General features: G+C 38.0%; 1 protein-coding gene and 1 non-coding gene across 5 annotated transcripts; one reads left to right on the top strand and one right to left on the bottom strand.

The window, feature by feature from the left end:
* The first annotated feature begins 13,284 nt into the window (after window positions 1-13,284).
* TSC22D2 (TSC22 domain family member 2) lies at window positions 13,285-64,892 on the top strand. 4 transcript variants are annotated; one of them, XR_010664259.1, is made up of 5 exons: window positions 13,285-16,182; window positions 27,361-27,432; window positions 38,874-39,032; window positions 56,670-56,721; window positions 57,651-57,731. XR_010664259.1 is itself a non-coding variant. In XM_065943426.1 (4 exons), exons 1-4 carry the CDS (start codon window positions 14,282-14,284, stop codon window positions 57,900-57,902), a joined length of 2,277 nt encoding a protein of 758 aa, XP_065799498.1. In that variant the 5' UTR covers window positions 13,288-14,281; the 3' UTR covers window positions 57,903-64,892. The 4 variants fall into 4 exon arrangements, 2 of the variants coding, with proteins under 2 accessions (XP_065799498.1, XP_065799499.1); XR_010664260.1 differs by lacking the exon at window positions 27,361-27,432 and having other exon boundaries at window positions 13,286-16,182; XM_065943426.1 differs by lacking the exon at window positions 38,874-39,032 and having other exon boundaries at window positions 13,288-16,182; window positions 57,651-64,892.
* Window positions 64,893-65,679: 787 nt separating this feature from the next.
* Window positions 65,680-65,784, bottom strand: LOC136173842 (U6 spliceosomal RNA). The gene has a single exon (XR_010664321.1). It is a non-coding gene; the product is annotated as a U6 spliceosomal RNA (small nuclear RNA).
* Between the last annotated feature and the right edge of the window lie 6,305 nt (window positions 65,785-72,089).

Genomic DNA, 72,089 nt, shown 5'->3' with positions numbered 1-72,089 from the left:
AGCACCCTTTCATGGATCGTAGCCTTGTCTCAGCCTTGGGCTCGTGGAATTCAACGAAGTTAGGAGCCATGCTGAGCAGGGCCACCCAGGACAGACAGGTCATAGTGAAGAGTTCGGACAAAATGTGGTCCACTGGAGGAGGGAATGGCAATCCACTCCAGTATTCTTACCTGGAGAACATCATGAACAGTATGAAGAGGCAAAACATATGACATTGGAAGCTAAGTCCCCCAGGTCAGAGTTGTCCAAAATGCCACTGGGGAAGAGCAGAGGGCAGTTACTGATAGCTCCAGAAAGAATGAATCGGATGGGCCAAGGCAGAAATGATGCCCGGTTATGCATGTGTCTGGTGGTGAAAAAGCAGAGAGATAGTGGAGGACAAAGGAGCCTGGTGTGCTGCAGTCCATGGGACTCCAATGAGTCAGACACAGTTTAGCAACTGGGCAACAACACAAACGCTAAAGCAGAAACGTTTTGTGGACCCATGTATATGTTGGCTGTCGCATGCAAAGCCAAGGCTCCAATCTTGTTTTTGGGAAGTCTAGATTTATAAAATCTTAAAACCAAAAAGTCATCAAAACCAAAAATAGTCCTCTCATTCAACCTGATTATTTTACAGGTAAAGAATATGAGACCCAAAGAGGTTATGAGCTGTGCAAGGACACAGAGCTGGACAGAAAGAAAGCTGCAGCGCCTAAATAACAAAGGCGTCCTGACACACCAGTCGTATTCAGCTTTACTTCTTGTATTTTAAATAGTTTTCCATTCATGTCCTTTTAATTCCTTTTTGAATTCCTGTTTTATCTCGTAAGTTTGTTCTTTAAAATGTTTCTGCATTAATTTAATTCATCTGAAAAAACACTAATCATTCCTACTATTATCTTCTGATGGCATTCAAATATATAGTGCTCATGAGGGGCAATTTGTCTTTGGACAGCAATTATGAAGTACCGTCGATCACATAAGTAAAATTATAGTCTCATATCTTCTTATACCTTTATTAAGTCTCTTTTGGTTTAGGTAGTATGTGTGAATACATTTGAAAAATATAATAGTAATACACTCAGATGAAAATTGCATGTGATCATTGCAGAAAATTTGGAAACTATTTTTAAAAATTAAACAAAAAAGACTATAATCTCATCACCCAGAGATAGTCACCAAGTACAGATATATTTTCCCCCAAATTCTTATCTTATGTGTACATGTAATTTTATCTCAAAGAAGAGATACAATTTTGTTTAATGTTTTTTAACCTGATATTTTACCATCATTTTAAAAATATCAAATGATGACAAATGTTCATTTTTAAAATGGTTTTACATCTCTTGCTTTGGTAGGCAGGTTATTTATCACCAGCTCCAGAAAACAACAAAATCCTGTACAGCAATTACCCTTCCATTAAAAAATAAATAAATTTTTTAAAAATGGTTTTTATTATTGAAAATAGAAGTAAACCAAATGTAAAATTCATTAATAGGGTAGATTAAAGAGTCTGGGTGACTTTTTTCCACTAATAACAAAGTGTTATTGTAGAGTAACTTGATCAATATTCAAGCTGGTTTTAGAAAAGGCAGAGGAACCAGAGATCAAATTGCCAACATCTGCTGGATCACTGAAAAAGCAAGAGAGTTCCAGAAAAAAACATCTATTTCTGCTTTATTGACTATGCCAAAGCCTTTGACTGTGTGGATCACAATAAACTGTGGAAAATTCTGAAAGAGATGGGAATACCAGACCACCTGCCCTGCCTCCTGAGAAACCTGTATGCACATCAAGAAGCAACAGTTAGAACTGGACATGGAACAACAGACTGGTTCCAAATAGGAAAAGGAGTACATCAAGGGTGTATATTGTCACCCTGCTTATTTAACTTATATGCAGAGTACACCATGAGGAATGCTGGACTGGAAGAAGCACAAGCTGGAATCAAGATTGCTGGGGAGAAATATCAATAACCTCAGATATGCAGATGACACCACCCTTATGGCAGAAAGTGAAGAAGAACTAAAGAGCCTCTTGATGAAAGTGAAAGAGGAGAGTGAAAAATTTGGCTTAAAACTCAACATTCAGAAAACTAAGATCATGGCATCTGGTCCCATCACTTCATGGCAGATAGATGGGGAAACAGTGGAAACAGTGGCTGACTTTATTTTTCTGGGCTCCAAAATCACTGCAGATGGTGATTGCAGCCATGAAATTAAAAGACGCTTACTCCTTGGAAGGAAAGTTATGACCAACCTAGATAGTATATTAAAAAGCAGAGATATTACATTGTCAACAAAGGTCCATCTCATCAAGGCTATGGTTTTTCCAGTGGTCATGTATGGATGTGAGAGTTGGACTATAAAGAAAGCTGAGCGCTGAAGAATTGATGCTTTTGAACTGTGGTGTTGGAGCCTTGGACTGCAAGGAGATCCAACCAGTCCATCCTAAAGGAGATAAGTCCTGGGTGTTCATTGGAAGGACTGATGTTGAAGCTGAAACTACAATACTTTGGCCACCTGATGTGAAGAGCTAACTCATCTGAAAAGACCCTGATGCTGGCAAGGATTGAGGGCAGGAGGAGAAGGGGGCGACAGAGGATGAGATGGTTGGATGGCATCACTGACTCAATGGACATGGGTTTGGGTGGACTCCAGGAGTTGGTGATGGACAAGGGAGGCCTAGCATGCTGCAGTTCATGGGGTCGCAAAAAGTCAGACACGACTGAGCAACTGAACTGAACTTGATCAATATTCATAAGCTTCATAATTAAATTGTGAAAACATTTAAGAGTTTCAGAATATTTAACAAAATGCCACACTGAAACATGTGAAATCCTTTTAAAGAATTTACATGATAACCTTGGCATACTACCCTTTTTCTCTTTCTAGTCTTGTTTTTTCTGCTCTTAAACATTTTTTTTCAGATTCTTTTCCCTTACAGATTATTACAAAATATTGACTATAGTTCCGTCTTTTTAGTCTTATTTCTTTATAATCATACTTTCTAACACCAAATTCTACGAGAGATGATGGAGGATCACAAAACTTACTATGGTAATCATTTAATGATGCAAGTCAAAACATTATGATCTACATCTTAAGTTCAATAAACAAAAAGTGTTAGTCGCTCAGTCGTGTCCAACTCTTTGTGACTCCATGAACTATGGCCCACCCGGCTCCTCCATCTATAGGATTTTCCAGGCAAGAACATTGGAGTGGATTGCCATTTCTTTCTTCAATCAATAAAAAAACTGCCATCAAATAACAAATAGTATGTTTCAAAAGTATTGGGTAAGGTAAGCAGGCTTTCTTTTTCCTTTTTGTTTGGAATTTATACCCGTGTGTTCACATTTACACAGGGGTCTATTAGTGCAAAACATCTAGGTGTTTCTTCTCCCGTGTTCAGTTAGGAAGACAGATACACTTTGTGTGTCTCATAGGCCTATGCATCTGTCTCGGTGGAAGCACTCTGACCTGACGGCCCTGTTTTGGAGTCCACCATGGTAAGAAATGGAGCGTCCCAGTGGCGCTAGTGGTGGAGAACTCTCCTGCCAACAGCACCGGAGACGTAAGAGATGGGGGTGGGGTGGGGTGGGTCCCTGGACAGGAAGATCCCCTGGAGGAGGGCATGGCAACCCACTGCAGTATGCTTGCCTGGAGAATCCCATGGACAGAGGAGCCTGGAGGGCTACAGTTCATAGGGTCGCCAAGAGTCAGACAAAACCGAAGCGATTTAGCACGTGTGCACGCATAGTAAGGGGCTTCCCTTGGGGCTCAGCTGGTTAAGAATCAGCCTACGATGCGGGAGACCTGGGTTGGGAAGATTCCCTGGAGAAGGGAAAGGTTTACCCACTCCAGTATTCTGGCCTGGAGAATTCCATGGACTGTATAGTCCATGAGATGGCAAAGAGTTGACACGACTGTGTGACTTTCGCATGCATGGTAAGAATTAATTTAACCTTCTTACACAAAAGGACTGGAACTGGGAGAAGACATAGGAAGGGGTGAAGAAAGTGGCCAGGCCAGCTGTGGCCACTAATACACCAGAGTGAAACCGCTTTAAAGAACACTATCTTAGTGTTCTCTTGCCAGCAAAGAAATAGCCCATGAAACTAAGTAAAACTCCCTAAAGGGAAATCAGGTAGTTATCTCTTAAAGAAAGTAAACCCAGCAACACCAAAATGTATGACCTTGCCTCCTACCTCTTCCAGAACGGTTCCTCCTCTGTGGCTCTTTTACAACTCACTGAATACTTCAAAGTGTCCCTAGATTTATCTATGGATACTTTTATCCCATTGGAAAAATGAGGCTCACTTCTGAGCCTCCCTAAAATTAGCTCTACTTGTTAAAAGTTCTTCTTGTCAGGTGGTCCTATCACACTTATCTAATGTTGCATTTAAGCAAAATGCAACTTTTTTCACCATTGTTTAGAGGTTTCTTTTTCTTTATATGGGGCATTTCACATTCTTCTTGAGTAATCAAAATCACTGCAATTAAGTTAGTTAGGGTCTCATTGAGAAAAAGATTTCTCTCTTATGAGTATTAACCTTTCATTTTGATATAAAGTTATTAAATCTCTATATAAGAACTGTCATGTAGATTGTTAGATATTTCTACCACTTTGGTATGACACAATATGATAGCCCTATAAACTTTTCTTTGACTATATAATGAAAAGCTTAGCTTTGTCTAAACCTAATATACAACATATTCTAAACTATGAGAGATTAAGAAAACAAAAAGGGTTCTTTTTAAATGTAAATCAGGTTACATTAATCCTCTGCATACAACCCTCCCGTGGCTTTTCTTTATATTTAAAATAAAATACAAGTTTTTTGGCTTGGCCCCTGCTCCCTGCAGAGGCTTCCCGCTGCCTCTCCACCACACACTGGTTTCCACCTCAGGGTCATTTTCTGCACCTGTCTCTCCTCCTTAAATGCTGGCTATCGACAATGAGCTTGCCCTTGACTCAAGACAGTCTTTCCACAGGCCCACCTGCCACACACCTAAGGTGCCCTGGCTCCCACCTTCCATGATTGTTTTCTTTCTTCTTCACACTTATATTTGAAATTACAACTTTTTTTTTGTTTTTTGCTTTTCGGTGTCTGTTTCCCTGTTAAAACATAAGACCTTTAGAACAAGGGACTTTCCTTTTCTAGTCTAATTCATAGGTGTTTTCTCCAAGTCTAGAGAAGAGGCCAGCATATAGTGGGCTTCTAAATATTTTTTGAATAAAGAAACAAATAGATATTTAAAGCTGTTTATTCAGGGACCTCCCTGGTGGTCCAATGTTAAGACTTGGCCTTCCAACGCAGGGGGTGCAGGTTCCATTCCTGCCCAGGGAACTAAGATCCTACGTGCCTAAGAGCCATAAAAAACAAAACATAAGACAGAGGCAATGTTGTAACAAATTCAATGAAGGCTTTAAACAATGGTCCATGTCAAAACAAAAAAAAAATCTTTAAAGCTGTTTGTTCAAAATATAAGGCTAATGCTACCAGGAGATTTTTTTTCTACCATCAAAATATAATATTTCAGATGAAATATTAAAAGCACAACTATTTAAGCATAACAATTAAGCTGAAAGAAATTCAGTGGAGAATACTTGGATAATGTGAATGAATCATTACCACATAATTTCTCTTTCTTGAAAATATGCATTTTTGTGGAAAAGGTTGATTATCTTTTCCTCCAAGGGTAGAACTGCTGTATTGACAGAGTACCTATACAGCAAATAAGACTGAAATTTTTATCAACAAAAAATCTAGAATTAGATCAGTCAGTGAATGAATGTATGCAATATGCAAAAAAAACAGAAATTAGTATCAAAATCCAAAAAAGACAGGGAGAAGATAGAGAAAATATTCTAAATATTTGAAGATGAAAATATATTTGTATCTGGTCAATTTAGTTTAAAAATAGGTAAGTACCTCAAAATGGATGCCACAATAACAGTATTATGATTATTCATTAGGGATTTGACAGCGATAACTGGAGTGACCTTTCGGTTAGCATTTCACCTTGATTTTGCACTTTTCCCCTATTTCCCTTCTTTTCCAAAGATCTGAAGCAACAGATGAAAAGAGAAATATTTTAATTTGCAGAGAAGCAGCTTGTTACATGGACATTTTAAGTAACACACAAATCCTTGTACAAACATGGATCATGAGCTGAGCTTTTAATGAGAATGAATGCTGTCAAATTTGGATTTCAAGTATTCTAAAGTTAAATGCTAAAAGTGTTTTGTTCCCAGTGACTAAAGAACTAGTTAGTTTTGAATTAAAACATAACTTCAAATACAAAGTAGTCAAGATTCCAGCTGTGCCTTTCAACCTTTTGTTCCTTTAAATTAAAAGTAGTCCCATCAGCCAGGTTAGAATGACCATCAGATTATTAGCCAACAACACTTCAGTTCAGTTCAGTTCAGTCGCTCAGCCATGTCCAACTCTTTGCGACCCCGTGAACTGCAGCACACCAGGCCTCCCTGTCCATCACCAACTGCCGGAGTCTACCCAAACCCAGGTCTATTGAATCGGTGATGCCATCCAACCGTCTCATCATCTGTTGTCCCCTTCTCCTCCTGCCCTCAATCTTTCCCAGCATCAGGGTCTTTTCAAGTGAGTCAGCTCTTTGCATCAGGTGGCCAAAGTACTGCAGTTTCAGCTTCAACATCAGTCCTTCCAAAGAACACCCAGGACTGATCTGCTTTAGGATGGACTGGTTGGATCTCCTTGCAGTCCAAGGGACTCTCAAGAGTCTTCTCCAACACCACAGTTCAAAAGCATCAATTCTTCAGCGCTCAGCTTTCTTTATAGTCTAACTCTTACATCCATACATGACTATTGGAAACACTTATACCATCCTTTACATCCAAATAACATGTATATACGTTTCTACTCAAAACATATTTTTAAAAAAACTTTGTAAGACGATAATATTAAAATACAGAGGGAACTATAACCCAGAAGTCTAGAAACTGGCAGTGTCTTTCAATGTTCTTTCGTGAGTGTTAAAGTCATAACTTAAAATTATAGGTACATCATCACTTGAAATGATACATAATCATAACTGTGCATATACCAACTTCACATACACAGGAACAGAATAGACGGTGATGATGCACATACCAAAGGATATGCTAGTAAATGTTTGTAAATAAATAGCTCATCTATGACAGAATACGTCTTCTTCCTAAAATCATGTACACCTCATAACTTTGTTTTTAATTAACAAATTGTATTGAAACTACTAATACCAATAGCATCACATTCCCAAAGATGCCAAAGACACTATCTTCCCAAAGACACCGAAACAGTGCTACGTGTAGTATCTTTTCCCATCCATTTTTTTCTCTGGGGTTGTAAGTTTAACACCCCTTTACCACAACGTTGCTTCTTTTTAGGGAAACTGAAGGATTAATAAAGACTTCTCAGCAATCACAGAACAAATTGATAGCAAAACTGGAGATTACTCTTGATCTCAAGTTCTCTCCAATTAGACAACATAGATTAATTTTATTCCAAGTGGTAACATAATGTTTAAAAAAAAATGGTGGCAGGGGATAGACTCATTAATAGATTTTCTTACTTAAGCTAGATTTCAAAACCACAGAATTAATGTTTTGGATTCTAAATTAAGTTCCATAATAAAAGAAAATAGGCTTTAATAGGATATTTATTATGTAGTTCAAGATGCACCCTTTTCTTTCACCAAATTGCTATATTTTGCCTGAACTTCAAAGATCTTTGGGACTCAAGGAAATCTTCACCATTAAAAAAGGACAACATTGCTTGCTAGTATATCAAACTTTAGAAGAGTATCTAAGAACTTTTCTTAAATGTGAAAATTTTACATACTTTGCTCTCAAAGTTTGTACATCTCAGATTATCAGATTATATTTTTCTTTATAAAAGTATTCATGGAATTTCACTAGCCTTAGTCCTCTTCTGTTACATTTTTTTTTTTCCTTTTTGGAAAATAGTATAAAATAGCCTCACTGTAAGGGGTTATTAATAAGATATTATTCCAGAAACGAGACCCAAGGTAAATCATAGTAATAAATGAAGTACTTATTATTTAGACAACCAATATTTATTTCCAACAAATCCTCTTGGAACCTGAAAATTAGTCCTCCATTTTGTGTTTTTCTAACAATTTAGTAATAAAATTATAGAAAATAGGGACTTCCCAGGCAATGCAGTAGTTAAGACTCTTGTGCTTCCACTGTAGGAGGCGCAGGTTTGATTCTTAGTCAGGAACTAAGGTATCACGTGCTGCATGGTGCAGTCAAGGAAAAAAAAAACAAAAAAACTTTTTTAGTATAGAAAATAAATACATGTTATTTCTAAATTCCAGAAAAATTTCTTTGCTGGAATACACATCATCCAATTCCTAATTCACATAAGATAATGCTCAATAAATGCCACTGTCTGACTGGTAGTATTAATTCTAAAGAGTTACTTCTCTTTACCTAGGCAGTTGCTTCATTTTAATGAAAGTATTGCTTTCTTTTCTCTATCCCAGAGTGTTTACATTATGTACTATTACTAATTAAATATAATATTCATTCATTGAAAAAAAAAAGTCAAGTTTTCTTGAGTATCTCTGGTTTACATCCCAGGATCTTGTGACTATAAAATAGTTTTCCATCTGGGAATCAGTGCTTTCAAATTGTGGTGCAGTCCCCTGAACTGCAAGGAGATCAAATAAGTCAATCCTAAAGGAAATCAACTCTGAATAGTCATTGGAAGCATTCATGCTGAAGCTGAAACTCCAATACTTTGGCCACCTGATGTGAAGAGCCAACTCATTGGAAAAGACCCTGATGTTAGGAAAGATGGAAGGCAGGAGAAGAAGGGGATGACAGAGGATAAGATGGTAGGATGGCATCACTGATTCAATGGACATGAGTTTGAGCAAACTCAGGGAAATAGTGAAGGACAGGGAAGCTTGGCGTGCTGCAGTCCATGGTATCCCAAAGAGTCAGACATGACTTAGCAACTGAACAGCAAATTGATAAGGGTAGATGATAACCTAGTAAAATTTGGGGGTATGATGCTCTCATATGATGAAAAAATCTTTCTGCCATAATTGTTTTGTGTTTTGTTTTGCTTTTCCCCAGTCAGTGGAAATACTCCTTAGTTTCTAAGTCATTTTTCCCCCTGCATTGTTCTTCCTAAATGTGCTTCTCATACATTGCTTCAAATTAAGTCTTTGAGGGAAGAATCAAGCACAGAACAGTCAAGTTGGACGTGCTAGAGCAGTAACCAAGGATTCCCACAGTTTCCACCTGCAGTTTCTGGGTCAGGCAAGAAACAAGGATTAGTTGCCTTAATACAGCTAGTCTTGAGTTTTGGTACTCCAGGGAGCTTCCCAGTTCCAGTGAGTTATATTACCAAATTACTTATTATGAACTTTACACACACACACACACACACACACACACACACACACATTTGTTGTTGTTTAGTCACTAAGTCGTGTCTGACTCTTTTGCAACCCCGTGGACTGTAGCCCACCAGGTCCTCTGTCCATGGGATTTCCCAAGCAAGAATACCATATTGGGTTGCCATTTTTCCCTCCAGGGGATCTTCCCAAGCCAGGGATTGAACCCATGTGTCCTGCATTGGCAGGAAGATTCTTTACCACTGAGCCACTCGGGAAGCCACTCCCTGCCCCCCGCCCCAACACACACATACATACTTGCATGTGTATCCTGCTTTTAGTTACATGTTGGCTTTTAATTTTTTGTTGGCCAACCAGAAATTACATAGCTTTTTGTAGTTTCATCATAGTTATATGATTTTTTTGTTCTATATAAAGTTTCAAACTTATTTACATAAAGCAGAATTCTTATCATTTCTTAATAGAAATGTTATGCAATGAATTCCTTACATTTTAAAATAGAAAATGTATAAAAGAAGCTAGGGCCTTAAAAGCTTTTGGTAAACTTACTTTCAAGAGAACTATATTATTAGTTTAAACACACACAAGTCCTTCAACAGACAAATAAAAATTTTAACTTTATAAATCTTATTTTTTGCTAAGATGTCTTTAACATCTTTAACTCTGTCCTTACTAGAAATATAGCCCATTACTGATGTCTTCTAAGTTGCCTTTGTCATCACTTTCATTTCATAAAATATCTTTTAAGGAGAAATAGTCTTATGGATTACTTAACATCTTAAATGTTTCCTTTAAATGTAAGAGTATCATAACAAGCAATCAAGAAATTGATGTGGGATTCCCCTGACAGTCCAGTGGTTGAGAATCCACCTTCCAATGCAGGGGACATGGGTTCAATCCCTGGTCCAGGAACTAAGAGTCTACATACCATGGGGAAACCAAGTCCAAGCACCACAACTAAGGCCTGACACAGCCAAATAGATAAATTGTGGATCACAATAAACTGTGGAAAATTCTGAAAGAGATGGGAATACCAGACCACTTGACGTGCCTCTTGAGAAATCTGTATGCAGGTCAGGAAGCAACAGTTAGAACTGGACATGGAACAACAGACTGGTTCAAATAGGAAAAGGAGTATGTCAAGGCTGTATATTGTCACCCTGCTTATTTAACTTATATGCAGTGTGAAGTGAAGTAAAAAGTCGCTCAGTAGTGTCCGACTCTTTGCGACCCCATGGACAATAGCCCACCAGGCTCCTCCATCCATGGAATTTTCTAGGCAAGAGTACTGGAGTGGGTTGCCATTTCCTTCTCCAGGGGATCTTCCTGACCTGGGGATCAAACCCAGGTCTCCCGCATTGTGGGCAGATGCTTTACCGTCTTGTACATCATGAGAAATGCTGGGCTGGATAAAGCACAAGCTGGAATCAAGATTGCTGGGGAGAAATATCAATAACCTCAGATATGCAGATGACACCACCCTTATGGCAGAAAGTGAAGAACTAAAGAGCCTCTTGATGAAAGTGAAAGAGGAGCATGAAAAAGTTGGCTTAAAGCTCAACATTCAGAAAATTAAGGTCATGGCATCTGGTCCCATCACTTCATGGCAAATAGATGGGGAAACAGTGTCAGACTTTATTTTTCTAGGCTCCAAAATCACTGCAGATGGTGATTGCAGACATGAATTAAAAGACACTTACTCCTTGGAAGGAAAGTTATGACCAACCTAGACAGCATATTAAAAATCAGAGACATTACTTTGCCAAGAAAGGTCTGTCTAGTCAAGGCTATGGTTTTTACAGTAGTCATGTATGGATGATGGGCGAGTTGGCCTTTAAAGAAAGCTGAGCACTGAAGAATTGATGCTTTTGAACTGTGGTGTTGGAGAAGACTCTTGAGAGTCCCTTGGACTGTAAGGAGATCCAACCAGTCCATCCTAAAGGAGATCAGTACAGAGTGTTCATTGAAAGGACTGATGCTAAAACTGAAACTCCAATACTTTGGCCACCTGATGCAAAGAACTGACTCACTTGAAAAGACCCTGATGCTGGGAAAGATTGAAGGTGAGAGGAGAAGGGGATGACAGAGGATGAGATGGTGGGACGGCATCACCAACTCAATGGCCATGAGTCTGAGTAAGCTCCAGAAGTTGGTGATGGATAGGGAGGCCTGGCATGCTACAGTCCATGGGGTTGCAAAGAGTTGGACACGACTGACTGAACTGAACTGATACACACACATATATATGTGAAGTTGATAATATAACATAATAGGACAAGCAGGCATACAATATTTACTTTTCCAAAAGCTGCACATGCAATATCACCCACTGATCATCACTTTTAACAATCTAGTAAATCAATCCAAAATGAAGATAAGTTTTTATAAACTCACATTTGATGTAACCAGTTGATCTAACTTATTGATGGGAAACTCTCTCTAACAACTACTGAAATTACAGATTTAGTAATGAAACATTCCATTTGCTATTTTCGCCACAATAGCAGCAGCATGTTACCCTTGGTTCCTTTACTCTCTCCCACCCCCTTAAGAAGCAAGGATTTTATTATGTGGTCTTATTTCACATCCTGACCTCAGTCACTTGTATTCGCAGTACATAATTTCTCCTAAAGTTTAATGATGTAGACATAACCTTGTATATTATTTTCAACTAATGACCTAAAAAGTTCTCTGAAATTTTAAATTATCAAAAGATCCTTTGGGATAAAAATATTTCTATTCTTCAAAGATTAGAGAACTGAATACAATGATTACCTTGATTTATGTCAGTCATGATATGATTGCTAAAGCTGTAATAGATATTAAACTTTGAATTCCATCAAGACACTTTAGATTTTACCTAAACGATGTGTCAAAGTGCCACCTTCCTTTTTTTTTTTTAACTATTTAAAAGAATGACGTTACCATTTTCTTTTGCCAGAGAGTAACTAAATGATGGTAAGTTCTCCAGTACTCACATAGCTGCTTTCTGGACAGGAAAGAGTGCTAACTTGCTCTGATTGTTCATGGCCCAATCCAAACCATCTAACACTCTGGCTCTAACTAAGAGTTTCAGAATAAACAAAAGAAAGAACTACAACTATTTAACGCAGTAGGTTCTACATTTATGGAGCCCATAAGCTGATTTCATGCTGAAAGTAAAAACAGTCTCAAGATGTTTAAACGAACTCTTCGATTCTGGAATCAAAACAAACTCAGGAAAATTAGGAATATGTTGGTAACCTCTAATCTTTTTTTAAATTGACCTCATCCTGGGCAAGTAACCATCTCCTGATGCCATTGTTGGAGACAAAATTTCTGGCTGACTCAATCTGGCTTGCTATTCTTGGTTAATCGTCCCCATTTCTCTCACCATTTCACTCTTCTGACTATAGTGGATATCATTCATTTTCAGGAAAGGCTTTTTATAAGTGATTCGGTTCCTCCAGCCGTCTCCCTCTTTATCCTAGCTAAACCCCCCAACCTCCATTCCTACCGCCTTCTTTCACTAAGATTTTGCTAAACATTAGACATAGCAAGCACATGACCTCCAGTCTTCCAATGTGTCGGAATAAACCGATTAAAAAAACCTTCAATTGACGCGGCTGTAAGTTTTCCTAGAGTTGGAATTTAAGCGTCTTTAGTTCTTCAACTCTTAAAGACCTACAGGGCAAAATTTAAATTAAAAAAAAATTCTAAATTGAAAAAAAAAAACCGCTCCCCGTTTTTAACCTTTAGCCCCGCCCACTGCTCCCCCCCCCAGCCTCCACGCGAAACTGCAGGAAACCGGAGGGGGCGGGGCGGTGACGTCACGACGCCGGTGCGTCACGGAACGGCGGCGGCTGCGGCGCTGGCGGCGGCTGCGGCAGCGGCGGCATTTTAGTCGGCAGCGGCGGCGGCAGCGGGGCTGCTGCTCCTCCCAGCATCCCTGGCGCGGCCATTTCAGCCCCATCTTGGCCGAGGGGAGGGAGCTGCAGCCGCCGCTTCAGCAGTTTGAATTTCAGTTTCTCCAGGGCCTGCGAACCGGGCGCACCGAGGAAGAATCGAAGAAGCCACCGCAGCTACCTCACACAGCCGGCGCGCCGTCGCTTGGCGGCCGCCGCCCCTCACTCTCAGGAGCCGCGAGGGGAAGGCCGAGACCGCCGCCACCGCCCGCCCGCGGGGGTGGTTCCCCCTGTATAGGGGAGGACCGAGCCGGCTTTCCCCTCCCCCGGAGCAGGTTTCCGCCTGAGACAGTCGACATGTCCCTGGGGCTGAGCTCCGGCTAGAGCCGGGGAGGAAGGGCCGCCCGCCCGTGCCGAAGCTCGCCACCCGCCCGCGGCTCCTGGCTGAATCAGGAATCCCTGGGTCCGGACTCGCCACTCCTACTCCTGCTTTCCTCGGCGTCCGAGAGCCCGGAGCTGACGCCGGCATTGGTTCGAAGAGCCGGAGCCGGGCAGCACCGCCCCTCACGCCGCCGCCGCCTCCCCTTCGCCCTCCCACTCCCACCCCCAGCCTAGGCCTGCTGACCGCGCCGAGCTGGATTGACCACGGCGGCCCGAAGACGCGAGGAGGAAGCAGCTGACCCGCCCCTGGGATCGTGCTCTCGCCGCCACTGGGGGGATTGAATTGAGGCGCCGCGACTGCGGGAGGCGAGAAGGAAGGAGGAGCCGCCGCACGAGTGAGACGGGACCAGAGCCGAAGAGACCGACTCCGATAAGGAAACGGGAGGAGGATGTCTCACGGAGCGGCCGGCGCCCGGATCAGCCCGTGACTCTTAACAGCGGCGGGCCTCAGACCCCAGCACGGACGCGGACTTTGTCTTTGGGGGCCAGTGTTCTGCCCTTCCTGGTTTCCGGTAAGATCGCGGAGGAGCCGGCGTGCCTCTCTGCCCTCCAGCCTTCCTCACCATGTCCAAGATGCCGGCCAAGAAGAAGAGCTGCTTCCAGATCACCAGTGTCACCACGGCCCAGGTGGCTACTAGCATCACCGAGGACACCGAAAGCCTGGACGACCCGGATGAGTCACGCACAGAGGACGTTTCTTCCGAGATATTCGACGTTTCTCGGGCCACGGATTACGGCCCCGAGGAGGTCTGCGAGCGCAGCTCCTCCGAAGAGACGCTCAACAATGTTGGGGATGCGGAGACTCCTGGGACCGTCTCCCCCAACCTCCTCCTGGACGGACAGCTGGCGGCCGCGACAGCCGCTCCGGCCAACGGAGGAGGAGCCGTTTCGGCCCGGAGCGTGGCCGGGGTGCTGCCCAGCACCGTGTCGCCGGCCGCCACCTCAGTCCCCTCCTCAGGGGCCCCCGGCGCTCCCCCGGTCACGGGCCCGTCCGCCACGCCAGGAACTGCCGCCTCATCACAGCCCCCCACCACTTGTAGTTCGCGTTTTCGCGTGATCAAACTGGACCACGGCAGCGGGGAGCCTTACAGACGCGGCCGATGGACGTGCATGGAATACTATGAGCGGGATTCCGATAGCAGCGTCCTGACCCGGTCCGGGGATTGCATTAGGCACAGCAATACTTTTGACCAGACTGCGGAGCGGGACAGCGGCCTGGGCGCCACCGGAGGGTCGGTGGTGGTGGTGGTGGCCTCCATGCCGGGCGCGCACGGGCCCGACTCGGGAACTGACAGCTCCTTGACTGCTGTGTCACAGCTACCCCCGTCGGAGAAAATGAGCCAACCCGCCCCGGCCCCGCCGCAGAGTTTTGGCGTTGGGCAGCCGCAGCCGCCGCCTCCGCCCGTAGGTGGGGCTGTGGCTCCAAGCTCGGCTTCGTTGCCGCTGTTCCCGGGAGCCGCAGCCGGGCCGCCGCAGAGGTTGGCAGCCCCGCCGCCCAGCCAGGCGCAGGGCGCCGGGCCCCCGGGGCCCAACGGACAGGGCCTGCCGCTGACGAATGTACCCCTGGCGCAGCCCGGCCTGGCCGTGGGCGCTGCCACCGCGCCCCCGCCCCAGCAGTTCGCGTATCCTCAGCCTCCGATGCCGCCGGGCCATCTGCTGCCCGTCCCGCCCGCCGGCCAGAGTGAGTACCTGCAGCCGCACGTGGCCGGCCTGCAGCCGCCCAGCCCTGCGCAGCCCTCTTCCGCGGGCACCGGCCAGAACGCCGCCTCCGCTGGCGCGCAGATGATGGGCGCGCCCTCCTTGCCCGGAGATGCGGTGGCCCCTGGGCCGGGCCCCGCGCCCGGAGGACCGGCCGCGCCAGGTCAGCCGGCCGGAGTTCCCCCGGCTGCAGTGGGAGGCACGGCGCCGTCGGGCCTGGTTCCCGCTGGGGTCGGGCAGCCTCAGGCCGCGCCTCCGCCGCAGATGGGTGGCAGCGGCGCGCCGTCGGTCGTGCCCGGCGGCCCTCTCGCCGTGGTGCCCGGAGTTGCCAACGTGCCTGCAGCCGCGCCCGCTCCCAGCGTGCCTAGTGTGTCGACCACTTCTGTTACTATGCCAAATGTCCCCGCGCCCCTGGGCCAGGCGCCGCAGCTTTGCAGCCAGCCTCCGGTCAGCAGGAGCGGCAGCAGCATCCAGCACGTGGGGCTGCCCTTAGCGCCCGGCACAGCCAGTGCCCCGACGAGTCTACCGCAGTCTGACCTGAGCCAGTTTCAGACTCAGACCCAGCCTTTAGTCGGGCAAGTTGACGATACTAGAAGAAAATCAGAACCCCTACCTCAACCACCACTTTCTCTCATTGCTGAAAATAAGCCTGTTGTGAAGCCTCCTGTTGCAGATGCCCTGGCAAACCCCCTTCAGTTAACACCTATGAACAGTCTCGCCACCTCTGTATTCAGCATAGCTATTCCTGTTGATGGTGATGAAGACAGGTATGGAAAACTTATTTGAAATATTTGATGTGAATGCTTGACCAAACGTTTTAGTTTAGGATGCAACTGTGGGAGAGTTTTTTGGGTTTTTTTTTTCCCACTTTGAGGACCTTAACATTTCTAAATATAAACGGTAGTCTGTATTTAATAAAATTGATTTATCGGTACTTGAAAAGACATTTGTTTTAGATTACTGATGTAAAAATGATAGAATTGATGTCATAGTTGTTTAAAAGGACCAAAGTGGGTAGGAATGCAACATTGTTGATTCGAAAGGGTGGATATTAGTTTAATCTTCTCGATTTGTAAGCGGTAGCTGGTAGGTTATACCCCGTAGGATTGTCCCTTTACGAGATGTCGATCACACTTGAACACCTAATGGCATTGTGTTTTGTCAGTGTGAGTTTTGAGGCTGAGACATAAAATCAGTTCAGACTTTCCCATTCTGGAAAACAAGGAGGCCCTGTAATAGAGAAAGAACCATGTAAGGTATCTCCAGTGTATCTGGAAAGGGTGGAGAGAGAATGATGAAATGTCAGATGCGGCTTTGAAGATCCTGTCTTCAGCCCTTTAATAAAAGAGGACAGGTCAGGAGGCTTCCTAGTGACTTAAGGTTTTCTTTTTTTTTTTTAAAGGCAGAAAGTGTATTGGAAAGATATTCCTGTTTTCCATCAATCTTTTTACTGTAGAAATGGGAGGTGTGAGACTTTGACAGAAGGGAAAGCTGTAGTTCTTAAAAATTAGAGTGATTTTTTAGTAAAAATATGAACATTGACAGCTGGTTCCCTCTGTTTAGAGGGGATGCTTTTTAAACAGTTCAAGGGCAGATTGGTACATTGCCATACGAAGCCCAGTACAGTTGATGTTTGGTTATGGTTTAATAAGGATTTTAAGTGGTTTTGAGGAAATGTCACATGAAAATTTGATGTAGTATGTATAATGCAAATTTTAAAAAACTGGCTTATTACCAAAATTTACATTTAAAAATCACAGAGAAAGTTTGAGGTAGTTCACAGTTAGAAATTTGTTTTCTGGGGTTTTTGTTTTGAGAAAGGTTTAATTTTATACATGGTAAATGATCAGAAGTACCTTTATAGGTTTCTGAAGTAATTGGTATCTAGAATACAATGAGACCTGTTAAAACTTTTTCTTCTTACTTTCTTCCGAGTTTCTTCACATTCTTTTTATTTTGAATTACCCTTGTATTTTTGTTACATACTTCTGTGAGTTTGAAATGTTCACTGAAATTCATCCTCTGCTTTTTGTAATTCAGAGTTCATTTTTTTTTATAGGAGATTTGCTTGTGGGGTGTCTTTTGAGAACCCTTAGAAAATACCACATGTCCATGAGTGAGCTCAAGCTATTCACTGAAAGATTTTATGTGGATGGGGCTGCCAAGTAAAGACTGATTCCACAAGCCATGCAGAAAAACCCTTCTCTACATTTTCTGCCACTTTTCACACATAGGTGGACACCTGAAACGCCACTTGGGTTTATTTGTTCACCTTTGGTAATAGTCAGCAGGCATCTTCCCTTTGCTAGCTGCCAGAAGCCAGTTTTTTTGATGGGTTGGTAAATAACCATTTGCTTACCTCTCTGTTCCTGTTGTACATCCCCCCACCTCATATCTCTTGAAGAAATAATGACTGATTTCTCAGCCCCTCAGCACCCCAAAAACATGCACACCTGTGAATTGAATGTCTTTTTCTCTCCTTCACACCTCTCAGTTTTTTTGCAGTTACATTCGCCAGAACTTTAATGTGATGATATGGTATGAAGCAGAGAGAGGTGTTGATAAATGGGAACTCTGAGTTGTATTCTTTAGGATATGATCTCAAAGAGGCATTTATTTCTTCTCTTTATTAAAAGAGTTGGTAATTTCCAGAATCTTATTTCCAAGCATATGACTATCTGAATTACGGATACTACTGTATCAGTGTTCTTATCAATTTTAACAGTTAACCAGTGCAGGGGTTTTCCTGTGTGTATCCTCCTATTTTAAATGTGGACTTCCCTCCCCCACCCAGTCTTTTAAAATCTTCATTGCTTATCAAATGTGCATTTCTAATTTTTGCTATAGTCTTTCATTGGTTTCTAATATAACATGCCAGTTTCCAAGATGTAATCTTAACACATTTGACTGTTTTGTCACTGGACCAACACACCTGGTGAAGGAATAAATCCATTAGGTAGAAATAGTTTTGGGGTCTTTTTAAGTTTGTTTTTTAATGGAAAGTCTTTGTAAAAGAGAGCACATTTTAAAGGTGTATGCTTGAAGTTAAATAACAGTTTTTCCAGTGGTATGTTAAATTACTGAGATGAATGCTGTTGAGATAGTACTAAAAAAATCACATTAAATACGTTTAATGTGATTTTAAGTGGCCTTTAATTAAAATCTTCATACAGTTTTATTTGCAGTCATTCAGATGTAAACAAAATATTGGAGTGAGTGATTATTAATAGGTTGACAAATTTCAGATCCTTAGAAAATATTTTTTAAAAGATGTTTGCCTTTTATACAATCATTAAGATGTTAGTAAACAGTCTGTTTCTTTGAGAAAAGGAAGGAAAATGGAAGATAAAAAGATTCAGGTGGTTTAAGTTGATGTATTAAACACTCTTATCTTGTGATATTGGTTCTGTTACTTAATACAAGGATCTGTATTGGCTCATTTTGAGACTATTTATTTTAAAGAATCAGACCTATGTACTATCATATCTTTGGAAGACAGCTATGCTCACCACTATACCACCAACGCTATATATGTACTATCATATCTTTAAAGGGGCTGATGGTTTTTTATGCCAAGTTAGAAAAGTCTTGAAGTTCTCAGTTAACATTGCCTGTTGACTTTGTTAATTAGCATATTGTTAATTAGCATAACATTTTATATCATTCTAGCTTAATGGTCAGTTAAGATTATTTAAGTTGATTTTGTGTAAACTGGAGGATATAATAGTGGTTGAAAACATGATTCATAAAAAATGCATAGACATTTCTACAGTAAACGTTACAAAAATTTTTTAAACTACCTATAGGCTTAACAGACTCCTATTTGGTAAAAGGGGGGAGGTGCAAAATATCACTGGCCCTTTTGGAAAAGGAACACAGCACAGATCGTTTTCCATAGATAACTGACCAGTGTGAGCTCTGTAGGCCACATTCCAGGAACTCATGAATGGCTGCAATTGTGAACTGTCAACTGCAACCAGAAGACTGCTGAAAACCTGATTGTAAGGATCCTCTAGTGGCAGATATCTTTATATCTTGTTAGTAGCTTTATTTGTGGAGTTTGCTAATGACTGCTGATAAAAGAGTATAAATTGTGAGTGTTAAGTGGTGTGTCCTGGTATGTGCTATAAACACAGATTTTGTTTGTCTAGTTGTATATGTAGATATGTGTATGAGATATACATATACTTTTTTAAATGAAGTTTTTTTTTTTACTTGACATTTAAGAGAGAGAATTACATAAATGTGTATCGGGAGGCAAAACTGTCACTCTTACCTTTGTTTTAAAAACCTGTAAGTAACTTCCCAGAGCTCTGAAAAAACTGCATTTAGTCTTTAAAAGTGAAAGCTTCTTACTTGAATCTGTATTTCTTTGGGAGCTTATGGTTCCTTATCAATATTGAATTGTGGAGATAATTTTGCCTTGTGGCTTTATAGTCGATGTTTAAATCACATGCTAGATACCATCTTATGCCTAAGTACTCTTACTAAGGATTTTGTAATCAAAGTTTGATTGACATCATATGAGTGACATTGTTATTTAGTATAAAAACTGATATTGATGCATTCATCAGAGTGCCTCACTGGTATGCTTTAGTCATAAAACCTGGCTCTAAGTCAAGGAAATTGTCACAGATTTCCAGAAAGGCCAATGATCAAATAGTGCCTGAAGTCCTTAAAACCAGGAATTGTATCAGCAGGAATATGACCTTTTTTATTCATGGTGACACAGTTGTTTAAAATTTTTTGTGAACTAAGTTGTATGGACTGAACATTGGTTAACTTTTTTAGAAAATATAAGGGCTTTTATGTGTGTGGATAAGATAACATTGCCAAGTAACTAATTTATTAACAATCTTTTTCCTGGAAGGGATGGAGGGTATCTTGAATTATAGTGAAAAGTTTTTCTTTTTTTTTTTTGGTACTGGTAGTGGGGTATTTATTCTCCCTTATGAGAATAAATGTAAGACCAGTCTGTTCTTTGCGAATTTTGATAGCACTAATTTGAAAGTAATAAAACATGATGCTAGATTTATGACCTGGTACTTGGTAATTCAGTCGGTAAAGAATTTGCCTGCAGTGCAGGAGACCCGGGTTTGATCCCTGGGTTGGGAAGATCCCCTGGAGAAGGAAATGGCAACCCATTCAAGTATCCTTGCCTGGAAAATCTCACGGACAGAGGAGCCTGGTGGGCTGTAGTCCACGGGGTCGCAAAGAGCGCGGCACGACTGAGCGACTAACACATTTAGTCTTTCTCAGCACCAGAAGTTGGAGGGTGCTCTAGAGTCCTCTAGTAACAAAGAGCTGTCCCGCCAATCAGATGGTAAAGAAAACAAAACGAATCTCTTCCCTGAGGAATGGTTTGATAGGGGAGTATAAAAGAATCTTGACTTTTTTTTTCTAAAATGGTAGAAGCTGAGGGGTTTAGGGAGTAGGAAGTAACAGCAGATAACCAAGACAGAAGTAAATATAGTGAAACAATATGAAATATGGTCTCAAAAGGAATAGGAACCATACCATGTTACTAGCATGGAACAGGGGTCTAATTTCTTTTTTTAACAATTATTTAAGTCCAGTATGTATTTCCTTTTCCAGAAAGATACTGTTTATTTCTTAATTGAATTACTCTTTAAGTAGAAGAGATGCTTTACAAAAACAGGTATATCTGGTTAAATGTAGCCTGAAAAATAATGCTCGAAGGATCTTTTTATTAGTGGGAAGAGCAGATTTTTAATAAGAAATCTTAATTGTTGACAGTGTTGAAGGGATATGTGTAACAAAATTTCTGAATTGGAATAAATCCCTTAAGTTTTTTTCTTTATACTATATCAGTAGTCTTGTGATTTGAAGCTGTTCTTTTAAATCATGTAATACAAATTACTGCATCCACAAAGAATATGCGTTCCTGAGTCATTTGTATAATTAATTAGGTCTTTACCAGAATAATTCTTGAGCATACCAGATTATTCAATATTTGTTATATTCTTAATCTGGCTTTGCTTAGAGTAAAAATTGGGTCTCCTCCATAAAGATTTAGGAACAGCAATTTGTATCATTCTTATACATCATTACATGATTTTTCATAATATATTTTAATGTATACTCTTCAGATTTGACTGGTAACATTAAGGTATATTGATTATCTGCTCTACCTCTAAAAAGTATATGATTGGTTCTACTTTTAAATCAGGTGAATTAAATTTCATCTATGCTACTTTGGACTGCTTACTACTCAAATTTAAAGCCTCAAGTCAGATTAAAGATTTTAGTTTTAGTTTTATGTCTTTGTACTCAAGCTACCTTTTGTTAAAAAAAAAAAGAATGAACTCATATTCTTTAACTTGTACATTTATATATGATGGTTATGTGAAAATTTTGAAGATCATTGAGTTAATAATGTTCACCATGGACATAGATGATTAGTAAACGTCCTGATAATTTATACTCATCAGAGTTGGCAAGACAAATAAGTGAAGTCTAAATGTTAAATTACTTAAAGCCTCTTTTCCCATAAGCTTTTACTAAAATCTGATTAAAGAATATAGATATCTAGAAGAGAAACTATGATTAATTTGTCAATTATTGTAAATAATGCTAGTGTGTTTTAAATGTTATTTGTAAAAATTTAGGCTATCCATCTTCATTGTTACACAAGTAAATTGTTTAATCTGTGTATGAAGGATACTCAAAGTTTAAGGCTGACTGGTTTCTAAAATAGAATTAGAATTCAGTTTTAATAACTGGTTTTATAAGTAAACCAAAACAAATCCACGGTATGTGGTCTACCTAGCTTTTGGAAACAAAGGAGAGGGGGCTCTTGATCAAATAATCTATAGTGTGTTTAGTTGTGTACTATATGGCATATCACATGAGTGACCGGTACAGATGATGGAATCAAGAGTCTTCAGTTTTGATCCAGAAATGTAATTGCATAGCATGGATATAATCAGAGAAAAGGAGACATTGGTTCAGGCCAGAAAAAGTCATGATATAATACGTGGTTCAGAAACTTGTGTTCTAATCGTGGCTTTTCCACCATTTTGCTGATTTATTTGGTCAAGTCATTTAATTTTCTTGGTTTTCCTCTTTGGTAAAATTAAAATTTGAGCCTTTGGTCAGACTTGAAGATTCCCTAAGTATAAGTCTATACATGAGAGAGCTGCTAACTTAAACCTTCCCTCAGTAAAACCCTTTTCCTGCCCTTAGACTAATGTGTGACAAAAAAATGAAGTTTACAAATACTCTATAAGCAGGTTGAATGCCCAGGAAAACATTTGAAGTGGCAATATGTCAGTCATTCAACTTTCTCTGCGTTCTTTGAGTAGTACGTACTGGGATACAGAAATAAGACTTACCTTCTCCTTTAAGATCTCAGAATTTATGGAAACAATTACCAATTGTATACTTCATTGTAGGCTGTGATGGAACAGTTAAGTTATTAATGCGAACAATTTAGAACATCAAGTCAGATTTGTGTAGGGCGGGAATAGTTAGACTGATTTCTGTTTAAATTATTCTCTGCATAGGTAATACGTTTACATAGTTCAAAATTCAAAATATACAAGTATAAATTGAAAACCTTTCTGCCACCTCTGTCATTCTACCAAATTTCTGTCCTCAGAAGCAACCCATTATTACTTTTCATTCTATGGAAGCTAACTCTTGAACTGAATCTTAAGAGTCATTCAGATTGGGTCACTGATGAAAGAAGCAGATGATTTTCCAAGTAGGAGGGCAGTTTTGTGTAACAATGTGGAAGAGTGAGACTGTCAGATGTGGAACATGATGTGATTAATTTGACAGTAACCAGAGTGAAGGGCTTAAATGTCACAGAAAGAAATTGAGATTTTAACATTTAAGTTTGTGATTGCTGTTAAAGATGTTTCTTGAAGCTTTTATTGTTTAAGTAGTATGTATCTTGGAACCATTTCCATACCCTTTTATAGTGATTATTGTATTTTTAATTAAAATCTTGTTATAAAGTTGTGTATAAGGAAATCTGGGGGAGATGTGAATCTCAGAGGTAGAATTCTCCAATGGAATGGACTGAATAACTTGGTATATACCTGGTTCCAGGTTTATGTATTCTGCTTGCCTTAATTATTTTGTTTGCCCCAATAGTACCTTAATAATGGTTAAGTATTTGGTATATGTTAATATACTCTACCAAAAGTTGATTTTTATATAACATATTTAGAAATCATAACCCTGTGTTAAACACAGACCAGGCTTAATTGTTTTAGAGCCTATGTATACATAATCTCATTTCATCTTTTCAGCAATTGTAGTGACTGTTTTTCTCCCCTTTTTAATGGATTAAGGAAACTGAGCCTCTGAGGATTTGAGTCACATAGCTATTAAGTGAAACAAGGCATAGGGTCAGATTCAGGCTTTCTGACTCCAAAGCCAGCTCTTGGATATTTCCAGGGCTAGTTTTATTACTTTCCAGGCTATGAGATAGGATAAAGGAAAAGCATCTGTAGACACTGGTCTGTTGTGGTGTAACCTTTTGCCTAGAGATTGTATTTTAAATCATTTAAAGTTTGTAGATGATAATGTTGGAGAGAGGGCCCTTGTTCCTTTGCTTACTGTGTTGCCCTGGTTTCTGTTTAGAGATTTCTGAAGTTGATGTACATATATTTTTTTCTTGCTATTATAGTTGGTAACCCTGCAGAGATAGTATCTTAGTTTAGCAGGTAGACATATGTCACATTTAACTTAGTTTTTCAGGTATCATATTCCTGTACTTGGTAATTCTCATGACAGACTATTCAGTATATAAATTCAGAGAGAATGCTTATTGTCTGTTGGTTTTGAAATTTTTTTTAAAAATAGGAAAACAGTGTTTTCCTTTAGCAGGCTGAAATAAATTCAGAGTAAGCCACACCTCAGTCTTTGAAGAAATGCTTATTTGGCTTTATATTTAAATTAGTATCTTATATTTATATATAAATATATTTAGTTTACATTGACATCAAATATGTTGTTAGAAAAGTGGTTTCAAATTTTATTTCTTGAGCAGAAGAGCATTTGTGACCACATCTCCATAAAATTCAGTATTTCTAACAAATTTTTAATATCAGTTGCTGCTTGATGCCTTCAAATATCATAGACTATGAACTTGAAATGCTCCCCATTAACAGTGTTTTCCTTGGACTCTTGATTTCCTCAATTTTACGCCATTCCAAAACAAAAGTGTTTGATCTGGCCCTTCAGTATTTACAAATGGCCCTTTTGAAATTCGTGATCAACTAGGTTTCATAGACTTGACTCCTTTAATCTGTGCCCACTAATCAGTGTTTTGAGATTAATTGTTGCTATTTGCTAAAAATCTCTCAGTGTATGGATAACATTCCAGCTTAAGTATTCCAGAAACCAGAAATTTCCTATTTTTAAGACTGTCTTAAATGTTTATCCCTGGAATCTCAGCTATTTAAAAATGTTTATACTGCATAGATTGTATAACTCCATATGGCTTATTTATTTTGAATATATATGTAAAAAGCAATTGTTAACTGCCAGCTCTTGCAACCTAAATGTATTTGTTGACATGTTCTAAAGACTTCTAAGTACACTTATAGTATTGTATTTCACAGATTTTTTTTCTTTTCCTGCCCCCAGGATACACATATAACTGCAGATACAGTCTTTTACACTTCTACCTTTGACTTATGAGAAACATTTCATTGTTAGTATCTATGCTAAAATGCTGGAATTTCATAACTAAAGTCTTGTGACTTTATTTAAAACCAATTTATTTGCATTTGGATTTAATTCAAATTAAATATGTATGTTTATATGTTTCCAAATTCGGGATCTAAAGATCTTTTAAAGTATATCACCCTTAAAAATATACTGTAAATGTTCTTTAATGAATTTTTAATTCCAGACTTGCTAAGTAACTTCCAAGTTTACTCTTTGTTATTTTCTTGTATTCACTACCTTCCTCTTTATGTCACTTTGTTAATTTTAAACCCAAGGTCTCCAAACAGACCTGTGTGAATAGCAAACTTGTTCCCATATGATCTTGGATGAGACTGCTAAAGAAAGCCAAATTGAGTTTTCAGTTGGTTTGGTTGGCTTTCATTTAATTTGGCAGACAGATTTTCTAAGTACAGTGAAAAAAAAGAGCCATGGTAAATACATCTACAGAGGGTACAAGTTGTTAAACAGACAATAGCAACCTCTTAATTCTCTCTTGATGTTAGTCAGTCTAGTCAGAGTCAGTGCCTTCCATTGCCTTGGACTTAGTCATGAGAAAAGTGCAGAAATAGAAAAAAGAACAGAAAGGAGTTGAAGTAGGGAAAGCAAAAAGAACACATGCTGAAGACTCCTAATTAATCAAACAGTTGCATTGGTGACATGCTGGCATCTAGTGTCTGTCTGCCTTTCTTAGTTTGGGATCATCTACCTTCTTGGTTAAAACTTAAAATGCCCCCCCTTTTTTAAAATTCAGTAGATAATATGTCTTAACTTGAGTTTTGTATGGAATTCTCTTGAGTGTTTTATTTGATGATCATCGATACTTGTTGATACTTGGTTGTTATTCCAGTGGAGTTTGGAGATAGTTTTCTTATTGTATTAATAATACTGCAGACTCTGGTAAGGCACTAGTTAGGATCTCAGAATTTCCACGTTGTATCTGAAGTTCATTTTGATGATAAAGATAATAGCTGTCACTTACTGAGCATTGACAGAATGCCAGGAACTTTATATATAGTCTCAGTTCTTGAACCACCCTGCAAGTCTAACTGGTAATATCACCATTTAACTGATTAAGAGACAGACCTAGAAAGGTTAAAATTTAACTCTGTTGTATGCTTAGCATAGTAGTTTAAGAGTATAAATGCTGGGACCAGATTGCCACTTTAGCTTTGTGACTTTCGGCAAGTTCTTCTCTCTGATCCAATTTCTGTGTCCATGAGATGGGAATAATAATAGCACCTACCTCTTAAGACTGTTGTAGTATTGAGTTAATAAATGTAAAGCACTTAGAGTCTGGTATGTGATAAACACTTAGCTTGCTTATTCTTAACTTGCTGCTATTATTCTGCTACAGCATGTATCAGGAATTATAGAAGTGACATGGCAAGTGTACAGGTTGGGAGTTGGGGAGACTATGGAAATATGCCGAGGTGGTAGAGAGACTGTCAGAAAGCGGATTTGTTGAAAGGTAGTCACCTGAGAAACAACTTCTGAGATGCAAAGTGAAACAAGCGTGTTGGAAGCTTGCCCCATTAAGATTCTATAGTATAGCCCTAAGGAATATTTCTCCAGGGAGTAGTAGAACTGGATGGTGATAAAGCGTATAAGCTCTTACTCTTTAAAGGGACACTGTACAAATGTGGGAAATTAGAAAGCTCCCCTCTAGTTGCAGCACCATTTTTTCCCTTAACCCAGGGAAACCACACATAAATGGACTCTGAAGGTGGGAGTTGTGCAGAGTCCAACCCAGAAAAGAACTCGGTCACCATCAAATCCTGTCAAGTCAGTCCTGTGAAGAATTTTTATATTATGAAGGTTTAACTTACTTTATGTGAACACTGTACCTGAGAACAGCCTTGTTAAACTGTTGATATGTGTAGGGATTTATAAAGGCATCTGATACAAAACAGTTGCTGATTAAGCTGTGAGTTGATCACGCTCATATGCATATAAACATACACACACACACACACACACAACTGGATGCTAGTTAGTATTTAATTTTATCTGTATTACCCCATTTTTTCCTGCATTGTTGTCGGGATCTGCTTTTTTTGTCCAGCTTTTAAATTTCTTTTGAAATGTTTTTAATCAAGCTAATTTGGGTGTTTTTTTGTTTTTGTTTTAATTAAAGTGGTTGCACTGTGTTAGAAATCTAAAATATTCCTTCTTTTTTTGAAAAGTAGTGATTTTACTGTACTTTCTCAACTTCATTTCCATTTGATTCTTGGGTCTCACAGGAATCCTTCAACTGCTTTCTACCAAGCGTTCCATTTGAACACGGTTCAGGAATCAAAGAACCTCTGGGATAGGTATGAATACTTGCATATGAAATGCATACATTGCAACAGTGTATGCATGAATTGCTTTGCACTATATACTGGTTTCTCATCATTAAAACTGATCTTTATTATTTGGGGGAGGTGGGGGCGGAATCACATGGTATCTAGCATGAGACGAAGCAGCAAAATAAACCAAAAGGACAATATGTATTTTAAATAGAATATAAACATACTTTCTTTGCATTTTAAAGTATGTTTTTGAAGGGCTTACTCTGTTGGATTTTATTACATGAAATGTCCCCTTACCCATGTGTGTTTAATATAAAAACATGTTCTATTAAAAAAAACTGCAGTTAACTTTGTGCTGTTTTATATAATTTCTCTCTAAAAAGCCTTAGTGACTCAAAGCAGAATATTATCTCATGTTAAGAAATTGGGGAAGGGAAAAAAGACTAAGGCATCAAAGTAGCAATCGTTTAATTCTTGGCAAGAAATTTTAACCTTAAGCTTGTTTGGTCACTATATCTGCATTACAGTTTTATAAACTCCTAAAATAGTTTTTCTCACAGAAATGTATAAAATTTTTTTGGTAACTTTTTTAAGTATAGACTGAAGTCTTGGACTTCACATATGGCAAAAGATACTTTGGTTTATCTTTCTGCTTAATACACATTTTAGATAGTATATGCTCTGTTCACTTATTTTGCTGAATATTTATTAGCACTCCATCAATCTGTGTCTCATTAACAGAAGCTGAGTGCAAACAATGTTTTTAAAATTCACACAAAGCTTTGTTAGATTCTTTTAACTCTGCCTGGCAGCGCATTTGTGTCCTTTGGCATAATTTGGATAACACTTATGGACTCAACTCCATCTCTCATTAGAATAAAGTATTGCTGCGTGCATGTACATGTCAAGCTAAGACATGGTCTGTAACAGTTTTTTAATTCTTAGGCTTGATTTACTGTATCTCTCAGGATATTTTCTAACTATCTTTTTGATAATGTGTTCCTTACTTAACTGGAAATGTCTCTACATGGTTGCTTGTAGAACAAGAAATTTATAATGTGTAGTGCTATATTTATGGATTCAGTTTTTAAATTGTACAGCTATAGCAATATCAAGACATAAATTAAATTGTGGCATGAAACAGCATGAAGTTTTAATCATTCAGATGGCTTGCCAGTGTAGCCAGGGTGAGTACTTTGGGAATGTACTTTGTAAAAACTTTTCCCTTAGAGAAAGGAAAAATCGTACTCTTCTTAGAAATGTTATAAAATGTTTTTTAGATATGTGATAATTTATTTGAAATAGCTAACTTTCATGAGCTACCATGATAGCAATATGAATAATACATATTATTTTCATGAAAATGATGTAGAAAGGTTTAAACTTTACTTTTTATAATTTGGATCTAATTAAAAGATTTGTTTTCATTATAAAGCAGCCATAGAAGTTGCTTCCTCATTATCCATTACTGCTAAATACTCCTCATCTGTTTTCTTTTTTAGATCCTAGAAATATTTAAGGTATCTGAAGTGAGGCAAGTTGCTATATCTATAGTTTCTTATGGACTGAAAATACTTTCTCTTCTCCTTGGAGCTCTTTTGTCCAGAGCCAAAGAAGTGTAATGGATACTTGGAGAGTTGTCTGTAGTGTGTTAGTGCCAAAATATAATCAGAACTTTCATTCTAGATCAGCCATTCTTCACTGGAAATTGACATGTTGTTACCAAGATGATAAACTCAACCCTGTGGAAACTGACTAGTTTCCGTTTAGCTTTTCATCGAGCTTCATTTTCAGTTGGGAAGAGGAGTAGTGGCTGGCTGTGTTAGTTCTAAGCATCCACGGCTTTAGTTGGCAGGTATCTGTAAACCTTTTAGGAGTTTAACACCTGGTAAAGTGCTGTGGGACTGTTTCTTCTTCTTCATTGCAGACAGGTTGAAGATTAATCTGTGTTAAGCTTTGAAAAATGTCTCACCAGATTGCCTTGTTCATTTTTGACTATTACAAATTTAAGCTTTTTAAAATATTACTAATTTGGAAAGTCAGTATTTTTTAAGGATGATATTATTAAATAGAACCTATTAAAGGATTTAAGGGGCTATACACTCCTTACATCATTCACTCACTAAGAGGTATACATTTGTCTATCATTGTAGATACATATGGTTTTTCAGGCTCCCGTTTATGAAATCTTGGAAATCATTTTCAGTAGGGGCAGCTTTTAAGCCCTGTGCCAATTTTTATTAAACCTGCCCTAGATATCTGAAGATTCTTGGGTTCGCATTACTCAAAAGACTGGGATCTTTTTTTTCTAGAATTCTTTTAACAGACTATCTTTTAATCAAAATATAGGTAACTAGTATATCTTTCTCACATTGATTTAGAGCTGTCTAATGGCCTTTTTGTTTTCTCTACTATTTAAATTAGAATTAGCAAGCTGAGAGACTTTGTGTCAGTCTGCCTCTGCCTATATTTAGATATTTCCTCTTTCTGTTGATATCCAATGCTTTATTCAGTTGTTATACTGAAGTCGAAGCTCCTGTCAAGCCTTCCTTTCCCTTTTCCTGTAGGTGCCATCATTTTCTGTCTTCCCCATTTGTTATTTATTTGCAAAGTCCTCAGGGAATCAGTCAGCTGAAACATCACCAAATAAAGAACAGTATATTCTAATAGCTAAAATAATACAACTTTTTCTTAAGAAACCCAAATTAATTGCATTGACTATTTTATTAAAATGAATAATGTAGCTTCCAGGTTTCACCTTTTAAGCTCTGTGCCAATGTTTAGTGATAGCTTAGCCCGTTGGCATTTCAGAACAGTAACTTGAAAATTTGACTTCCTATTTTTCTTCTTTAAAAAACCAACTTTCCAAACTTAATTATTGGCATTGCTTTGTTGCATCACAGAATTAGTTTAGAAAGTTACCCTGATAATCACTAGGGGATAGGCACTCACTGGGAGTCCTTTGTGTGCATAAGCTAAGGGTAAGAATTTATAGCAAACAACTTTTACCCTGTTGTAAATATCAAATCAGGAAGATAATGGAGTACTAAAGGGAAGAGACTTTACCTCAGGTAGACTAAAGAAAAAAATCAGGTAGCTTGTAAGGATTTATCCTTATTGATAAATACTTAGAAATGTTTCTGCCTTAACAAAGAAAATACTTAAAATGTAGTTAACAATTAGAGTAACAGTGGCTAGGTACACCATCCTCGTGAGTCGTTTTGTCCTTCCTTATGACAGCAGTAATATTTAAAAGAGAAATGAATAAAGGAAGTAGTATACATGAATTATTAGCTTAAAATGAATAAGTCTTTGGGTCTTTTACTTGGCTACTTGATGATTTCAATTAAGTCTTTATAGTGATTATTTACTTTCCTCTATTTATATCTGGTTTCTAAATTGTTGCATTAAAATGTTCTTATTAAATAACATGTCAAGTATTTTGTGTTAGGAGTATCCCAAGTGGCTCAGTGGTAAAGAATCTGCTTGCCAAAGCAGGAGATGCAGGTTTGATCGCTGGGTTGAAAGATTCCCTGGAGAAGGAAATGGCAACCACTCCAGTATTCTTGCCTGGGAAATCCCATGGTTAGAGGAGCCTGGTGAGCTACAGTTTATGGGTTGGCAAAAGAGCCTAATACAGCTTAGCAATGAAACAACAACAAATTTTGTGTTAGAAAAGGTGTCCAACATTTCCTATGGTTATGAGATTCCACTTTTGAAGTTAGGAGTAAATCAGAACTAAACTATGAGACGATTTGTTCTGTCCTCCTCCAGGAAACTGGGATACATCATTAACACCCACTTATTAACCCAAAGGGAAAAAAATCAAGTTTCAGGAATTAACCACGGTGGCTGCTTGTTAGAGTGTGACTGGTTACTGTGCTCTCGTGATAATCACACTGTAAGTGCTTTGAGGATATGAGCCCAGGCTGTTGTGTAACCATACCAAATACATCTCTTAATAATCTGTACCTTAAGTCTCATGTAGTTGATTATCTGATTGTATTTTGACCAATTCCAATTATGAGTATCTAGGAGAGGATCATTCGAGATGCTGAAAATTAGAGGAAGTTTTAATGGCCTGTCATCTTTCCCAGGTGGCACTAGTGGTAAGGAACCGCCTGCCAGTGCAGGAGACGTAAGCGACCCAAGTTCAGTCCTTGGGGGGAGAAGATCCGTGGAGGACGGCATGGCAGCCCACTCCAGTGTTCTCGCCTGGAGAACCCCATGGACAGAGGAGCGTGGCAGTCTCTAGTCCATGGGGTCACAAAGACTTGGACACGACTCAAGTGACTTAGCACGTCACCCTTTTTAGGACTGGATCTCAGAGTTAGAGGAAAACCTAAGAATATGCTTATAAAATGTTCAAATGACATTAAAGCAGGAAGTCATAGCTATTATTGGATGATAGCATTTGTGAATTTTAACTGTCTAAAGTATGTGCAGAAATTCAGAAAGTGAAAGAACATGTATGTAAATTCAGGAAGGTTGAAACTTAAGCTGAATAGGTAGAGTAAAAAGTACATAGATACACTAGTTGACTGTATTTTATAGTTACTGGTTAGCAAATGACAGGCCTGCCACAAAAGCTAATGTAATGTGAGGCAATATTTATATAACTAGAATAAATAGGAAAAGATGGTGACAGACTTACTGTACTTCATTTCTGTAGGCTGCTTGCTCTAAATACAAAGTTAACTAGAAAGTCTAATTTATATTCCACCTGGACAGCCAGGTGGGTATTTCAGTAGGAAGACTTGAGCTTATTTTCTGAAAGAAAATGGGTCCTCTGGGAAATAACCCTACCATCACTAGAAATAGTAGAGTGGTCTTCCTGGCTATTAGGAATGTTTGAGGTTTAGAGCCAGTTACTTTTAAAATCCCTACTGTGCAGAATATTATTGCGCCACTTAGTTCTAAAGGGAGAAGGAAAAGAGATAAGAAAAGTTTTGAAATTGATTCACTTCATTCTATTTTGTCTTTGATGCCCATTAGTTTCAGAAAACCTCAAAGAGCTGTGTATTTGTTTAAGGAATGGAGGCTTAACAGACCTTTGGTAGGTTAATGAAGTTCTTTCCCTATCAGGACAGATTTCCCATGTCAGAGGCAATTAAGTGTGGCCACAAATTCGGAAACCAGTGACTGGGTAGGATTCAGTTGTGTGGACATGCTCAGCCGCTTCCTTCAGTCATGTCTGACTCTCTGCGACCCTATGAACTATACAGGCAAGAACACTGGGGCGGGTTGCCATTTCCTTCTCCAGGGGATCTTCCTGACCTAGGGATCGAACCCTGGGTAGATCCTGCATTGAAGGGAAATTCTTTACCACTGAGTTACCCGGGAAGCCCCAGAATTTGGTCACGCAGAGTTGAAGGAGTGAGAAGCCACGCTCTGATTAGACGAAGTGCTGTGAACCACCGGGAGTGTGTGGTACGGATGGCTACATTTGATTGGTGCCGACAGCATGTGAAGACAACGGAGAAAGATGGTAGATTCTTAGAGACCAGATATGTTAGGAAGGTAACGAAGGTCTGAATTAGGCAACAGAGATGAGGAGAGGGGCTTCCTAGGTGGCGCTAGCAGTAAAGAGCCTGCCTGCCAGTGCCAGAGATACTAGAGACATAGGTTCGATCTCTGGGTTGGGAAGATCCCCTGGAGAAGGTAATGGCAATCCACTCCCAGCATTCTTGCCTGGAGAATCTCATGGACAGAGGAGCCTGGTGGGCTACAGTCCATGAGGTCACAAAAAGACTGAAGTGATTTGATGTGCTCACACTTAAGAAAGGAAAGAATGGTTATCAGAAGGTAAGACTTAAAGAATTCTGCTGTTGATTAGGCATGACAGCGAAACAGTCAGATTTGACTTTGTCAGACCTAACTGAAGGAGTAGTGGTACCGTTCCTAGTATTACTGAAATAATTGGTTTGGGAGAAGAATATAGTAATGAGATAACTTATAGTTATCATGTAACTTATAGTTAGCTCTCCATAGCCACCGAGTTCCTCCATATCTGTGGTTTTGTATACGTGGGTTCAACCAACCATAGACTGTATAGTGCAGTAGTATGACTATTGGAAAAATCCACATATGAAATGAACCTGCACAGTTCAAATCCATATTGTTCAGGAGTCAGCTGTACAAAAGCGTTTCAGTAATCTTAACAAATTTGACATTTGTTAGCATTTAGTCACACTTGCTTTATCATCCTAACATACTGTTTAGGAACCATTTAAGAGTAACTTGCAGATATCATGTTCATTAATTCCAAAATACTTTAGCATATATTTCCTATTATGTAAAAATAGTATAGCTACCAAATTCCGATTTGTTAGACTTAATTAATATGTAGCATACAGTTCATGTACACATTCTGTTGGTTGTCCCAGTAATGTTCTTCATGACCATTTTTAACCAGATCAAAGAGCCTAAAAAGATGACAGATCACATTTAATTGTGAAACATTTGTCTTTTTTCCTCCTGTCTTATATAAATAAATATTGTATAAGTCTTCTTTAAGATTGTTTAAATAGTCACTAAAAAAGGAAGTGCCAGTGTTCTGCTTGAATAACAGGGGAAAATGCATCTGCCTTTTTACCGACGCATGTCTTTTTACAGTCTATGTTACAGGGGTTGGGAAGGAGAGTGATGAAAGGGTGTGCTGACTAGGATCCAGCTAAAACAACTACTGGGAAGGAGAAGTTTTTAAGAAGAGTCCTATTTCCTAAAGTTTAGTGGGGACTGGCCAAGGAAGGAGAACATGCGGATATCAATGAGGGTGTTTCCCTTACGAGAGAAACTGAGGTATATTCATACACCAGCTTTTTCTGTACTCTGGTTTTTATACATATGTATTAAGCTGGGATTTTAATTATCTTAAGTAGAGAAGAATAGTATAATTTGAAGACATTCTTACTCACCACTTAGGTTTACAAAACATGTGATTGCTGTCCTTTATAGTCTGTTTTATCCTCCTAGTTTTATTGTGATAGTTGCCTAAGATGGCTTGTTTCTGCCAGATTTTTAACCATAGATCTGTATCTCATTGTCTGAAGTGGTATTTCAGTGGATGCTAAGCATTTGTTCTCCTGTCAGCTTTTCTGTGACTAATGGAAATGGGACACTTGACATGCTGATACTGTTTTCAGCACGTGACTGGACTTCAGAATTGGTGATGAGAAATTATTAACTGTTCATTGATTATGATATGTTTCTTTGTGCATGTGCTTACTGCCTTCCTCTTTAGTTAGTAATTTTCTCCATAGAAGTCACCACAACCTACCTACACTGAGAGGTCATGATAGCTATTTTTAGGATGAAACTTGAAAAGCAGTTTTAAAACATGGAAATAGTTGGTAAGGCCTCTTTGTTATTGTTGATGTTAATTGTTTGCCTTTTCACCAAATAGGTTTTAAGTAAATCAAACCCTTGAACAGAACAATGTGTGTGTAATATGCTAAACCCATCTCTTTTTTTTTTTCCTACAGAATCTAGAACTCTGTAGCAAAGCTTTTTAAGAAAAGACTCACACTGAATTTTTTCAGATGACAAGGAAATTAAAATATAACCTGAAATTGTTGAATCAGATCAAACATATAACAACTGTTTGGAGGTTTTTTCCATTCTAGTTCCTAACAGTTTAAAAATATGAATCCATGCCTCTTCTATGTACTGAAACCTGCAGATAGTTTTGGCAGCCTATTGAGGAGAAAGAAATATTAAGTGGAATTACTTTAATATTTTTATTTTCAGCAAGATTTAGGTTGGTAGGTAGTTAGACAAGAGAAATGACTGATTCCATTCCAGCTGACATTCTTTGTGTGTGTGCATGTACTTGTACTAATATTCTAAATCATGCAAATCAGGAAATGTGTTAGATTTTTGTGATTGCCATAGATCATTTATATGCATTTGCTTACCAGAAGTTAGCTTCTATGTTTAGGTTTCACTTGACCACTTCTAAAATATTTTCCATGTTTGACAAGTAAATTTAGACAGATGGCAATAATTTAGAATATGTATTCATTGATAAATATCCTGGGGTAGCATTTTTATGCTTTTTGTTTCCTGGTTATTGTCAAAGTGTAAAGACTTTGGTTATAAATAGGAAAAGATTTGGAGGGTGCTCATGGTATTTTTTTCAGTTTTTAATTTAATTGTGATATTTGGCATGGAAATAGTGGTGGTGTAACCTATATCCTGGAAGCCGGAAACATCTTTCTGCATGTCTGCTTGGTGGTAATATCGAGGTAAAGAAGTATTCTCCTTCTAGCCCTGTGCACTATTAGAAGGAGAACAAGAAGGGAAAAAAGAGTTGTTGTGTCTGACTAATCCCACTCCTGTTCACAGTGTCTATTAACCATTAATTTTCAGAAAATTTCTGTATTTACAGCAGCTGTTTCTTAGATATTACTTAGTCCAGAAAATGTTGCTAAATACATGTCTGGAATGGTTATGACATAGTTTGTTTCACGAAATTAGATGTTTACTCTTAAACATAACGTGATGATATTTGAAATTTTAAGAACAGTTCTATTTGCTTAATGTTCTGTTCTTAACAAAGCTCAAAGTCAAACATGCAGCTTTCTGTTAACAAAGCCTGCAGAATGTTCCTGCGTGTTTTTGAGTAATACATTGCTGGCTTCCACTTACTTTGTTTTTCCATTTTTATCTTCTCCCACCCCCAATTTCAATTTTTTGTTTTTTTGGTATCCCGTATAAACTTTTTTTGAAAGAGAAGTGTAAATCATTGTGAGTAAATGTGATCAGCTGATCTGTCTATAACTACCTTGTTAAAGCTCTTTTTCCAAAGCTATATTATTTTTATATGTTAATTTCTTGAAACACTGTCTTTCCAGTATTCTTATTCTACTAGGTACATTTGGACTGATTTTTTTGCCATAAGTTTATCTTTGATATTTCTAGCCTGATTTCTCTTATACATATGGAAAGTCCATATGTAATTATCAGGGGCATGAGGAGTTGCTCCATATCCCCCCTTTCTCCATTAAAAAATAAGCATTTCTGACCTTTTATAGAAAAGCAAGCATTGATTGTTATAATGTGTAGGAAATCTCAGAACAGTGTAGTGAACTTTTTAAAGAATTGTTGTTTATGCTTTAAAATGAAATTTTGTACCAAAAGAAGCTAAGCACATGCTATCAAATAGCAAGTTCCTTTAGGAACTCATATATAGGTTTGTCTGATTTCACTTACAAGTTTTCAAATGATGACTTGGAAATTGCAAATGGTCCACCTCTTTGCCCCTATGCTCACTCTTTTCTTCTGTTAATCTAAGTTTGCCATAAAATTAGCTAAATGATGGTAAACTTTAGCCTGGTTCTTGCTGGGCTAAAAGAACATTTAATAGCTCATTCTCAGTTCAGTAGAAATTTTTTCCTCAAAAATTAAAGAATGAAGTGATAACTATAGGAAATATTCAAGATTTGTGTTTGATAGCAATCTTGCCAGAGATTCAAGATTATGAATAACTTCTAAATAAATATTCATTTTTAGGAGAATCTAAGTTAAATTTTAAAGGATATCTAATTAATCATAACTGTTTTCATCTACAAGCACTTCATTTACTCAGTTTTATAAGAATTTCCTACATGTTAGAATTTAGTGATTGAAACTCTTCAGTTGTGAGCCTTGTTCTTGGTAGCAACTGATTTTGAGAATGCATGCTTGGGGAAAATTTGACACAGAAGTTTTGTATATTTTTAATGTGTACAACTTTTACATCCTAAATCTCCCATACATTTGTATGGTGCACGCAAACTTAAGTACCATTTTCGTTAAGTGTTACAGTACAAATAATTAAATCTGCTTTAATGGCTGGTTTAATTCTATCTTTCAGAGATTTTTTTCCAGGTGATACAGTGCTTTTTGTTAGTAGGTCCTTTACTAAAAGACCAAGTAGTCTGCCATTTAAATGACCAGTTCATCAAAGTCTTACAGACAGGCAACTTACCAGCATTACTGATTATATAGTTCAAGATGCATTTACTTTGCTAAATATGGCTGTGTATTGTATCTTCTCATGGAACTTGTCCCTCAAAAGAGTAAATCATTAAAGTAACTTCTTTTGTTTTTTTAAATTATGGTAGTATTTTGGTTGATAGGAGATGAGAGTTGCTTAAAGACATTCTAAAAGCACAGTAGTGTTGATGAAATGACCACAACCTTCAACTATTATTTATCCTAATAAATATGGATTTTTGCCTTCACCAGGTGATTACATTGTAAGGCTGTCCTTTGAAAATAAAATCTTTGATTTTGTTGAAGTCAAATGTGTTGTCAGGTTACATTTGGAAAGATTATATTTGTAAATTTAAAAAATTCAAGTAGATCTTCAGACTACATAGAAGCCTTTTAAATGACCGTGTGTATTTAATAGAAAATTTAGCATTAAAAGTTAAAATCTGTAACAACATAACTCCAGCCCCCTATATTTGGGTCAAATATCTCTGGAGATGGCTGCAGAGTTTCCTTTATGATGCTGTCTTTTTTTTTTTAATAACTTTGCACATTTAATCTTCCTCAATAAGGGCTTTCCTCTTTCCCCCTCTGCTTTTCCCCATTATGCCATTTTATTTAGGGGTTTAATGTAGGCAGAAATGTGCCCATAAATGTGTGGGTTGCCTTTTTATGGATTACTGCTGACTAAAAATATAAATAAGCATTCTTACTCAAAAAGAAAATTCAAGCAGAAAATGATAATATTACCTTCCAATGATTAAAACAGGTACCCAATTGAAAGCTTTTTTTATAAAAATTTAATAAATTTAAGATTATATTCTCAATGAAGTAATTTTTACAATTATTTAATCTTCCCATCCCTATATTTTCTTCCATGCCCATAGTGATTTAGCAGCAGCAGCAGCAGCAAACACAGATGAGCAGCAGGATTACTTTTGAGTAGGATACATTGTTATATCTATTACATAAAACACGTACTAAAATTTTATTCTTTCCATCGTGTTGTCTAATTTTTAAACCGGGGATGATAAAGATAGACTTGGATTTAGGTATTAAGTTGAATGCTGTCTTGAGCATTTAGTGATTGATATAGATTATTACTGATCCAGCCACCTGTGCTGTGTAAGTCTAGAAACTGATACGGTTGTGGACCAAACAATATAACTCAAGTGCCATTCTGCAGGTCTACAAAGCTCTTTATACCAGGTTATGGTGTCAAATCATAATTTCTGGATCGTGATCTTAAACCTTTGATGGGTTCCATTTCTACTTGACTCTTTACTGACAAGTATTCCTGATGGCCTGAAAGTCCATGTTATTTACAGCTTGAAGTATCCAGATCAAATATGAAATTATTTTACATTTAAAAAAAAGTTAAGTACAAAATATCAGTTGTGTAATCATGGTAGAACATAAACCTTTGCTATAAAAGATTTTTAAAGGCTATTTGATTAAAACACTTATTTACTTAAACTCTTTGCTAGAATTTTTTTTAGAATTCAGCATCGGAGGAGGAATGTGACATAATAATGATCGAAAGCCGAAAGTTTAAAAGTTGTGATGCCCTCACATGGTTGAAGGGTTATTCTAGCTTCTAAGGACTGAATGTTGTCCACAAGAGTGTCTCATCAGGTCATAAATTGGTAAGACTTAATGGATTAGATTTTATGTATTATACCTGATGTTATTGTATTGAGATGAATATTTATGAACAAACTGAGCACATTGTATAACGTAAGAGTATAGTATTAAATATATACATTAAAACTTGGAATTTTTAATACTTGGAGTATGTAATCCTTTCAGGCTGTATCTTTGCAGTGGTGTTTAATAAACAGTTTAAAAAATAAAGTGACATCCTATATCATAGTATGATTATTTAAATATTGCTATCGCATCTACTGTAGATGCTTACAATATAATTAGGGACCCCATATACCTTCTAGTTAATATCCCAAGAAATATTTGAGAAATACTAATCTTTTATAGAAGTTTTACATCCATTTTTTAAATAAAATATAATTTAAATTAATTACTTATAGGATTTTATTTTTCATAAAAAAAGACATTTTTAATGCTGTCTCTAAAAATAAAAGCCGAAGAAATTCTCTCAGTTCTTAATTGAGAATACCTAAGATGATAATATCAAATGAAAATAATATGCCAGAAGTCATTATGCATTATTTGTATACTCTGAGAAAACATTTCCTTTCAGAACTGTGTTCTGCTTAGAAAGCAGGAATTTGTAAATTTGTGTTATAATATGTCTTCTAATTTCGCTTTGTTTTACACAGCTGTATTTTGTAGGGGAACTCTTAAAATAATATGGTTTAGATTAGGATAATACAGTTTAGATTTAGGATATCTTAATCCTCAATCTGATCATCGTATTTTGCATATGAAGAAAAAGAATCTATGTTAAGATATATTTCCAAGGTTATACAGAAGATATTAGAATTGATTATTTTTCATTAAAATATCGTACACACATACTGCAAGTCTGTCAGATATTTGAAAAAGCATCATCTAAATAGACTATGGTGTCTCTTTCTAACCTTAATCAGGAGTATGTTATTCTTTTGTACACATTCATACTAATTCTTTTTAATTATATTCTAAATTGCTCCAGATAATAGTATTCCATGACTTCATTTTGATCATATTTTGTATATAAACTTAAAAGTTTCTTAAACCAGTAATAGCAATCAGTGGTAGTCTGGAAGGAACTATAACAAACTAATAGCAGTTGTCCCTTATTCTATATATGTTTTTCATTTTTATTTTTTAATAAGGTTTAATTTCTTTAGTAAGATATCTATATTTAGTAGTCATTGGGTAGGCTTCAGAGGGTCATGAAGCCTGTGGAATTTTGGATAGAACATTATGTATGTTTTCAGTGAAAGATTCAAAGCATTTGCCAGGTTTTCAAAAACAGTTGGGTAACATTGCTAGTGAATGTTTGTGTCTAAGGAGCAGGCCTTGTTAGACACCCAAATATGTGACTTATGAAAGAAATTTTTAATGAGTACACTAATCTGTAACTCTTACTGATATATATTCAAGGCTAGTTTAAGTGATCATTAGACTGATGGAACAAATCAGAACCTAATTGCTTTTAGTTTAGAATAAATCCTTTCGGTCTCTGTGATCAAGTGCTGATTGGATTTCTCCACAGAGTAGTTGTTTTTTTGCTACTTAGGGGTTAGTATATATCAGGGACTGCTAAGTAAAAATACACAACATGATAACATGCCAAATATTTTTGACCTGTTATTTAATTTTCACAGCAGATGTATTGATATTATCAACAGCCTCAGTTTATAGAGAAGGAAAGTGAAAGCTTAGATTAAGAAACTTTCTCGGGTCACATAACCATTAAGTGGTGAAACTAGGTTCAGATCTAGCTTTCTCAGTGGAACCTGGGCCCTCAGTTGTATGCAGGTCTAGAGAGTAACCCTGGAAAACTTGAAGGATAAGATAAGGGAGAATTTCATATTGTATGAAGATGTGAATACATAATTTTGATTTCCTTTGAATTTTAGTAGCAGGGGGTCATCCTCATTATAAAACCATCTTTTAAAGCACTTGCCAAAATATAAATTTGATAGGTTGCTTACTATCTATAATTATTTATTGCATTGTAAAATAACCTCCATTTAAATTTAATGCTTATAATTATAAACAAGTATATACGTATTAGAAAGTTTTAGTACTTACTGGAATAGTATTATAATAAGTGTAACCATTAAGAAGTTCACCCTTAGTATTTAGGAGCTATAAATAGGAAACACCATTAGCAGTTTAAAAAGCTACTTCAGACTACAAATTTTTGGATAGGGAGATGAGTCAAATGTAAAACCCCTTACTAAACTACATCACATTTGCCCTTAGTTGTGAATAATTCCATGAAGAAACCTATTTTATATTTACTTTTAAAATATTTATGTAACATTTATTTTTGGGGGGTCGGAAAAACAGGATTTTTTTTGTTGAGCAACTACTTGTTGCAAGTCCTTTTCATTGGTTTAATTTTATCTTCAGATGAACTCCAAACCTTATAACATTTAGCCTGTTTTTAAGTGTTTGTAACAGAGTTCCTGTGTCTAAATATGGCTTAGTAAATCTACGATAATATTACTGCTTAAAACAAAAACAAATGAAGCTGTACCTTACTAATACAAATTGTGTAGTTAACGTATTAAGTATTTACCATGTGCCAGACACAAATGCATTATTTCACTGAACCCTAGCATCTGGTCCGATTTATTATCCTTTGGAGAGGCTAAATAATTGGTGTGAAGTCATATCGTAAAAGAAATCAAATGGGGATTCAAACCTGGGTATGACTTCAGAGCAAAAACCTTTTATTTGGTACCACTTCTGAGTCTAGAATTATAAACCTGAGTTAGAAGGGAGTGTAGTGGTCATTTAGTGGAACCACTCGTCTTAGACTTGAATTATGTCTACCACATACCCTCCCTGTCATCTAGCCTTTGAACACCTTCAGTGGTGTTTATCTTAGCTTCCTGGTCTTCTTTCTTTTTCCATTTCATGTTGAAACCTTTTATAAACCCTTCTTGTATAGCAGAGACTCTAAAATGTGAAGCAGCAAAATACCTTGCCATCGTTTAAAGATTTAGTAGAGAGGTTAGGTTCATGTGAAAATGTAAGCTGTGCTACAAATTCTGTGGAAACATTGAACTGAGAATATTCTGTAGTTAGTTACGTTAGTTTTCATAGCAGCTGGAATCAAGAGTATGGGTTCCAGTTCATGGCCATAAGTCATGGTTTTTAGTTCTGAAGCTCTTTCAATGGTAAGGCGACATTGCTTGACATCTTAGAGATCACAAGATGTTTCCTCTCTTCCTAGTTGTTGATTCTACAGGTGATACAAGGGTTTCATGGGACTCCTTTATATGTGCATTGATCCCCAGTATAAAAAGAGTGAAGTACATCTGAATTTCTTCAGAATCCTGGATGTACTTCACTTAGAACTTTTACTTGTTCATGATACACACTTAAAGATGTTGACAGTTGTCCGCTTTCTCTGACCTGACCAAACCAGCAAGCCTTTGAACTCCTCTTTCCACTTTCAGGATAGCTTTTGGTTTCATTTTCTTCTCCCCTGTGACTAAATTTTAAAAGTCCAACTTTATTTTCCACAAAGTCTACTATGACTTTATCATCCCCATAGAACTGCTAAGTTTCACTGGCATAATTTTGTCAGAAGTAACTGAAAATCCTTAACGCTCTGACTTTTCTTTTCTTCAGACTTAAGTTTCTCTACTTCGGTTACCTATGTTATATAGAAACTGTTACACTTTCTTCCTTTTCAGATGAAAGGAATATCAGAAAAAAGTTTATTGACTTTTTATTTAAGCTGACTTTGTCAGGGAGGAAAAAAATTCTAATGAAGTCTTCTCTTTTTTATTATGTTCCTGTGATAGCTTTAGTTTCTAAGAGTTTAAGTGTCTGATTTCTTAACTCTTTTTCCCAGCACAGTAAGCTCAACTTGCCATAAATTCATGTTGAAATTACAAGGTATAATTAGATAATATATTAAATAATATATGTTTTATTCCATTGTTTTATTCAGTTAAATGTTCAGTATCAGTTATATGCAGAGTGTTGTAATAAGTAGACCCTCGAGATGTATACAGTTCCTACCTTTAAGGTTTAATTCAAGGAAGAAGAACATTCAGTGAAGACAGCAAAAACAATTATTTATGGAAGAGTCAGAGGGATAGGGCCTATTGGCAAGAAAAGAAGAGGGCAAAGATTATGTTGGTAAAGCATCCCATTTCATTTTATTATCTCTAGAATTTAAATTGATTTAACAAATTTCAGGTCATGATAAAAGTCTAGAAACCAGCATAAAAATTTTGCATAAATTGATGTGTACAAGCTATTGTAAAGTTCTGTCATTAGTCATGTCTATTTTATAGAATTGTTATTCCCTGTAATAATTCAGGACATGGATCTAGGTTGAAATGAGAAAAAGCAGGGAGTCCCTGGCTGGTCCAGTGGTTAACATGGCACTTTCACTGCCAAGGTCCCAGGTTAAAAAGAATAAATGAGAAAAAGTAATTAGCTGTTAAAACTTTTTGCCATTGTTGTTCATTTTTGAGCACATTTCTCCATGAGTGAGAAAACCTTGTAACCCTGTAAATTTTATAATACTGCTACTTTATACTTTTCTTTATTGTTCCAGAATCCCTTTTTGAGTTAAGTAATTCTAAAGCAGTTATTCTCAACTAAGGGAAATGTAGTTTAGAAGCAAAACAACACTTTATCTCACTCTTTTGAGTTTTTAGTAATATTTATTGTTGAAATGTCATGTAACACTAAAGAAGGGCATGAGATATTTTTGGTTAAACCGGTTTTTGGAAATTTTTATGTTGGATTAAGCTGATTAAGTTATATCTCAGTGGCCTTTGGAAAAGTTTCCTACAGTAAGTTAAGATTATTTATATCTAAACAATGAAACTTTAAGATCCTCTCAAAGATCAAAGAATTTTACTAATGTTCAAGTCACAGGATTACTGTGCTTCACAAACATTGATGTAAGTTTAAATCTCAAGTCAAACAATTTTTTTTTAAGTCAAACGATTTTTATTAGCATATATTTTGTGACTGCATTGAATCTTTAACAAAGAGTACAAAGTAATCAAAGAAGTACAAAGAAATCAAGTAGATCTAAAGCATAACTAGCATTATTTCTTTCTCTGGGAAAGCCCATAAAGGCTGTTTGTTAATACTAATCATAATTTTTATTTGTACCTTACTGCTTCATTTTTAATCCAAGATACACTGGGATAGTAAACCTTAAACACTGTCAAAGTCCAAATTGATCCAAACAATAGAAGAAACAAAAAAATTTTAAGTACTACTATTGTAAGAAGTCTCATATAATCCTTACAGCAATCCTTTATGGTAGGTATAAACCAGGACCCATTTTACAGATGAGCAAACTGGTTTTAGTATGTTAACTTGGTAAGAGCACCTCATTAGTAAGTAGTGGAATTGGGATTTTAAAACGAGCTTATCTAATTCTAAAGCCTGTGTTCTTAAACCCCTTTATTACTCTTGGAGAATTCAGCCTTTTGCTTAGGCCGCTGCTAATAAGTCAACTGTCTTACCCCGAGAGTGAAGCAGAGAGCAAAAGACAGGTAAGCCAAGTGGTAGTGCAGTGATAACGTTGACAGTTTTAAATCTTCAGGACATATGCCTTCACAGTACTCTTCTTAGATTTGTTGAAGATGAGCAACTTAATTCTTTGCTCAAACCCAGGCCAACCTATATTTTAGAAACATCCCAAATGCAAAACATTAATTGATACATTAAAAGTAAAATAGACCAGATTTTTTTTGCCTGACACAGTGCTCTCTCCATTTCTTTGAAGGGTAGTGACCATGCCTGGTGCTGTCCCTTTAGTAGAATTCATAATGAAGCAACTGTCTCTTTAAAAACCTCATGATACTTTTACTTTTATTCTTCTGGGTTTATCCCTATTTTGAAACAGTTCCTTGAAAACCTCCATTCTTATTTGTTACTACTCTTGGACTTTGGGGACAGATTAGGAAGGGATATAATATGGTAAAGAAAGGTTAATTATTAACCTGAGAACAAAAGCTGAGTTTTAGTCAGATAACCCTAATGGTTAACCTGATACAGTGTTACTTTGTCAAATATATTCTCCATAGAATTACACTTTTTCTATAAAAGCTTTTTTAAATGGCATCTCTTCAGGTATAAATGAAGAGATTAGCTGTAAGACAAGCGAAAATTACGATCTCTTCACTGGTATTTGGCATTTGATATTCAAGGGGATAGTCTCATTTTGACTTATTGGGTTAGGCCTCATTGCGGAAATGGGATTGAGAGGATTTGTTCACGAATAGCTGCTTAGTTTAAAAAATTAATATGTGGAATGCTTGAGAAAGAAGAGACAGTTATGAAGCTGTTCAGTAAAAGAAATAACCAGCTTTCTCAAGAAAGGGCAGTTTCTTCCCAGCCCGTCTTCTGCAACTTCTCGCCTGCTGGTCTTCCCCAGTGTCCGGCCCTGTTTGCCTTCACTCTTTAACTAGGCTCATCTCTCACACTCTGAGCTTCCTGCCGCATCCTGACAGCTCTCAGACCTAGACTCCTGGCCAGAGATTACTCTATAGAGTTCTACGTACCTGTTTCTGGTAACCTTATTTCTCAGCTTTTGTTTCTCCACTGTGATCTATATCCTAGATTCAGCATTCCCAAATGTAGCTTAAAATGTCTCATTTCCATCTGCAAGTTTCTTTACCACTCACTCCGCACCCCTCAAAAAATCTTAACAATCTTTCTTATGACACATTAACCATCTCCCCACTCCTGAGTTGCTCCATAATGAAGACTACAGTCCTTCTTGGTGTCTGTTATAGGTGACTCTCATTTTGATCATCCCTCTGATTTCTCAAAGCTTCTCTTGCTTGGGTTATAAAACCTTCACTTTGCCTCGCTTCACCCCTCTGACCGAGCATTCTGCAGGGTCCAGCTGTCCCCTGTACTCCTTTACTTGCGTGGGTGACTTTTTAAGACTTGTCCTGAATGTTACTATCCTTTCTTCTCACTGAATCTGCTCCCCTCTTCCCTCCCCTCCCCTCCCCTCCCCACCCCACCCAAATACACACCACCACATTGGAGTAGTTAGGGTGTTTCCTAAGTCTGTAAAACTAAATGCTGAAGGAAAAAATCCTGATAAGAGTAACTTGCCTCTGGGCATAGTAAACCTGAGGTGAGGCTAAGTTGCAATGTGTATTTGCTAATTCCACATCTAGTGGTCTTCTCTGTGATGAACACTGTCTAACTTGATGTTCTTTCACCCAGTATTTGTTGAGTATTGTGTGTGTGCAGAGGAGACAGATTAGATTTTTATTTTATTTTTTTACAAAAGTGTCATCCAGAAAGGTAAATGTTACTGAGATTTGGCTATTAGGAAATCAGAGGCAGAAGTTTGTTCAGGATTTATGCCCTGTTACCACCAAAAGGTATTTGAATTTAGGTATATGGATTATTTCGTTAGAATTAGCAAGGACATATAGCAAGTTTAGTTTCAAATTGAAAATGAGAAATAAGAGTAAGAAATGTTTCCTCAATTGTTTGTTTTGTGTTTGGTTAAAATAATAGCGTTCTCCAAGTTTATTAAATACCAAGGAATGTTGGAGAAAGTCAGTTTTGCTGTGAAGTGTAGGAAATGATTGGGAGGTGATCCAAGACAGCTACATTGTGTTTCAACTTTAAGGAAAAAAAAGGCCCCGGAGTCAGCATAGCAGGTCATGTATTCAGGACTAAATTCGAAGTATACAGTTTTTGAGTCTTAAGTTCTGTAGCATTGTTTATTAAATGTCTGCCAGCCTCAGGGTAGATTGTTAGCGCTTTTGTGTGGTAGGAGGTTGATGAAGCTGTTAGAACACACCTGTATGCTGAGGCTGCGAGCGTAGTGTGAAGCATGACTTACTATATTGCTTCTGGAAGAGTTACAGAGGGCTTTTCAGGAGAGAAAATGTTTGAGCTGAAAGCTCTGAAAGAATGGTAGAGTATTTAGCGTGAGGAGCAGTATCAACAAAGAGAATAAAAGGAAACCACGGAGCATCTTAAGGAGTTTAGGCTTTTCAGTTCAAAAGTTGCAGGCATTTGGAGTTGGGGGGAGGTGAGATGGGATAATGTGAAGGTTAGCATTAGAGATACCTTCTTCCCCCACTCCCCCCGCCACACACACTTTGGCCCATTTGTATGTGATTGCTGAAGAATTCAAAGTTACTTTAAAAATTGTAGATGAATTTAGCTACATAAAAAGGCTGTTTTTATAATAGGCCCACTGCTAGGTAAAAATTTATTCAGTGCTTCTTGGCCTCTGAAATGAAATGCAAATCTTAAGAGCTTTACATTTTTGTTTTTATTGCCCATGGATTTCTTTTTTATCATATTCTTTCTCCAATTTTGTTCATTTTCATATATTTACACCATGAAAATTTCCTTAGTTTGTGACAGTGTCATTATTTCCTCATAGTCAAAGGGAAGGAATGCCATATTGTTAACCATTTAAAGGAGAATTGATCTTAACTACAAAATGGCTGTTAAATGTAGTCCTTTCCCTGGAAGTCTTTCTTAATCTTTATCCTTTTCCTGACACAACTGGAAAATTTTGAGCTTTTATGTGTTTGTAATGTCTTCATTCATATTAAGAATTTTTATTGAATTTTTCTCTTCTACTGAAGTTTTGTATTTTGTAGGAAAGATAGTTCTTAAAACCAGTATCAGAAACCATAGAACTTTTACTAAGTTGACCTATATGGTACTTTAATCACCAAATTCTGACATTTTTAGATGTTGATTAACCTTCAGCTTCCATCCCAGCAGACTAGAGGGAATGGCTTTAGAATATCTAAAATGAATATACGGAACTGTATCCACTGTGTTATTTCAGTATAACTATGTTAATAGGTGTTTGTTAGTTATTCTGAACACGAGTTGGGAAAAATACCTTCCTAATCTCTCTCCTTTTTTTACTCTCAGACATCAGTGTACATCTCAGTCCAGATGATTCTCAGTCATGTACGGTTTTCCCAGCCTCCAGGAAGTAAAGTTGGCCAGGACTATAGGGTCAGATTTTTAATTTAGGCTCAAACGCCTCAGTTACGTGTCCTTCACTCCCCTGCAGTTACGCCGTCACCAAATCACCAGTTGCTGCTTTGTAAACAGTAAAATAAAATCTCTTTCAAGAGCGTCTCCTTTAAATGTGAGCACTCCAACACTGGGGAGACGCTACCCTCCTCCTACCCCTTTCTCACACCCCTTCTTTTTTCAGTCTGACTCAGAGGAAGGAAATAACTTTTTCACTGTGTCAAACCTTGCCTAATGCTAGTCTAATAAGAAACTACAGTTAGTGCATAAGCTCATTTATCTTATGTAGGTATGATTTTTCATGTTCTTATTACATTTAAATATTTTAACTTGAAGTAATAGAATGCTAAACTTTCTTAGTTTATTGGAATGTTTGGACTGTAATGGTAAAATTGCTATGCTGATTTCCTTTCTCCTAACTAAATTTTTCTATCTTCCATCTTGACTGTTTTAACAGAAAAATATTTTTAGTTTGGCTAGTTTTTAAGTTGTTTCCTTAGAGTAGCTCAAGCCAAATATGTCTATAATTATATCAGAATTTTACTATCAAATAATAATTCCCCCAAAATATTATAACTTTGAGGTGTGAAGAAATCTGAAAAAAATTTTAAAAGATCTTACCAATACTTTATTTGGAATCCATTTTTTAATGCAACACTGTGTAAGCTAATGTAGCCTGTTGTATCTTAGCTACTTATCCGAGAGACTTCTACTATTTAGTTACCAGCATTACTTTGAACAGATATAACTATACTGGGAGTTATGTTTTTAAGTGATTTTAATTCACCCTAAGCCAAGGAAGTAAATTTTACAAATCACAAGTATCATGTATATTAATAGTTTCCTGTGTTAAACATAGTACCTAATCTTTCAGAAAGAAAAAGTTCCAAAAGCAAGTGGGGTTGTTGGTCCTCTTCCCTCCTTTCCTCCTTTCTTGTTTCCTGTCTGCCGTTTGGTCATGTCTTAAGTTCGCACCGTAATGACTCCTTTATGAGTCATTTTCATTTTGGAAAATGTTTTTCAGTATTCTTCAAGGTGCGTGAAAGTCGCCTTCGACCCTGTTCCCCTTGCTCCCGCCTTCGCAGACAGATCGCTTTCTCTGTGTATCTGTGCGTTTCCGGTCTCCGCATATACAAGCAAACACACAATCTCCCTCTTCACATAAGTGATAGTCTGTACACATCATATCGTTTCCATCTCAGTACACAGAACAGCATCTTTGTGGGGCTTTTTCCTCTTACTAAATGGCTGGTATTAAATGAATGGCTATACCATGATTTATTTAACCCCTTCTCTACTGCTAGTCAGAAACCTTGCTGCTTCGAACAGCGTTGTAATGAGTAGTTTTGTCACTACATTTTTCCTATGTATGTAAAAATATCTGTTGGATAAATACCTACTTGTAGTATTGCTGACTTGAAGAGTGAGAGTGTGTATGTATGCGCACAATTTATTAGATATAACCAAACTGCTCTCTGTAAGGATTATACTATTATACCATTTTTCGCCAGCACAGTAAGAAAAGGCCCATTTTCCCACAGCCTCACTAATTTTGCATTAAATTTTAATATGTTTACCTGTGTGTTTAGGGAAATAATATCACATATTATAGTTTTAGTCTATATTTTTACTATGAGATGTAGAGTTATTTTTTAATGTCTTGTGAATGTTCATGTGTATTCTACCCATTTTTCTATTGGGGCTTCTTGTCTTATAGATTTATAGAAGTACTTCATATATTTTGAGGCTTATAGTTAGAAAGGCCTCTCCCACTCCAAAACAGTGAAGAATTCCTTCCTAAATGGACTTTTTTAAGGTCACTGACGCAGCTGACCGTGGACAAAGGGAATCTGAGGTAGGCGAGGGGCTTCATGCTGACGGCTTGCCTTTTTGTGTCTGCTCACTGAGCTTATTCGACTTCCCTGGTGGCTCAGATGGTAAAGCGTCTGCCTGCAATGCGGGAGACCCGGGTTCGAGCCCTGGGTTGGGAAGATCCCCTGGAAAGGAAATGGCAGCCCATTCCAGTACTCCTGCCTGGAGAATCCCATGGATGGAGGAGCCTGGTGGGCTATAGCCCATGGCCTCGCAGAGAGTCAGACATGGCTGAGCGACTTCACTTTCACTTTCCTTTCACTGAATTTATTCTTTATCATGTACTTGTATCTCCTTTAAATCTTTAATTTGGAATACTTATAGATAAGTTGCCCCCAAAAGAAGAAGTGCAGGGAGGCCTCATGTACCCCTTCATGCAGTTCTCCCCCAGTGGTAAAATTTTGCATGACTGAAGTCCATATAACACCTGAAGTCCAGAAATTGACATTGGTATAATCCACAGTGTGTATCCTTTTTTCCTCTTTTAAAATAATCTTTTCTGGAAGAAAATTTCAGGATTTTGACCTGAAATTAATTAGATGAGTGTAAAATATGCTAATAGCATTGATGAGCAAGGTTTTTATAGATGCTAAAAACAAATGTCAATCTTTGTATATTTAGCTGGGTTTTTAATATTTACTTGGTAAAAAGCTTTTTTCACAGTAACATTGAGTACTTGATAAGGTTTAGTTTTGTGAATAGCCATTCTACATGCTTGCTTAGCATTGATAATAGCTTTTATGGTCCACAGAAATCACTTATTTTGTGTTACTGAGAATAAAAATCTCCATGGGGCCTTTTGTCTATGTTTTGTAAACCATGAAATTAAACAGATTATTTTTACATTGGTAGAACTTAAGGTTAATAATTAGGATACATACAATTCTGAGTTCTTAGCTTAATTTTCTGTTAATTTTGTCTAACAGTTTTATTCTTAACCACAGAGGTTTGCATTTAGCCAGAGACTATATGAATTTTTATCTACATAGGCTTTTTTGGAAGGAGGATTGTTATTTGCTCTTAATTGTAATAAAATGTAAATATTTTAAAAATTCTTTTTACAGAAAGGATGATAGTTTTTTGTTGTTTTTTTTTTTTTTTTTTTTAACTTGATAAGCTTGCTGAGCTGTAGATTCATTGGATTTCTTCTTTTGCAGTCAGCTACTTTAACAATTACTTTCTAAAAATAAAACACATTTCTTTGAGAGGAGGCTAAGTGTAATTCAGGTTAGAATTAAAGCATTTCTAGCACTAATGATATAGAGATTATTGGGGGGGAAGGCAACGGGATGAAGATTGTAAATGATGTATTGGAAACAGTATGTGATTCCTGAGGACTGGCCTCCAAGAAAGACTATAGCTTCTACTTTTAAGTTTAAAAAGAATTGATTTTACCTGGTTTGGGTAAGGGTGCTTGAACCTTAGTGTATGAGATTGCCCATTCAGTCACATAAGTTCTTATCACACAGCATTTTATTTTGTGATTTGTGGAATTCCTGTTTTAATTGTATTGTGATTCACCAGAGAGGATTAGGAGGGTCTTTGAGTAAAGCAGGGTAATTTTTTAAATAATATTCTACATATGGATCTATATAGTCTTAAGGTACCTTCAACTTTCTAACTAAAGAACATTTTAGACCTTAGTAGAGAATCAGACTATGCTGGTTGTCTAAAGATCCCTGAACAGGTGCCTTTTCCTAGAAGCTACCTACCTCGTTTTCAGACCTGAACCTCTTCTAGGAATATGCTAGATAAGATAAATGGCATGTTATGAGCATAGTTGGATCCATGCTTACGGTTTCACAGCTGAGTTTAAGCGCTTTTCACAATGCACACGAGTCTGCCTTTCTTTTAGGTCGTTATAGAGCTCTGCTTTCTTCCTTTCACAGGCTTATGTTGTGATAGGAAAAGCATGTGTTTTGACATTAATTAGGTTTTAATCCTGTCCCGAGGGGTGTGTCTGAGTAAGTTACTAGGCTTCCGTTTCCTCAACTGTAAAATGAGAGTATTACTCAGGCTTGGAGTAAGAACTCACTAAAGGGTGTGTGCCGCCATGAAGTGAGAAGTCGTTTGTGTTCCTTTCCTCTCCCTTGTTGCTTTGTTAGCGAGCATTTGCGGGACTTCCCTGGAGTCAGGTGGTTTAGACCATGCTCTTCCACTACAGGGGCCACGGGTTCAGTTCCTAGTGGGGGGCTGCACAGTGTGGCCAAAGAATAATTAATTTTTTAAATGGCTTTTCTATTGAGAAGAAAGACAACAGTAGTCAAAGTGTAATAGCAAAGAAATTTGCACTATTTTTATCTTAAACAGTAGTCATGATGTCTCTCTCCACATTAATAAGGAAAATTTTTGATTTCTCATAAGGAATTTTTCTTAAATATGAGATCCAGTTAAGCCTAACTTTGCCTTCACTGGTTTTAATTTTTAGAGAGGAAAGATGGGATGATTTGCAGTCAGTGAGCTGAGAGCATGGATGAGAGTTAGCCTATTAAGGAGGATGCAGATGTGAGACTCTTGTGAAGGCGGAGCGGAGTCTCCTCTCTGGCCCCTTGCCGTCTCAGTGAGGTTGCAAGTGATCTAATGTGATAAGAGGAAGCAGGCCTGGGGAGCAAATCTGTGGTGGGAAACCAAAGACGAACAGCGTGGAAATCCATCCTACACTGATTCTTAAGTTTTACTTTTCTTAAGAATGTGATTGTAATTTATTTAGAGCACTATCAAGGTTCTTTTGGGAGCCACAATTCCAAGAAATGAACATTCATTATATAAAAAAGTAATAGTCATTCTTGTGTTTTTTCTCACAGTTCTATATTTCTATCCATTCCCTCAGTACCCACAATTTTTTATTCATCTAATAAATGCTAATCCACTTATGATTTTATTCTAAAAGAGTGACCCATGGTAAACAGAAAGTTTCTTTGTGAAAATTATCCCCTTTTGTAGCACTGTATAGTTAATCAGAATAGTTACAGAATGTTAGGAAGCCTTCTCTTACGGAACTTAAGTTCGGAAACTGGTTACTAATCGCCCAGTTATAGTGTGGTTAATGCAATAAGAAAGAAAACAAGGTCTAATACTGTAACATTAGATCAAGGAAGCAAATAAAAGTATTCATTCTGCTGCAGCTAATCATTCTCATTTTAAAAGAAAATAAACCCCAGACTTTGAACACAATAGGAAACACCTTGTTACCCTCATTGGCTCCATGTTCTGCGGTCTTCAAGTAGAACACCCTCCTGTTTGTTTTCATCTAAAACTCCCACATTGGTGCTCGCTTGCTTAGTCGCTGGTCCAGCTCTTCTGAGCCACTAGGCTCCTCTGTCCACAGGATCTCGCAGGCAGGAATACTAGAGTGAGTTCCCATTTCCGTGTCCAGCGGATTGAACCCAAGTCTCCTTCCTGTACTGCAGGCAGGTTCTTCACCACTGAGCCACTTGGGAAGCCCATTTTGTATCTTTATTTTTAAAGCAGTGGTTCTCAAACTTTAGTTTCTTTCATATCAGCTGGAGGAGTTATTAAAATAGATTTTTTGAATCCCACCTCAAAAGTAGGTGTGAGTAGACCCAAATATTTGCGTTTCTAACAAGTTCCCAGATTATGCTGATGCTCCTGGTCCAGGGACCACAACACTGAGAACTACTGATTTATTTAAATTCAAAAAAATATAATGGCTTCCTAATATGAACCAGTAATTGTTTCTAATATATTCAGTAACTGTTGTCATATCGACTCTTTCTGCACACACCGAGTTCCTATGTGCCAAGCACTGTTCTCCTCACAGAGGTGAAGGTGATAACGGACCTCACTCAGAGAGCCCAGTCTGATAGAGCTAACAGTGGTAGTATTATTTAAAGTCACTTAATGCTTACAGGAGTTTTGTGAATTGGGGTTTATAATCCTTGCTCCTTGCTCAGTCACCTCCCAACTCTGCAACCCTATGGACACTAGCCTGCCAGGCTCCTCTGTCCATGGGATATCCCAGGCAAGAATCCTGAAGATACCATCCTTATTTTAGGTTTAAAAAAAAACCTGAGATCTAGGGAGGTTAAATAATTTCCTAGAATTCACAATGAGTGTATAGAGGGGCCAGAATTTCATGGTTATGCACTGTAAGAAGTTTGTGATTATTTTAGTGAAACCACAAAAGGGATGGAATATCGGTTCACCTTAGGAAACTAGAAGGCATTCCAGAAGAGATGGCAGTGAGCATCTTAAGAAACAAGTCACAGAAAGCCAGGTGAATTGGAGTTATGAGCCTTTGCCACTGCGGGAACAGTTTCTGCAAAGCCTTGGGGCCCTGAGAGGATACACACAGACAGTACATTGCTCAGGCTGCAGGCAGCTGTGTCAGACACAGTATGCCAGACAGACTATGAGAGCGGGTGCGGCGGAAGCCACAGGTCAAGCTTGTGCGGGGTTTTGTGTACCAGGCTAATAAATTTTTTAAATAGATTTTTGAAAAACTATTTCCCAAAAAAAAAACCAAACTATTTCCCTTCTAGCTTTCATCTCTGTAAGCCAGTGGTTCTCAGAAGTATGGTTTGTCAGGCAGCAGAATCAGCATTGCCTAGAACTTGTTAGAAATGCTGCATAGTTTCTGGGCCCCATCCCAGACCTACTGAACCTGAAACTGAGGCGGAACCCAGCAACCTGTTTTTTAACAAGACATACAGGTGACTGGTGCAATGACAAAGTTTGAGAACCTCTGCAATAGGTTATAGTATTCTTGGTAAAAGCCTTCAAAGTGGCCAAAGGTGAATAGTGATAGTAGTTGTATCTGTGACTGACCTGATTCTATTAAAGTACAATGTCTAACAAAATTGAAATAATAATACCTTCTAAGGGGCACATACCTTCAGTATGATCCTATTTAATTTACACTTTGCAAGCCTGTTCCTCTGTAGCAATAAAAGATAGGTAAGTCAGGATTGGAGGTTATTTTATCAACAAAGAGTAGGATGCTAATTATTGTTCCTTAGCTGAGGGAATGGTTTGGAAACTCACTAGGTTTTATTTTAATTATCAGAAAGGAAGAAGAAATCTTTTAAGAGTTTGAGATTTATTTAGATTTTTTTTGTTTGCTCATTAGTATGTAAAACTGATATTAAAGTTAGCATTTACAGTATTCTATTTAAAACTGATATGTTAAAAGAATTGATTGTATTTAAGTCATGAAATGATTTCAGTTGTCCCTTGATACAGAATAAAAAAGTGTAATCCAGGATTCTCAGGCAAATTCTAATCTAAATGTCTATTACCATCTTTTCCGCCACATTATGGCCAGTGTTGGTGACTATCCATGTGGAGTCTGAGCTGAGCTTCACGCTAAAGGTCACACAGTTCTGTAGCTTATAGTCACAGGGGTCCACGCTCAGTCTCTGCCAGCCTTTAAAGCCTAATGTATATAAATATTAACGATCTGTGTATCCTTTCCAGTTATTAGGTATACAGAAGCTCCTTTTCATCTTAGCAGTAGCAGGAAGTGAAGTAGTATGCTGTATTTAATATTGTTAATGCTCAGATAAGCAAGCTTAGTGTTTTCCATGCATTGACTCAGAGTTTAGAGGATTAAAAAGTTCAAAGGCCACTGAGGCATAGATACCAGCCCCTTCATTTTACAGATGAGGAAACTGAGGCCCGAGGAACCTAAATAGATGATTTACTGATGTGTAGGTAGTGAGTAACAAAACCAGGATTGTAACCATATCTACTTAGATTACAATATAAAAGGCACCACTACATCAGATAGGATATTTCTGAGCCTCAGTCTAATATAACATTGAAGGTCCCCATCATCTAAAGTAAACCCTAAAGTCTTCAGATATATTAGGACCTAAATTTATCACTAAATACTAAATGAAGAGTGTGCAATAAAGTTTTATATAAAAATAATTTAAAGACTTTTTTCTGTTTTGATACAGTAGATTAATAACTGTTCTTTAAAATTTACAAAAACACCAACAAAAGGATATAGGTCCTTGCTATATACATAGGAAAATATAAACTGCCAAAGAGGATAATATTTCAGCCTTCCGTGTCATTATCCTATAAATGCTAAAATGATATTTGAACTTGAGATGTACTTACCAGCTAGACTGTTTCCAATTATTTCTAGGAAAAATTGGTCTAAACCACATTCCTTAGTTGGTGATTTTTGCCAGGTAGCAAGCTATAGTCAAAGCATGTGGGTCTGCCACACGGTTGAGTTCCTTGTTAACCAACGCTCCGAGTACTGTTTGCCCAAAAGCCCTCTGAATCATTTTTACAAGCCAGTTTTTAAAATTTAAAAACCAGATATTAAAAATATAAAAATCTATAGAAGAGAGGTAATCATCTGAATTTACTGCAATAAGAAACCACTAAAATTTTTGCATGAAAGTTAATTAGAATATATAGTTAGTAAATGAAGAGATGTGGAGCAGATACTGCTCATTTGAAATATATCTTAAGGTCACTGAATTGAGAACTCCTGAATAGAACTGGGAGTTAATTTTTAAAGTAGCGCATATATTTCATAGGCAAGTTGGAAATATTGAAACTACAAAGGATTTTTAGAAGTCATCTATTTACTGAGATCCTCATTTTCAAAGTGAGAGCTCTGAGTATGAAATTCTGAAAATAGGCTAATAGTCTATTTTAAATTACTATTTTGGTTTTAAGTAAAACACAAATGTTTTTATTTACTTTAAGAGTTGGAAGGGAGCTTACATTTTTTTTAGAATAATTTAATGAAATATTCTGATTTTTTCCAGTGCATCTGGGGGAGGTGGTGTAGCCATTGACAACAAAATAGAACAAGCAATGGTAAGTAAAAATTTATAGTCTTCTCATTTCATCCATTCTTGGGTTTTATCAGTCTTAAAAAACAAGTATCTAATTTCTTTAAACCAAGATAACCAAAGTGTATTTTTCAATAATAAGATTTAGTTGAAAATGCTAAAACATTTGAGAATTTTTAGTCTAGAAATACCACTGGAGTAAATACTTTTCCTACTTGAACATCTTACATTTCGTGTTATGCTATTGATAAGGACCGTTTTGGGGGGTATACCTAATCAACATGCATTTGATCCCCTAAATATCTCAGCATCAAGAATACTTTAGAGACCTGGACTTCCGGTGGTCCAGTGGGCAGAGAGTGTTACTCAGCTTTAAATAAACAGACCTGTTTCTGTTGACTCTGGTTCTGATTTCTGCTGTTACTATCAGTTTTTCTGTTTTTCTTAAAGATTTACTCACCATTCTTAAAAATATTTTGATTCAGGTTATTAAAATCATAAATAGGTTGTAAATAAAGGCCATTTGTCGGCTTTTTTTTTAGTCCTAAGATTTTGAAGTTGGAAATTTCAGGTCACTTTATTTCTTAAAGCATTACTATAACTAGTTTAATATTAGTTTCATTTCCTTTGTTCTCTTCATCTGACATCTAAGTATATGATTTTAAACTTTTTTTAATTCTAAGCTTTATTAATTGACAACTTAAGGAGCTGTTTTTTTGTGTTTTTTTAAAAATCACTCTCAACTTTGAAAAGAAAATTCTGGACTGCTGCCCCAGTTAGGAACTAGATTTTTTCCACCCCATCTTCCTCAGGGTCGGTCAGGAAACAGTAGAAACATAAAAAGCAAGAGCAGGAAAATTAGCATAAAATCGGTTTTGTGTGTATAAGGAGAACCAGATAGCAGCTCCTTCCGCTTTCACTCTTCTTGACATTCCTCATTTTGTATTTTCACAGGATCTGGTGAAAAGCCATTTGATGTATGCAGTAAGAGAAGAAGTGGAAGTTCTAAAGGAACAAATAAAAGAATTAGTTGAAAGAAACTCTTTACTTGAACGAGAAAACGCACTGTTAAAGTCTCTTTCCAGCAACGATCAGTTAGCCCAGCTCCCCGCCCAGCAGGCCCACCCTGGCAGCACTTCGCAGCCGCCAGCGGTGATGGCGCAGCCGGCGCAGCCGCCGCAGCAGCCGAATGTCTCCTCCGCCTAAAGCGCTCTCGCCTCCCTAAGGAAAACCGAAAGCAGTCTCCCCTCGTGTGCCGCTGGCGTTCTTTCCTCTGTATACGAAAGCAAGTAGCCATGCTCCGGTTGTGTCTGGCCCTCAGTATTAGACAATCAGGCTGCGGGCGCTCTCTCCGAGATGTCAGCGGCGCTCCGTCGGGGCGCGGCGAGTGCCAGGTGGTGTCCTTAGAGCGCGGCCGCGCCAGTGGGGTCTCTAAGAGCTTCGGGGGCTCTCCGTGTTTCCTGTTACCCTGGGTTTACCCTGAGCCTTCCTCTCACTTTATAAATAACAGTTCATCTAAAGAGCCACTTTTCTTTCAATATCAGTAACATTTGCCTACATAAGTTTTCATTTATTTGTGTTTTATTTATTACAGGGCTGCTATTTTCATAATGTACATGAACAATGTCACAGAACTTTTTTAATTTTTTTGAATAATTATAAGCATCAGTAAAGGAATTGAAAGACAGGATTGCATTTAATAGATAAAACGTTTAGGCAATAATTGAACAAAAGAATCCTGGCATATTTCTAACACTAATGGCAATTTACCTTCGGTATTTATTTTCAGTAGTAAAGACCCAGCTTGAATGTAAATTTTGTATAGTGTAAGTATGAAGACATAGTGCAACTGTACAGGTAGTCACCAGTTATTGTGATATAATAAATAATTGGGCTATTTTGATGAAGAAAACTTTGTTCATTTGTTTCTACTTTCTAATAGAGAAATTGCCACGATTCCTCTGCTTTTTGACATTTCGTATGACTTTTTTCGGGTGGGAATAAAAAGCTGTGAAATTGTTCAACCTACTTTGTAACCAAAGAAGCAAAGCTGTGTAATGGAGTTTTGTTTTTTTTTTTTTTTTTTTATAATGCACATTCTTTATGTATTTTTATTTAGTGTTTTCTTGGTCACAATTTTCTTTGCTGTCTAGCATGATCTGCATGACCTATAATCTTTGAACCACTTTCGTACCTCATGTTTTTATCCAGCACTCTTATTGTAATATGTACTAGTCTGTGAACAATGTCAAATAAAAAAGAACGAACAGGTAGTGTGGTGGAGCTGAGCTAGTGTATTATACACTAGTTGTAAAAATAAAAATGAAGTGAGCCATCTTTTGTTCATTTAAAATGGTGTTTTGAATTTCGTATGCAGAAAACGTTTTGTTACATTGCAGATTTTAATGTATTTAATAAATGCAACATGCAGATTAAGTGCAGTGTATACTGAGTATTTAAATTAAAATGTACATTTCATAAATACAGTTTCAAGAGAAAGCATCATTTTGTGTATACTAACACATTAAGTGTATGTCAGAAATTGATGTATAAATATATATTTTAACACATTTTCTGAAATTAAACTGCAGTTTTGTTGAAATATTTGGCTCTATATGTGTTCAAAATTTAATTTGATTAGGTTTGTATTTTCACAGTTCCAAATATTCCTTCAATGAAAATCTGTTACTAATGACTTAAGGATGGTTCTTAAATCTTCAAGGTAAAATAATTTAAAGAATGCAAGAACAGTGAGCAATATTTATACTCGATATTCATATGTCAGTGACATTTAAGTAGGAAATCCTTGTCTACCAAAACTTTTACTTGAATTCAGAAAGGTGCCTGTAGAAATTAACATGCTCTATATCTATAGCCAACTAGCTCAATCAGGAGTTATTGAGAATCAATAATTAGCTCTCTGCATTAAAAGAAGATAAATGTTCTTTATTTAAAATAAAAACTTAAGCTACAAACTAAATTCATAAAATCAAAGTGTACATGGAACTTCCAATTATTTTATATTCTAGTTATGCTGCAGGATATATTCACTAAAAACAGAACTTTAATGTTAATAGAAATAACTAAAGGAACTTAAGTGCTTAGGCTTGAAGAAGCAACCTGAAGATACAGAGTAAGTTGCTAAGTGGAGCTGTACCAGATGAGCTAGAAAGTGAAACTTCCGTGTTGGAATGTTTACCAGAAGGCTCCTGTACCCCTGAAGTGCGAACAGTATGTTTAATACAGGGGGAGAAAAACTAGTATTAGAAAAGGTTGGGATTTTTGTGAAAATATCAATTTTGGTGTTGGGAGTAGAAAAACACTATAATTCCTAATAGTCACAAAATGATTAATATGTTTAAAATGGTAATTAAAAGCAATTATTACTATTACATTTTTTAAAAATCAGTAGAATACATGAATAGTTCACAGAAGAAATAAACGGCAGTTTCTAAGGGTTCAACCTCTAGTAATCTAAGAAATACAAATTAATATTTAACAAAATTATTTGTCTTTAAATAGCAGGACCTAATGTAGAAAGGCAAGCTTCCTGTGAACGTCTAAAAAGTAAGTTGGCAGAAATGTACTGAGCCTTAAATGTTAACAGACTTTTCAATTTAATGACATGAGAAGCTAACTAATGGTGCCATGCTCAGAAAATGCAAAACTATAGTAGTGCCTGAGGTTTCCCCCAGCTCCCCTGCCTCCCCTCGGACCTGTGAAAGGAAGCCTGTTCATCCACGCCTGCTCTCATGAGTCCCCCACTCCAGAGTCAGGGACAGCTTAGGCTGCAAAAGCTATATGCGTGTCTGCATCAGATAGACTGTACTTTAAAACAACATCAAGCATTCCTCCGGTTGATTCAAATCTTAAAATTTCAGCTTTACCTCTGATATTTAGGGTCTCCAGCTATACATAGCTGGAATATTAATTTACTAAGATGCCAGTTTAGGAGCACAGTCTTTGAATACCATCTGTAATTTTCTCAGTGAAATGTTCATAGGCCAGGGTACCACAGAAGTTTTCTGTTTATTTACTTTAGCCAACTGCAAAATCATAGGACATTTTGTTTCTGATATGGCAATGTGTACAAACTTTATTGCCCCCCTCCAAAAAAATTAGCTACAATGTGATTTTATAGCTTGCTGTACCACCCCCCCCCAAAAAAGGGGTGTGAGATGGTTATTTTAACTCATAATTTTTTTGTCCAAAAAAAGCTGGATATTGCCAATTCTATTTCCAATGTTCTGAACTAAGCATAGTATAAAGACAGGAATGCTTTATCATCAAGCCCTCAATGATGGATAATTAGAACATTATTCTGTCATGGGTCAGAGATGAGGGTATTTCTCCAAGTTCCAAACACTAGTCACTTCTGGACCTTTAAAAAAAAAAAGGAAGGGGGAAAAGGGGTGCAATGTAAATATCACTGGATTTTTGGAAGCACATTTTTAAGATGAAGTCTTTTTTGTCGGAAGTTATAAGCTCAGTGGCAGGCACTTTGTGATGTGACTCAATTCTCTTTAATAATCTTTTGAAAAGGACAAAGCCCATCCCCTCAACGTTCAGAGTTTTATTAAGGATGTAGATAAACCAAGAGATACAATGGCAGTAATAAAGATCTGTTATGCACCATCAAGGATGGCTTTGTTAGGGAATATTTCCTCAAAAGAGGTGACACCTGAGTCTTGAAGGTCACAAAGGTAAAACAGTGCTCAAAGGAGAGTGTAAGCGAGGCTTGGGGTAGCTACAGAACTGTCGCTTCCTAGGAGGCAGGCAGTCAGTGACTGCCTCACTCACCCGGGTAGTCTGGCATCGATTAGGGAAGCAGGAATGATTTAGTGAATTTAAGCAATGGGATTGTAATCAGAATTTCATTTCAGGAAAATTAATCTTTCCAGCAGTACAGAAGAGGTCGTTGGGGGCCAAAACTAGAAGCTGACAGATAATTTACGAAGTACAAGAGTATTACGTAAAAGAAATGATGGATAGGCAAAATTACATAGGCAGTCTCCTGAGATTCATGAAGGAGGTTGGTCCCGAGTCTGTCTGTATCATCTTTGCCTCCATGATGAACATTCCATTCCCAGCCTCAGCTGCCTCTTGCTCCAAGGAAAGATGAGAGAGAACTTAAGTCTTAGAAAGTTTGAGTAAGACTTTTGCTTCCATATACCTCTATGAAATGAAAGTCTTTGTTTCCTGTTTAAGGAATTTCAAGAATTTAAGTAAAGGGTAGGGGGACTAGATGAGCCTTGGCCGTCTTTTAACGCCTGTGTAAATCCAGTCCTAAAGGTAAGCCAAATTTAGCCCTTTTATAGTGACTAAGGATTAGAGTGGTCCAGAAGGATGAATTCAAGGTCTGTCCCTCAGAGCTTCCTCTTCCTCCCCAGAAAGGATAATATGGGTTCTACCTCCATTGCAGACATTTGACAACCCAAATCAGAAGGGGCTCTGCTAGGCTGTAGCCTTTCATTCTTTGACAGAGTTCAGTTCAGGTTCCTTTCTGCCCTATGAGCCCCTGCCTAAGCAAAACTGGACATTTTCTTCCACCTCCTCCTGGCTAGTAATCCATGTTTCTATATTCTAGCAATACTAATAGTTTATTATTTAGAGATGTATATTTGCATCCTTTTTTTTCCCTTTTTGACTTTCCAGAATGCATTCTGGTTTCCTTTATTTCTCTAGCAGGTCACAGAATTTTTATGGTAAGATCAGCTCTTTATAAGCGTGTATTCCTTTCATCAATAGAGAGATGCTTGTAAAAGTGCTTCTTAATGATTTCCTTAGTAGTCTACAATTGGACTGACATGTGTTCACAAGTAAAAATGCTAAGGGGGGCACTATACAAAGAAAGTTAAAGGTCTTAGATGTCCTTTTTGTTTTTAACAGAATCATCAAAAATAAAAGACAGCCTTTCAGGATGGATAATGGTAAAGTAAGAAGCTGCTATTTTGCACCGACGCAATCTACTTTGCTCATAGAACTTGTTCAGCATTCTTGGATGGTGTGATTTAGCTTTATTTTTCCTCCTCCTCATCAGGGAAACTGATAGATTAAATAGTTTGGGGAATTTTCCCAAGGTCTAATGTCGTACGTTGAGCTATTAAACAGAGCATTGAAGTTTATGAACTAAGGCATTACCCATGAGAGCCAAAGTTACTCCTCTGAAAGAAGGAAAAGGTGTGCTAACTTGGATCATAAAAATAACTGAACTTTAAAATATAGCAAAGGTAAATGTAAATGCTTTCCCATAAAAAGTTGAATTTACCTTTTTAATTCATTCTTTTGCATGCCTGATAGATTTCTGTATAACAACCATGAAGTATGCTTCATGCAATCCAGAATGTTTTCCAGACCTCAGTCCTTGCTGTCGTTCAGTAGGCAGGCAGTGTTCCTAGAGATAGATCACACCTGAGGCAGTCCAGGAGCAGCCAGGGGACACTTCTCTCACGCTTGCTTGTGAACTGTCAGGTCAGTGTCTAATTCTAGTGTTCCTACTTTAAGAAAACAATAAAAATTCACAAAATATATGTAATTGAATCAGGTGGCAGATGGACAGAAAAAAATAAATATGCGTAACTTTGTTATGCCCCTAAATTTTTTTTTTTTTTTTGAGAAATGTTTTGTTTTTTTTATTTTATAGGAACACTATGGAAATGCAATTCAGTTCTAGTTCAAGTCAGGCACTGCCTGCAGCCTGAAGGGAACGTGTGGGGGTAGATAGATGAGGCATGATTTAAACACTTCAGGAGTTCATGGTCCAATGTAAAAGTAAAAGCTAGAGCGTCACATTGACTTTCAAAGTATATCTCATGATTTGTGGACCTCATTTCATTTGTTGAATGAAGACTTCTTACAAATGAACAGTAATACTGCCATGCCCTGTGAAGACCTTTGCCATTACCAGGAAACAGCTTTATCACCAAAAAGCTTTACCATCACATACTTCTAGAAAGAGGGGACCTGGCGAAAAGAACTTTCATCTCTATATTTAACCTGCAAGGTATCCCCTGAGAAAGGAACTAGTCTGGAAGAGAAGTTTACACATTTCTTAATACTCTAAGTTTGTAGATTACAGAGTTGATTTAAATAAAAACAATTCTTGTGTCATGAATTATATCATCTGTTGTCTCATAAACAACACATTCATTATCTTAGCTGACAAAATCAGCTACCATTCAATGAACCAAGTCAATAATAACTCAGGTACCTAACACCAAAATTAAATCTGATAAAGCTGAGAATCCAGAAAGAAACACACACATACTGAGTAAATGATAAAAGTGACATTTCAAATCAGTAAGGGAAGAATGGGTTATTCAGCAAATAGTACTAAAACCACATAACCATTTGGGAAAAATTAATTTTAGATCCCTAATTCACAAAAGTTAATTCCAGCAGGACTCACGCTTTTTGGTCACATACACATATTTAGAAATATCCCTATGAAAATGTACAAAAATAAGCAAGTTTTACAAGTAGGTTGTGAAGAGATGCCCAACTTTAGCCAAATAAGGGGAATGCACATTGAAACACGAGAGACTGTCTCAGATCCAATTGGCAAAATATTTAAAATATAAATCAAGAGTGTGAGGAAATGGGATTCCTACCTTACCAGTGAGCATATAAATTAGCACAGCCAGTTCTAAAGACATTACAATTTTAAATTCACAGATGCCCTATGACCCAATATTTCTAATTAAATTTTAATGAAACACACTTTACATACTTTTATTCATAATGCAGCTTCTACAGTGATGTCGGTTGTTCCTTTGGTTGTAACTATAAAACTGGAAAAGCCAAAATATGCATCTAGGGAATGGAGCATGGTACATGTTATACGTGGTTCATGTTATAGATCATTAGGCATCAGTGAAAAAGAATTGAGAGTCCTTCATGCCCTGACATGGAAAGATCTCTTGAGACAATGTTAAGTTTTTTAAAAGTTTAGGGGAAAATAGAAGGATAATACATGAAATACACGTGGTACCACTGTTGTTAAAACACATACCACACCCATCCACACAAATACTGTATAGTGTACATCTTAAGTACCTAATTGTGTATTATAAAAGTGTATAGAGAAGGTCTGGAAGGGTACTAACCAAACTGTTCACAGTAGTTTGGTGGAGTGCGTTAGCTTTACCTGTAATGTTTGATGTTTTTGAGTATGCTTTCATGTATTGTTTGTGTAATGGACCAATTAATAAATTAGAAATAAAATAAAATAGAAGATGTTTTCTTCTTGTCTGTTGCTAAAGTCTCCCCTGGTGCTCTGGAGCTGATCATCCTCAGCCTTGCTCCCCACAATCGCTTTCCCCTCAGTTCTCTCCTATTTCTTTTCCTTGGCTCTCTCCTCTGGCTTCATGGCATCAGTATTTACACCGGCTCAAGTTGGTAAAGAAGCGATAAGTAACCACTCTTCCCCGGCTAGGAATGTGCCTCCTCCACTTGCCCTCACTGTTCCTTCTGCCTTTCTGCTGCTTTCTCTCCCCCTCACTGCATGCCGCACACAATCTGGTGGGGGTCCCACTGGGACCCCAGACCGTTTTTGTCAAGATCACCAGTGGTCACTCTGCTACTAACTCCTTTCAGTCCATTTCATTCTTATCTTATTGAACTGTTTTACCTAATTTCAGCTTCTTATCGTTTGTTTAGCCTAGTAGATAACTATCTACTATCTCTTCATTTTCCTTCTTTTCATTTTTGTAGGGATTTCTCTTGTAATGTGTGTGTGTGTGTGTGTGTGTGTGTGTGTATACAAAGTTGAATTTTTTTAACCCAGTCTATCTTTTGGGTGTGGGGAAGGCAGCCTGCTTGGCTTGCAGGATCTTAGTTCCCGACCAGGGATTGAATTCGGGCTCTCTGCAGTGGAAATGAGGAGTCCTAACCACTGAACCCCCAGGGAATTCCCCAATCTCTCTCTATATATAATATACATATTTTTTTAATAGAACAAGAAGTTTATTACTCCCACTCAGTAAAAAATATGGAACGCTTCACGAATTTGCATGTCATCCTTGTGCAGGGGCCATGCTAATCTCTGTATTGTTCCAATTTTTAGTATATGTGCTGCTGAAACGAGCCCCCCAATCTATATTTTAATAGATTAATTAGCTGTTTCCATCTATTATCATCACTGGCACTTTTAGATATGTTTCTGCCATCTTGTTTTGTGTTTTCTCCTTGAAATGTTTTCTAGATTCCCCCCCACATACAGACTTTTCCCCTTTTCTTGCCTTTTGTTTTCTTATTCATGTTTATCTCTTCTAAGGGTTGGGAAGTTATACATTCCATGTCCATTCTTCCAGGGGTTTATCTTACAGGTTTTATCATTTTGTTGTGGAAATTTTCAATTATGTACAAAAGTAAACAGCATAATGAATTTCTGTGTACCTATCATTCAGCTTAAACCATTATCTAATCTTAAATTATTTATACTTGTGCCCCATTTCCCCCATGGACCTCTGGATTATACTGAAAGAAATTCAAGATACCATAACACTTAATATATTTTTAAAATAAAACATCTTTAAAATACAAGATTTCTTTTTAAAAATAACTATACTATTATTCCACTACAAAAGTAACAGTAATTCCTTAATATCATTAAAAAATAGTCAATGTCTATGTTCCCCTGTTTATCTTAAATTCTTTTCATAGTGCATTTGTTTGAATTCGAATCAAAATAATGTCCATATGTTGCAACTGGTTGGCATGCTTCTTAAGTCTCTTTTAATCTACAGATTCCTCACTCCCCTCTTTCCCTCTTGAAATTAAAAATCAGAGTTGTTTGTCCAACAATTTTCCCAAGTTTTCCTGATTACATTATTGTAGAATCCCTGCATTTCCTGTAAGTTAGTTAGATCTAGGAGCTTAATCAGATCTGGGTTCATATCTTGTCAAGATGAATTCATAAGTAGTGGTGTATACGTCCATCACATAAGGTCTGGCTGTCCCTATCCTGTGGTTTTGGCAGCACTGATAAGCATTAGCTAGACCCATTAACCTTTTGGCTCTCATTCCTTCTCACTCATTAGCAAAACACTTTCTCTAGAGAGAAAATTACCCTTTTTAATCATTCAGTGACCTTGAAAAGGTGAAAGTGAAGTTGCTCAGCCATGTCCGATTATTTGCGACTCCGCGGACGGTAGCCTACCAGGCTCCTCCGTCCATGGGATTTTCCAGGCAAGAGTACTGGAGTGGGCTGCCATTCCCTTCTCCAGGGGATCTTCGCGACCCAGGGATCGCACCCGGGTCTCCGCATTGCGGGCAGATGCTTTACCCTCTGAGCCACCAGGGAAGTCATGGCAACCTTGAGGTACAGTTCATATAAGGAGGTCAGGGACTTAATTCTTTCCTTTTATTTCTCAGTTTTCAGAATAATACGTTGAGTATCTAGAAAGAAATAAAAAGTAAATGAGTGATTGGGGAAGACTTCCTTGACATTTTATTCTGAGAAGAAGCGAGAATAAAGTGAGCTGATCTGGGATGATATATCTCAGGGGTTGGTAGGGAGACACCAGGAAATCATAACTCCCAAAAAGCTGAGGCTGGGAAATGGCAACCTGAAAACTTGTCTTTACTGCTGAGTCTGGGAGTAACTTGTGAGTCAAGAGTACCTTGAGGGAGCAGAGACAGGAAGCCCGGATCTGGGCAGTGTGGGGGCCGGCTCAGAGCGGCATACACCGCCAGAGAAAGCAGGTGAGGGCGCCCTGAGGACCCAGGGATGGAGAAGAGTTACACAAGCGAGTCCCGGATTACTGTGCGCTTAGTCTATGCCAAACGGAGACTGGAAATACTCTCCTGACAAGCTGACAGCAAACCAGGAAGTTTACTAAGAAACACAGCCTGGATGGGTAACATGCAGCTTATGCAGCATTACTTCTGGCTGGCAATAAAATCAACATGTGTTCTGTTTATTGCCTTTGTTGACCATGTCTTGACTCTTCACAAGGATCAATTTATTATTCTTCTGGTCTTGCCCTGGACACAAGAAGAGACTTCAGTATTGAGGCATGAGCTTAGGTACCTCCTAGTAACCATGCCCCTCGTCTTTGGCCGGCCACCCTCTCACCCTTTCCTCTCCCCTCTCCCCACCCCACTCTGCCCTGTTGACTGTCCTTGGTAAGCTCTCTTTGGGAAAGATTGAGAGGGAACCTCTTCCCAGAAATACCAGCATCTTTTTAAAGGGGACTCTTGAAGGCTACCCCATCCTGCTCTCCAGAGAGAATGAGCAAGTGAAAATGGCACCAGCTGGAGAAACACGGCCAACCCCTGGCTTCCAGCGACCTTGAGTTCCAAACCTGTGAGTTTTGGCTTTTCCCCTGCCTCAGCTTCCTGAACCCGTCCAGCTCAGCGTTAGGTAATCGCTGTGATGATGGCTGACTCATCTGGGAATGCAGTTTTCCTGGAGGTTTGCTTTGCTCAGATAATCACACCTTGGAGGCTGGGTGGGGGGGACGACGACAACAAAAACTGGTTAACAGAGGCTTCAACCCCTGGATATTCAAGAATGTTGCTGGCACAGGGTGGGGAGTCTCAGGGGGAGAAAGAGAATAGACATCCGTGTTCTGGAACCCACTTGTGGGATATAAAGTTGTTATTTAGTCAGTAAGTCATGTCCAACTCTTTTGCAACCCCATGGACTGTATAGCCCGCCAGGCTCCTCTGCCCAGCAAGAATACTGGAGTGGATTGTCATTTCCTTCTCCAGGGGATCCTCCCAACCCAGGGTTGGAACCGGAGTCTTCTACATGGGCAGGCGGATTGTTTTGTACCGCAGAGTCACCTGGGAAGCCCCGGACATAAGGTGAAGAATCCGGAAACCAAGGGGCAGGAAGGTTACAACACTTAAAGCCAGAAGTCAGCTGAGTGGTGTGGAACTGGAGGGGACCCCCCTGCTGGCACAGCGGATGAGAGGCCGCCTGCCAGCGCAGAGGACGCAGGTTCAGCCCCCGGGCCAGGAAGCTCTCGCCGGCTAGAGGGGCGGCTACTGAGTCCGCGCTGCAGAGCCCCCCGGCTCCGGCTCCTGAGCCCCGTGCTGCCGCTCCTGAAGCCCGTGCGCTGGGGGCCTGCGCTCGGCGAGAGGAGCCACCGCGATGGGAGGCCCACACAGCGAGGGGGTACAGCCCTCTCTCCGCAGCGAGAGCAAGCCCGCACCCAGCCAAGAGGGTCCAGTGCAACGGAACACAAAAACAGCAGAAAATAAACAACTTTTTAAAGCAAGGAAAGAGAATCCCTCCTTTGCCATTCGCAGCCGAGGCCCTTCCAGCCAGACTGCCCTCAAAGGTAAGGTGTGTGCGAGCAGGGGCTCCGCCTCAGTCGTGCTTTGGTTCCTCACACTGTTACTAAAGGGATAGATGAACGAGGGCTCGCACACAGGGTACACGCTCTTTATTGTGAGCGCTCTGATCTGTAAACATAGCCCGCGGGAACAAGTCCTAGGCTTGCTGTGAGGATGAGGCAAGGTGAAATACATGCATTGCTTAACTGCGGCCTGGCCCTAGTGAGCGCCTCCCGACCAAAAGCCCCAGGAAAAGCCTGGGGGATTTTAGGACCTGAGGATAGCGCCCATGACAGCAGAGGTCACCTGGTGAGTTAGACCGCCTTCTACAAAGTCCCCCTTTATCTCATTAAATCCTCAGCTATCCTAGTAAGTCTTGGGAAAGCAAATATTTTGCTCATTTGATAGATAAGAAAATAGTCATAGAGAATCCAGAGAGAGATCTTGTAATCTGTGTAAGATCTCAGATCTGGTTAGTGGTAGAACTAGATTCCAGGCTACGGAAAAAACCACATCCCATGTGTTTGTTCCCGTTGTGCTTTAAGTGAGTTCGAGGCCATGGGAATAAAAAGCTCCTTTTCTAGAACAAATGACATTGAAGCTGTAGACAAATCGTTCCTGTTCATTGATTCATCTATTTGATTTCACGGAGGCAGGTCTGTGATTCAAAAGATGGCCATGTGGCAGCCTGGATGGGAGGGGAGTTGAGGGGGAGTGGATACATGTATGGATAAAATTACCCATAAATAAATGGATAAATGTATGGCTGAGTCCCTTTGCTGCCCACCTGAACCTATCACAGCCTTGCTAACTGGCTGTCGTCCAATATAAAATCTAAATCTCCTTGCTCATCCTCACCCTACCCTGCAGAGTTAATCTCTGCTAGCAGTTTTCTCTGCATATAATTAAGAAAAAAATGCATGCATATGCACATTTTGTGGGTTTTTTTTTTTAACATAAATGGGATCATACTAAACATACTCTTCTTCACCTTGCTTTCTACAAATCTACAGTAATCATGGACATCCTTCCATAACAGTACAATCTAGACAATAAAATGCAACATAAACTATTTTAAATAAACAATTTGATGAGTTTTGACAAGTGTACATAGTCATATAACCACAACCACAGTCAAGGTGAAGAGTAACTCTATCACCTTAAAAATTCCCTCCTGAAAAGAAAAAAAAAAAAATTCCCTCCTGCCCCTTTGAAGTTGAGTCCTACCCACCTCCTGCCCTAGGCTGTTTTTTTGTCCTTGTTGTTGTTAGGGTTTGTAGGAGGATTTTGTTTTCGGTCTTTTTGTTTGAAATTTTAAATTTCCTTTATCTCAAACTTCATATAAATGCAATTATGCAGAATTAATCTTTTGAACCTGGCTTCGTTTGCTCGTTGAAGTATTTTTGGAAATTCACATTTGTCACTCTATCAGTAGTTCATTTCTCTGGACCCCTGATTAGCATTCCATCGTAGCATTGCACCACACTGCATCCCTTCCTTGTCCCTGAATAACTGCGCTGCTTCCTGTTTAGATCTGTTGTGAATAGCGCTGTAGGAACATTTGTGTACAGGTCTTGGTATGGATACATTGTTTCCTTTTCTCTTGGATAAATTCCCAGGAATGATTCATATGGTAAATATATAGTTCAGTTGATTTTTAAAATGGCCAAAATGTTTCCCAAAGTGTTTACATGCCTTACTTTCTCACTGAGAGTTCCAGTTGCTCTACATTCTTGCCAGGACTTGGTATTGTCACTCTAATTTTAGACTGCAAAGACGTATGTAGTGGTATGTCATTGTGACTTTTTTTTTCCTTTTTTGGCCCATGGCAGTGTGTGAGATCTAGTTCCCCAACCAGGTATCAAACCCATGTCCCCTGCAGTGGAAGCACGGGGTCTTGGCCACTGAACCACCAGGGATATCACTCACTGTGATTTTTTTAAATTTGCATTTCCCTTGTAACTGATGATGCTGAGCATGTGCTTATTGGTCATGAACATATCTTCTTTTGTGAAGTGTCTGCAAATCTTTTATCCATTTTTATTAGCTTATCTGGTTTCTTATTATTTAAGCTGTAAGATATCTTTGTGTATTCTGTATACGGTCTTTCATTAGAGATAGGTATTGCAAATATTTTCTCTCAGCCTGCTTTCATTTTGAGTAGAACATTTTAATTTGATGAAATATAGTTTTATAGTTTATGTTTTTTCAGTCTAATCTAAGAAATCTTTGCCTACTCCAAAGTCAAGATGAGTTTCTCCTTTGTCCTCTCCGAGTTTTTATGTATTTATCTTTTATATTTAAGTCTGTGATTCACTTTGAGTTAACTTGTGTATGTAGTATGGAGTAAGAGGGCTCCCCAGGTGGCGCTAGTTGTAGAGAATCCGCCCACAATGCGGGAGAACTAAGAGGCATAGGTCCAGTCCCTGGGTTCGTTCCCTGGGTTGGGAAGATCCCCTAGAGGAGGGCATGGCAACCCACTCCAGTGTTCTTGCCTGGAGAATTCCATGGACAGAGAAGCCTGCCGGGCTATAGTCCACAGGGTCCCAAAGAGTCAGACACAACTGAAGCAGGTTAGCATGCACACGAGATAAGAGCTTAAATTTACCCTTTTGCATATGGATTACAATTGAAAAATATTACCCTTTCCCTATTGAATCTTAGCATCTTAGTAAAAAATTGGTTGATTATAAATGTAAAACCCACACAATGTAAATATAACCCCCAATTTTATCAATTCTGTTCCATTGATCTACATGTGTATCTTTGTATAAATACTATATATGCTCAATTTCTGTAGCTTTATAGCAAATTTTATTTTTTTTTTGAAAGGCCTTCCTTGTCTTTTTATTGAAGTATAGTTGATTTACAGTGTTGTGTTAACTACTGCTATACAGCAAACTAATTCAGTTATGCATATGTATATATTTAAGTATATATGTGTATTTATAAACCCTTTTCCATTATGGTTTATCATAGGATATGAATATAGTTCTCTGTGCTATTCAATAGGACCTTGTTGTTTGCAAGTTTTAAAATAGGATAGTTTAAGTCTTCAAATTTCTTCTTCTTCTTTATTTAATTGTTTTGGCTATTCTCCCATCCAAG

The sequence above is a fragment of the Muntiacus reevesi genome, chromosome 8 (assembly GCF_963930625.1).
Source record: "Muntiacus reevesi chromosome 8, mMunRee1.1, whole genome shotgun sequence".
NCBI classification, from domain to species: domain Eukaryota; kingdom Metazoa; phylum Chordata; class Mammalia; order Artiodactyla; family Cervidae; genus Muntiacus; species Muntiacus reevesi.
Note: the sequence above shows the minus strand (reverse complement) of the source record. Positions and strands in the feature narration are given on the sequence as shown.

What these genes read in the sequence shown, in the direction of transcription:
- TSC22D2 (XM_065943426.1), top strand. Translation starts at nt 14,282, where the DNA reads ATGTCCAAGATGCCGGCCAAGAAGAAGAGCTGCTTCCAGATCACCAGT. An exon ending in TCAAAGAACCTCTGGGATAG is followed by an intron (nt 27,433 to 56,669) that starts GTATGAATACTT and finishes GATTTTTTCCAG; the next exon opens with TGCATCTGGGGGAGGTGGTG. An exon ending in ACAAAATAGAACAAGCAATG is followed by an intron (nt 56,722 to 57,650) that starts GTAAGTAAAAAT and finishes GTATTTTCACAG; the next exon opens with GATCTGGTGAAAAGCCATTT.